Raw genomic sequence first — 72,089 nt, forward strand, 5'->3', positions numbered from 1 at the left:
ATTTTACTCAGATTGACATCACAACGCAGAAGCCATATACACTCTAATACAATGACCGAAATTTCTATAACTAAAGTAGGATTATGGAGTCAAGATATCACAAATTTACTAAAAAAATCATAAGTCACATTCCCTCTCCATAATAAACACACAAACTGACCACTTACCTTTCAGCACCACAATTAAAACCCACAAAAGTTATTGTAACTCCAAGGAACAGCACAGCAAATGCATTAGACTTCATGCGGTGACTGGGCTCTCCAGGAAGAATATGTTAAAGCATTTCCCATGTGTGTCAGCTCCAGGACCCCTGTAGCCACTATGTCTGCCATGGGCACTTTGCCCAGCTCTCCCCCACTTGACATAGTAGGCATTGCGTTATTTGTCCACTTAACTTAAAGTGGATTTTCAGTGTAACGTTTTTTTATTTATATTTGATAGAGTGAAGTATTATTAAATGATTTTGTTAAATTAATGATTTTAACCTTACATGACAAAAATGTAACTTTTGTATCATCCTTTCAGTATTAACGTTAGGGGGCTAAAATTTCAATAAACTGCAAATAATTTGTTTATAGTTCCCTTTTCATTATCACAATCATCTTACTTTCCAGGATTAGGCTGTTGCCTGTTCCAAAGTTGCAAACAAGTTACTCCCATCATTCTCAAGGTCTTCCAAAACCTCTTTTCAGATTTGGGTTGTGGTGCAGGATCTTCTGGGGAATTCTGTGATCTGGCATTCTCATAAAATGTTGTCGCTAATCTTCATGATATTTTTTAACCTTTTCATTCATGTTGAATATATTTAATTCAGTTCTAATATCTTCATTTCTAATCACGTGTCTTCTTGCGCAACCCTTCATCTTTCTTAGAAACGTCATGTCGGCTTTCTGAATTTTATATTTCTTGTTTTCTTTTTGTAAAGAGCTTCTGCTTCCATAAGATAAAACAGAAACCAACATTACTTTGTAGAGTTTCATAATGTTCTCTTTTTTACTTTATGGCCCAATGTTGTGCTAATGGTACCACTGACAGCTTGGAACTTGTAAGTTTTAATTTCAATATCAGACTCAAAATCAAAACTTACAGCACAGCCTAAATAAGAGATCTGAGACACTTGTTCTGTAACTGTATTATTCAAAACAATTTTTGATCTGACTACATATTTTCCTTTTCGTTTTATTACTAGAAATTTTAAATTCCTACTGCTTGCAAATTAAGTTCTCCTGGTGCACTGAACTTTGGAGGCCATCTTCATTCTTTTGAATAACAATGCTGTCATCAGCAAACAAAAGTACATTCAGGTATTCCTCATACATTATCCAAATCCCTTTGTTTACCTTACATTTCCATTTGTGAAGGATGAAGTCAACATAAATACTAAAAAGGGTGGGTGATAGACCACATCCTTGTTGAACATCTTTATTAATAATTATCTCTTCTAGTCGGTTCCTACCTGTATTTATTCCAATGCATGCAGTTTTGTAAAAACTTTTCACTGCCTCTATTAGACGATAAGGATATCCACATTCAGATATAATTTTCTATAGGCTTCACAGCTCACATCGTTAAAAGCCTTCTCAAGATCGATAAAGACCATGCGAGTTTCTATATGAAATTCTCTGCGTTTTTCTGTAAAGTTCTTGGTTACAAACACACTGCCAGTGCATGAACGACTTGATCTAAATCCATTCTGTTCTTCAGAAATACTAACTTCTGTAATATTCTTCATGCATGCATCTTTGAGTACAGTTTGTAGCCAGTGTTCATAAGACTGATACCATGATAGTTTTTAGTCATTATGTTTCTCTTTGTGAAAAGAGAGATTACTTCTGCTGTATACCTAGGGTCTGGGACATTGCAGTGCGTCCAACATTCAGTAATTAATTGTAAAACACTTTTATCTATTGGTAAATTCCCATATTTAATTAATTCTGCATTCATTCCATCTAGTCCAGTAGCTTTTCTGTTCTTCAGGCATTTCAAAGCCTCTTCTAGTTCCTCCATAGTAATTGTATCTACTTTTTCCAATGTCATCTTCAGCATTCTGTGTACTCTCAGTATAATGATTTATCCATTGTTCATTAGGTGCAATGTTCAGTGAGGCTCTGTCTTTTTCGTCATTGTTCAGCTCCTTCATGGCCTTGACTTGCTGTCTGCTATGTGCATTGTGCTCTAATACGCTTATGAACGAGTTCACTACTCTTTTTCTGCTTTGTGTACTGTCTGTTTTGCAGTGTACCTTTTTATTTTGTATGTTTCCCAGCTCTGTGACGTTTTGTCTGTAAAAACTTCAAATAAATTATTTATTTTTCGTTAGTGGCTTCTTCAATTTCTGTGTTCCAAATTCTCAGTCTTTTCTTCCCATCTATTTACTTCCTTTTACCAGGTCCTTCTGAGTTTCCTTCAATGATACAGGTTTTCATATTATTCCGTTATACACTGAAGAGTCAAAGAAACTGGTACACCCGCCTAATATCATGTACGGCCCCCACGAGCACACAGAAGTGCCACAACGCGATGTGGCATGGACTCAACTAATGTCTGAAGTAGTGCTAGAGGGAACTAACACCATGAATCCTGTAGAGCTGCCCATAAATCTGTAAGAGTGCGAGGGGATGGAGATATCTTCTGAACAGCATGTTGCAAGGCATCCGAGATATGCTCAATAATGTTCTTGTCTGGGTAGTTTGGTGACCAGCGGAAGGGTTTAATGTTCCTGGCGCCACTCTGTAGCAATTCTGGACGTGTGGGGTGTCACATTGTCCTACTGGAATTGCCCAAGTCCGTCTGAATCCACAATGGAGGTGAACGGATGCAGGTGATAAAACAGGACGTTTATGTATGTGACAGCTATCAGAGTCGTGTCTAGACATATCAGGGGCCGATATCACTGCAGCTGCACATGCCCTAAATCATTACAGAGCCTCCACCAGCTTGAACAGTCCCCTGCTGACATGCAGGGTCCATGGATTCATGAGGTTGTTCCATACTGATATATGTCCATCCACTCGATACAATTTGAAACGAGACTCATCCGACCAGGCAACATGTTTCCAGTCATCAACAGCCCAATGTCAGTGTTGATGGGTCCAGGTGAGGCATAAAGCTATTGTGTGATGCAGTCATTAAGGGTACATAAGTGGGCCTTAAGCTCCAAAAGCCCATATTGATGATGTTTTGTTGAATGGTTTGCATTCTGACAGTTGTTGCTGGCCCAGCATTGAAATCTATATCAATTTGCAGAAGGATTGCACTTCTGTCACATTGAATGATTCTCTTCAACCATCGTTGGTCCCGTTCTTGCAGGATGTTTTTCCGGCTGCAGTGATGTCGGAGATTTGATGATTTGCCAGATCCCTGATATTCACTGTAAACTGATGAAGTGGTCATACAGGAAAATCCCCCACTTCATTGCTATCTCGCAGATGCTGTGTCCCATTTCTCGTGCAACGGCTATAGTACCATGTTCAGATTCACTTAAATCTTGATAACCAGCCATTGTAACAGCAGTAACCGATCTAACAACTGCACCAAACACTTGTTGTCTTAAATAGTTGTTGCCGACTTCAGCGCCCTATTCTGCCTGTTTGCATATCTCTGTATTTGAATACACATACCTATACCAGCTTCTCTGGCACTTCAGTGTAGTGCATCCCTTTCAGACCGTGTATGCACAATTGTGTTGGTACGTTTTTTGGCAGATTACAACGACGTGGTTAAAGCGCGCCCGTTGAGACCTGGCCAAGTTTCAGAGAGTGTGCTACAGTCCGTTTTGGTTAGTATTTCGTCCGCAGAGCTGCGCTGTGCGGCAATTCGTTTTTAAGTTCTCTGACAATAGGGCCTGGAGACGATGAGGTATTGTTAATTTTCGTTATGTTCTACTCGCTTTCAGAGCGCACAAAAACGTAGAAGTATAGCTGAATGATGATTGAATCAAATGCAGTGTATAAAGATTGTTTGTTCAACACTATTTGCACATTATATGCTTCGTTAATCAGAGTAACACAGTTGTGTTGGTTAAGCTTTTACTCCACTGTTTTTATCGATTTCAGCTGTTGAGGTTAATAAGCGTCCCTCTTTCTAGATATGCTGACAGATGGAGGGTGAATTGAATACCTTCTCGCCCAATCAGATATGGAGGACATTAACAGTGATGATGACGTTGTTGACGAATCCTGGATGCGATCACCTAAGAAGAAAATTGCTGGAAGTAACAGTTCATCTGATGAATCTGATGAGTCCAAGTAGCAGCACCTACTCCAGAACTGGCAGGTAGAAAATTTAAATGGAAGACAAGACCAAATACAAAATGAGCAGCTACCACAGTGTGCACAACAACTGAATCTAGTGATAACTAGAAAACATTTGTGGAGGAAATGTCCTTTCTGTTCACGAGGCCCTCCAACATCTGGTATTTTCCATGAATCACTGATGACTCCTATGAAGTACTTTCAAACACACTTTCTTGACGAATTTTTTGAGCATGCATCCACATACACAAACATGTATCATTTATCTAAGTCAGGGAAAGTTTTGGGAGTTACTGCACAGGAAGTAAAAAAGTTTTCGGAGCATTCATTCTAATGGGCAATACCAATCCCTACATATGATAATGTACTGTCAATGTGGATTTCACCTTCCGTTAATAGCAGACAATATCACAAGGGATCATTTCTTTTCTGTACGAGAGTCGTTGCATGTTGTCGATACAAGTCGTTTTCCAAAAGGGAACACGAAGAATGCTCTCTGGAAAGTTCAACCTGCAATAGACTTCGTGAGCAATGCCTGTGTCAAATTGCCTCGTCCCAGTGGAGGCCATTACTCTATCAATGAGCAGATAACACCGTTTACTGGCAATTGTTCCTTGAAGCAATATGTACCAAACAAACCACACCAAAGAGGTTTAAAAAATTTCGCTTTAGCAACGAGCAAAGGATTAGTCCTAGATTTTGAGATTTACCAGAGAAAACAGACACCTCTGTCTGGAAGCAACCTCTGACTAGTATTGTGCTTCTACTGATTTAAACACTAGAGGGAGATTCTCTTCTGTTCTTTGACAGATATTTTACAAGCATTCTGCTGCTGGAAGCCCTGCAAGACAAAGGAATGTATGGACCAGAACAATCATGCATAATAGAATTAGAGATGTGCACCTAAGTGAGGAGAAAAAATTGAAAAGAGGTGACATAGAAGAATTCTCCAAGAATGACCAGAATGCTGTCATCATTCAATGGAAAGACACAAAAGCAGTGACACTGGCATCAAACCGTTTTGGATTTAATTCAGTTACAAATAATATGAGCATTGGAGGAGTTGACATTTGCAATCAGGTGAGGGAAGCCTTCAAAACATTTATAAAAAGGAAATGGAGTTTGAAACTCATAATTCATCTCATAGACCTTGCCTGCGTTAATTCCTGGACAGAATACAAGGAAGGTTGTCAAGTTGCTGGGGTACCTGCGAAGGACAAACTAGATCTTTTTGGTTTCAGAATGGCTCTTGCTGAATCACTTTTGTTCTCTGCTAAACGGAGGCCTTCCACAGAAAACCTTGATAATGGTGTATCACAGGTGCCTGAGAAAAAGTACTGACCTGCTGATCAGACTTGTTTGGACAGAAGGCTCGACAAATATGCACACTGACCCACAGTTAATGACTTGTCTACTGCAAGATGTTGTAGAAAAGCAGGTTGTACAAAATGGACAAGAACACAGTGTACCAAAGCTAATGTGTATTTGTGCCTTGCAAAAAATTCAAACTGTTTTGTCACATATCATACACAGAACTGATAACTCTGTAGCATGTAAACATTAATTTACATTTTGTTTCGTAGCAAGTAGCAGTTTCCTCTCGATAGAAAATGGTGTCTTAAATTTGAAAATGTGTATTGGTTCTACAAATTCATTTCCATTTTACATTGTATCATTATGGTGATTTTTTTGATGAAATACACTGTTTCTGTATTTGAAATCTGAGTTACTTATTTCTGACAATTTATTATAGATTAAGCATAACACACACATTTTTGTGAGTACAAACTTTTGGGGGGAAAATTGAAATGTAGACATTCTATTCGATTTTCCTGTATTCGCTATTTTTTAAGCAAATCATTCAAAATTCATTTAGTTTCTACAAATAGTTTTCTCTCAGGTCTGAAAGGGCTATACTGATAAAGTTTCCTAATACCATATTCCTTATCTTACTCCGCAAAAGAAAGTAGTCACTACCTACCTTCCTCTGTAAACACATATACCTTGCATAAAATTATTCCTTTTATCATTAATTATTATGTACTCAATCATAGACTCTTTCCGCCCCTGGTAGCTGAATGGTCAGTGCAACAGAATGTCAGTCTTAAGGGCCCTGGTTCAATTCCTGGCTGGGTCAGAGATTATCTCCATTCAGGGACTGGGTGTTGTGTTATCCTGATCATCATCATTTCATCCCCATCGACGCACAAGTCGATGAAGTAGCACCAAATCGAATGACTTGCACCCGGTGAACGGTCTACCCGACAGGAGGCCCTAGTCACTTGACATTGACATTGATAGACTCTATGTAAACTTGTGGATGTCTTTCAATCTATAAAACACGCTAGTAATTTTAAAATGACTGAAGAAGGCATAGTATTATGAGACTTCTCTCCAAATAGTCCTACTACTCCCAGTATAGGTACATTTCCAACCCTAGCATTAAAATCACCAGTGATGACAACATGGCCTGTCTTGTTGACTTTGCTCACTTCTTTCTGAAGATCATAATGAAAAATATCAGTACCATGCTTCCCTCCCTCCTCTCGACCTCAAACACCTATATAACTCTTAGATGACCTCTTGGAATTTGAAATCTGACAGTCGTTATTCTTTCATTTATGAAGCTGTGTTTGTGAATATTTTATCTCTGTTTATCATTGACTATAAGTGCTACTCCAGTACTAGCTTGTTTTCGTTGTGGGATGCCACTATAAGCCATACAGTAGCCTGTCAAATCTTTTGCCACTTTTAGTTGTTTCTTAGTTTCTGTTATTCTTTGAATGCCTACTTTGCTCTCTATGAGTACTTGATTTACCTTGCTTTGTAGTTCAATACTCGAACATTTCACGTTACCAAATCGTTTGTCCTTTAAGATTTTCTGGTTTCATTGGTTTATTCAGTCTTATATCTGAGGCGGTTTGTGAATTTGCCAGTACCTTTGCAATCCCCTGGCTGCATTACGAGTACTGCACAGGTCAAGTCACATAATGGGTCTGCCACCTCAAGTTATCACGACCTGCCTGATTTTCTGTTGGGATGGTCTCCCTTAGTGAAGCTGGTTTCACTGCGCCTCTAGAGCACTCCCTGTCCAATGTTGTGGGACACTCTTCATCTGGCTTCTCAGTCCAGACCACTCCAGCTCAGGTGACCATGCCAGTAGCTATGCTACCACAGTACAGCTCTCGACTTCACCAAAGCATGGAGACCCTCTAATCATTTTTAAATTATTAAAAATAAAGAGGTCTGATGCTACAAATCTTTTCGGTCTGGTTTTGAGAGAACAATTGAAATTTGTCAACATCTCTATCATTGTTTCCTGGATAGTTAAGATCCAAAAGAACAAACCGAACTACTTGATGTGTGATCCTGACCAGTACTGACGAAATGTTGTCATTATTCCACTTTTTGTATGTTTTACAACAGAGTTCAAGTTTACAGAACATAAGAAATACAGTCTGGATTTTTTCACTGTTTCCAGTTTCAACTAGTGAATTGTTCCTAAATAGTGAAGAATGAGAAGATTTCAAGGCCCTAACTGAATTCTACACTGAAGAAGTGAAATGTGGAGTCGAAGACGTTCTTGTTGAATTGTATTTATGTGAAAGAAGATTCCATACTTTTGTCTGTCATGAAAGTACTGCATTACGGAACAAAGACAGGTATCGAAATATCCTAATATCAACATCCTTCTGAAGATATTGGCTACACTTCCTGTAACTACAGACATACCAGAGAGTTCATCTGTACTTTACAGAAGATCAAAACATCTGTCTTCGAAACTGAATAGTACAGGCAAGTTTTTGGAATGAAATTTTCGCTCTACAACAGTCCAGAGTTGAGTTCGAGTATCGGTCCAGTGCTCAGTTTAGATTTTCCATGAAGTTTCAGGACAGGCAAGATTTCTTTTTTGGGGTGAAGGAATAAAAAAGATGGTTACAGGAGAATATGAGCTAGGCAGTAGGAATGAGAGAGGAGAAAGACTACCTGGGTTATGCAATAAATTTCAGAGTGTGGTAGCTAATTCTCAAGAATCACAAGAAGAGGAGTGTAATTGGAAATGACCCAGAGACACAAGAAGATTCCAGGTGGATACATCATGCTCACACAGACTCTGGCTGGAGGTGGTCCACTACAAATTCCTCTCTTGCGATCCACCCTCTTCCCTTCACCCTAAATATTAACCCTACTCTTGAAACTTTCTTTCATTTCAGTCATTGCTTCTGCAGTGTATGGACTGAACAACAGGGGTGAAAGCCTACATCCTTGTCTTATATCCTTTCTAATCTGAGCACTTCGTTCTTGGTCTTCCAGTCTCGGTTCTTGTACATATTTTCATCCCTCATCTTTCCCTTTGGCTCACTGCTTTTTTTGTCAGAATTTAGAGCATCTTGCATCACTTTACATCGTCAATTGATTTTTCTTGGTCGACAAATCCTGTGAGTGTGTCTTGATTTTTCTTTAGTCTTGCTTCCATTACAAGTGCAAACTCAGATCTGCTTGTCTGGTACCTTTACCTTTCCTAAAGCCAAACTGATTGTTGCCTAATAGATCCTCAATTTCCTCTTCCATTTATCCATGTATTATTCTGATCAGCAGCTTGTGGGCCCAAAATGTTGATTGTGTGATAGTTTTTGCACCTATCTGCCCTTGCTATTTTCGGAATTGTGTGCATGAAACTTTTCCAAAAGTCTGATGGTATGTTGTCAGTCTCATAGATTCTACTCATCAACATGAATAGTCGTTTGACTGTTATTTCTCCCAATGATTTTAGAAAATCCCATAGAATCTACCCTTCTGTTCTATTTGCTCTCAGGTTTCCCAGAGGCCTTTTAAATTCTGGCTCTAATACCGGATCACCTATGACTTCCTTATCGACTCAAGTTTTTATCAATCGTCAGACACCTTACACCTCCTCATAGAGGCCTTCAATGTACTCTTACCAGCTATCCGTTCTTTCCTCTGCGTTTAACAGTGGACTTCCCATTGCACTCTTAATGTTACCACACTTGCTTTAAATTCACTTTTCTGTATGATGAATCAGGCTTCCCAATGATAATTTCTTTTTCGATTTCTTCACATTTCTCCTGCAGCCATTTCGTCTTGGTTGCCCTGCACTTCCGATTTATTTCGTTCCAAACTGATTTATATTGCTTTATTCCTGTCTTTCCCCAAATACTTTTGTAGTTTCGCCTTTCGTCAATTGGTTGAAGTATTTCTTGTTACCCAAGGTTTCTTCACATTTACCTTCTTTATACCTATGTCTGACTGTGCTGCATCTGTGATTGCCCTTTTTAGAGATGCCCACCCCTCTTCAGTTGAACTGCCTGCAAGCTATTCATTACCACAGTACCCACAACCTGAGAAACTTCAAACATGTCTCATCATTCTTCAGTACTTCAGTATCCCACTCCCTTCCACACTGATTTTTCCATACAATTCTCTTAAAATTCAGTATGCTCTTCATCATTACTAAAATAGTGATCTAAGGCTACATATGATCCTGGGTAGGTCTTACAGTACAATTTCTGACTTAGGAATATCTTTGTGACTATGATGTCATCCAGCTGGAATCTTCCTGTCTTTCTGAGTGTTTCCTAGTGTACTTCTTCCTCTTGTGATTCGTGAACGTAGTATTCGCTATTACTATCTGAAATTTATTCCAGAACTCTGTCTTTCTCCTCTGTCATTCCTACTACCATGCCTATATTTTCTCATAACACTCTCTTGTTTTCCTTCCCCTACAATGCTTTCCAACCCCCCTGGTTATTAGCTTTTGGTCTCCCTTTATATACTGAATTACCCATTCAATATCCTCATACGCCTTCTCTATCTCTTCATCTTCTACTTGCAATGTGAATATATACACTTGAGCTAACATTGTCAGTGTTGGCTTGCAGTCGAATCTGATGAATACAACCCAGTCATGAACTGTACAAAGTAGCTCACTTTCTGTCCTGCTTTTCTATTCATAATGAATCCTACTCCCGCCATACAATTTTCTGCTGCTGTTTATATTACCCTACATTTGTCTGACCACATGTCCTTGTGTTCTTTCCATTTCATTTCACTGAGGCTCACTATATCTAAATTGATCCTTCGCATTTCCCGTTTTGATGTTTATTATATCACATTATGTCATATAAAAATTATTGGAGTATCATTTATTAATATTTTCCAGTTCTAAAAATAGATAATGAATGCTGCTGTATGAGTGAAGTAAAGATGATAATTGTGTTTTATTTTTTCAGAAGATTAAATGGGTCAGCTCTCTTGTCCATTCATTGTTCAGTATCTATTACCCCTCTGGAAGTGATAAACAATCTCATCAAGATAAGGTAGATACTGGAAATGTCTTTATAGAGAAGATGCTTATTACTTCCTGGTATCTTTGTTTTATTTTTAATTGTTTTAAACCATAATTTATTTGTTTAATCATCTGCAGAATGCTACACTTGCTATGGATTTCATCAATATTTTGCACATTGCTTCTTATAGTTACTCCTAAAACACTTTTCAGAAACTCTAATCGACAGGCTGACTAATGATTTGCCTCTTTATTCAGATGTTTTGTAAAGTGCTTTCTTTCCAGATCAACTATGCTGAGAAAGAAAGCATTTGAAGTGGACTGTCATGCAACATGCTGTTTATAGGCAGTAAATACTCATGATTAACGCCAATATCAATATGCATCAGAATTTTTCTACTGTAGTGCTTCCATCTTCATTCATTTGTGTCTGTGGAGGTTCAGTTCCATCACATCAGCTAGCCATTTTGAACACCTGCTGCCCAGCACACAGTGCCAAAGTACACACACTCGCTAGAACTACTGAGTGGGCTCTCGGGGTCCTGTTCTGGAAACACCTCTTTCTGAGTAAGGTCTCCCATGTCTTGCTATCAGGAAGAAAACCATCATCTGCCATAACACTGCCAGCCCATGTGCTGAGTGGGCCATGTGCAGCGACCTGCATATGAGTGGCACTTACCAACATAATTTGCCGCTGGCATATTACCTTGGGTCAGGTTAAGCTCAGTTTGGCTTATATGAAATGCAGCTCAAGTGTATTGTATTTTGGCTCACCAGGAACTAGTTGGGTGTCAGGGGCACTTGGATATGGTAGTCTCATAAACTTTCCTATTGCCAAGTTTAAAGATGATTGGGTAATTTATTTGTGCAAATGTTTTCTGTTAATTATCGACATTATGAAGTTCGTTATTATATTACATTGCCATTTGAATGGCAGTAGTTGTGTTTTTCTCTAATCCCATCTGTGACAATTGGTAGCCATCTTCACTGTTGTTGTTCTGGGTATTTTGGGTGGCCCAATTGTGACTATGCTGTCTTTCTTAAAACTTGTGATGATAACTGTTTGAGGTTGATTTTTTAATGGATCTAACTGGACTTGAAATAATAATGCATTTAGGTAATTGTTTTAAAAAGGCAAATGTCAGTGGTGCCACAGATCTGGCATAGGTAACTGCATAGTGAGAGAATTCAGTTTGATAGGTTTCTGCGTAAATGATTCTATTCTGTTTTCTTTCAATGGCCACATTTTGAGGTCATTGTAAGCTGTGTATTGTATTGTACGGTTAAATGAAGGTGTGGTGGAAGGGATGTGAAGGGGAAGTGGGAGGTGAGGTGGAAGGGGAGAGGAGCGCCTCATTTTTGATTTTGATTTATCAGTTAAGATTTAATGTGATTAATAAAAATGTTTCCTGAATGTCGTTGCACACCTCTCAACCTGGCACCTCCATTTCTAACTACCACCAGAGTATCAGAATTATCAGTAGATGCAACCTGTGTTCCAATTCTAAATATTGAAATAGTTGATGACTGTTAAACTGCTATTTTGCGATGCTGATCTAAATGAACACCTTGTACTTGAACAGAACAGAAACACCCAGAAGAAAAAAAAACAACTAACACAAAATGGCTCACTGACATCCTCCCACCTCAGCTTTGGTGAAGGGCTCTCCACAGAGTGAGTAACATTCAGTCTCACAATGGAAATCCTAGATGAACTGAACTGTTGAAGATATTCTGCAGAGATTTTCTGTGATCTCACTAAACATAACATATTAATACAAAAACTCTAAGACTATGGCATCAAAGACCAACCAATAGCTTGGCTAGAATCGTGCTTACACAACAGGAAGCAAATAGCTTGCACTACCAGGTGCAGGTGAAACAGTGAAATCAGAGTGGGGAACTATTAAGTATAGTGTTCTAGCTCTCAAAAACAATTATGCTGTTATCCATATGGTAACGTAATCTTATGATCATAAATTATGAATCAAAACAACAAACATAAATCAATGATATAATAATGAAGAGTTGGACCATTGACCTTCTTAGTATACATCATTGACCCACCAGCATCAATAAATTACAATTCAAATATAGAAATTTTTGCTGATGATACAAGTTTCCTTATCAAGGGCATGAAATCCTCAATGCACATTCCAACTTAAAGAATAATGCAACAAGTATATAAACTATTCACAGCAAAATAGCCTATCATCAAACATCTCAAAAACAAATTTAATGCAGTTTCATACAGCAAAAAACCAACAACAAGCCCTTGAAATAGGTATCAATGATCAGCAAATAAATGAAACCTCACATACATTATTTCTAGGAATAAAAATTTATAATAAACGACACTGCCAAAGACTGTGGTCTCCTGTGTGTGTGTTGCATTTGCATGAGTGTGTGCATGTGTGTATATTACCTGTTTTTTTATGAAGGTCTTGTAGACTGAAAGCACACCATATGACATTTTTTTGTTGTACATATCTGTGAATCAGCATCTTCATTATATGGTGAGTAGCAACTATCCTTTCCATAATATTGTTACTTCCATTCTGTATTTTCCATTGTTTGAAATGTATTATAAATTAAGATGGGATGAACATATTGATCACTTGCTGAAGAGCTATTTCGCCCTGTGTTGATAGGGAAATAATAATGTAGTCATATTTCACATATTTCCCTTCTCTGATTTGTATGGTTTGATACTCTGTGAAAATGCTGCAAAAGTGGAAAAAATTTAAATACATAAACAAGCTGTGATGTTCATCTGTTGTGTTTCAAACCAGACGTCCTGTATATGCATATTCAAGATGCTTAGTATATTGACACTCACAAGTCAGTACATCTACTCGTTGATGATATTTGTAATAAGCAACAAAAACCTTTTCGAAGTTAACTTTGATATTCACTATCATGACACAAGGCAGAAGTAAAACCTCCAGAAAGACTCAGTAATTCTCAAAATAGAAGCAAAAGGAGCTATCTAGCCTGGAATAAAAATTTACAATAAGCTTGCTCCCATTAAACATATAAAAAAAACTGCCAACGCTCTTGTTTTCAAGAGGAAACTCCAACAATTCCTCATAAATTCTTCTGTTCATAATTTAAATGATTTTCTAGAGCTATAGGAGTTGTAGACGATATTTTGTATTACAAATGAGGTAATTTGTGTTCCAACATATGTAACATTGTATAACTCATATGTATGTTGTCTGTAGTATTGTTATTTTTCTTCATATCTTGGCTGTAATAGTGTAGATGTATCTTGTATTTATATTGTGTACAGTATTTTTAGTTTTTCTTCTCTTTTTTTCCATGTAATATTGTACTCGTCGACTTCTCCTACATTACAGTAAAATCTCTGAACAAACTGCTTGCCTCTGTGTGACAACTTCTATGTCTTTCTATTCTCAACACACATTTCTTCCAAGTAACTCAAAAAATTCTCAAAAAGACAGAATTTGTATGGCCAAAATTAATACATTGTTTGCTGTATTCCAGTTTTTTTTTTTTATTTCTCTTTCTGAATAGCTGCTCTTCAGTTTTTGAAATATAACTCGAAATTTAACTTTTTCCAGTTGGTGCATTGCAAACAAGTTGTGATTGTATTCTGAAACAACATATTTTAAACAGTATTGGCATCTCCACTGACATAGTTTACAATGACTTGTATCTGTACACGAAAGTTGTTAAACCAAGAGCATCTGTAAGTGCAGTACGATATCGTGTTTTTCACACTGGTGCGTAATGGAGCGGTTTAAATGCTATTCTTACAACTTCAGAAATTATATAACACCGCCAACATCCTAGTGACGGTCTGCATGTGTTTTAAAGTGTGAAGAGCCTGTAAATATCAACCAGCTTAGGCGCATAGCTCAGTGACTCGAAAACGAAATAATGGAAACGACGAGAAGAAATTTTAGTAGACAATATCGATATATTGATTAATGCTATGTGTGTGCTTGCAACAGGTAAATCTAATCTACTATATTAGAAGGAAATTCGTTACTTGAATGGGAAAAAATATAAAGTTTGTAAATGGTCTTCTGAAGGAAGTATTTCATCCGTTAGGGAAGAGCAAAATTTCGAAAGAAGTTTCGTACTTCAATAAAAACCGTCTGACGGGAATGGATAATCACCTTATATTTCACAATTACATAAACATGATTTTGAAAGGAATAAATGCACTTTACATTCACCATTCTGAAAATATTTATTTCTCTAAAATATATTAATGTTGCGATTAATTACAAGAAATTCGTAGGAAATATCTACAAGGCAATAAAATATTTACAGTTGAGCAGTCATTACTGAAAATACCTAAATATTGCTTTAGTTATTTACTCTGTCGTACATTTTGGAAATACGCGCCATCTTAGCTGTGATACTTGAATATCTTTGACGACAACATTTGAAATAGATGTGTGTTTTGAGAAGTGCGCCAAAAAGGTAGGTACGTGAAATTTTCGGTTTTTATGACTCATTGTATAAGATATTTGTTGCGTCATCTGTTTCGTGAAAGTATTTGTAACGTGTAGAGACGGACGAAGTAGCCCCCATTCTTTGTAATCGTACGTGAATGATTAGTGATGTATTTCCATTGTCGTAATTGTGAGTTCAGTGTTGCTGAATTAGTTGGGTTATATATTTGCAGGTCATCATGTCGAGTACGTCACAGAAACATAGAAATTTCGTTGCTGAGCCTATGGGCAACAAGCCGGTGACCGACTTGGCAGGAATCGGCGAAGTCCTAGGCGGCAGATTTGAGAAACTCGGATTTGATAAAGTAAGTTACAATATTGCTGTGGTTTAGAATAGAAACTTATCTCACTGCGACTCAGTAAATAAAATATCACATGCAAAATAGTTGTTGTTCAGGCACAGACTGACGTTCAAAATTGATTTGACAAATCTATATTAGTTTAAAAGTGCTGATCTTCGTGAATTTTCCTCTGTCAAAATAATCACTCAGATAAAACTTTTAACCCTGTACTTCGAAGATATTGTAGATTGTTTTATAACAACAAAACATTATTTACCTTGTGTCAGCCACAGTGGGCGAGTCTTCTGGGCTGCCCTTCAACCAAACGTTTGGTTTTGTTGTATTAGATGCTAATGACATGGTGTGTGGAGTAGTAGTACTTCCTGTAGGTATATAACGTAACTTAGCAAGACAGTTTTTTCTTGATTATGCATGATGTAACTTGTCGATGATACTTGCCTGTCATGTAAACATAAGAGTTTATCCTGGGTATTGTATGTATCATAATAATTACAGTAAAAGTACAACTCTGTAGAATGATGCTTCAAAACATATTATATTAGTAGATTCCCATTCTGTTTAGTTTTTCCTGTGCTAGCAGGTATATTTACACCAATTTCGTTTATTCAACCTCACTATGTTTATATACACTTGATTTCTATCATCACAATTGAGATCAAAAGGTATTTGTTTGAGCCGTATATTGTAAGACACATTTGTGATCTTACTGCATTAAATCAGATTTGACGCTTCAGTACCAGAGTTGGCACTCTTGATTAATATGCAGTAGAGCACTGCCCATCCTTAAATACTGGTTATCAGGACACACTAATCTTAGTTCAGATGGTCATTAGATCTCTATTAGGTTGACAGGTAACAGTAGGACAGTTGACAAAGACAAATGTCAATGTGAAATAAAGGTTGTGGGTACAGATCGATATGTAGCATAGCCCAAGGTTGCCAGTTGCAAACATTTGAAGACAAGAGCTTTTTGCGTAGGCCTACACTTTTTCTGAGGAGGCACAATCTTTCTCTTTTGTATCCACATGGATTTTGTTGAACTGCAGATGATTGTTTAACATACCATAATTTTACCCAAACAGATGACTGCCATCATTCCAAAACTCCAGTCATTGTCCTGTTCAAAATATCTGGTCTAGTTCCATATATGAAGTTGTTTTGGCTGTGTACAGCTATCATACACACAGTAATAATCTACGAAACATTGTGAACAACTCACGGATTTCCCGATATACGATACCATCCAGTGTTTCCAAGATTTTTGGACTGATCTCACAAAAGTGGCTTTATACATTCTCAGATATATTTCATTATAGTACTGCACAGTGACTGTCAAGAGACAGAATTACACTACCATACGATGAGTTCCTTAAATACTTTAAATTGTGAGCTGATTCAGAAACACAAATATTTTTCAGTACAATGGCATTCTATTGCTTCTATGAGCTGTAGGACTATAAAGTTGGAAGATGGTGTATTGGTAGAATTGATTAAAACTGGAGGAAAAGTTAAACAAAAAGGCTCTGGAGAAATATTTACTGATTGTTTGCAGAGGAAGACAGTTTTTGAGAACTAACACGAAGTTATAATTATTTTATTTAAAGGAAGAAAGTAGACGGAGAAGACATAAGAAGTTGTAGACGTTTTATCTTCCTCTCTGTGATCTATAACATATTCGCATAACATTATTATCAACTGTATAGAAAAACTTGTATTTTAATCACACACAGGATCAACCTCACTTTGGAAGTGGATATAATACAACTTACTGTGATCATTTCATGAACAAAATTACACAGTGGGGTATTGAGTATGAACTAATAGTTTGTTTGAGATTTGACTCAGTTTCAACCAAACTTGTCTTACAGCCCTTGAGAAATAAGCTATCGTTGGAAAGTAAGATTGTCTACTGAAGAATAATGTAGGATTGAACGAAACAAATCGCCAGGTAGTGGAAAAATTGAGCCATTGACATGCACACCCAAAAGAGAAAGAAAATCTGTAAGATATCAGAATAAATCCTTTGACGAGCTAGAGTACGCCCGCGCGAGTGGGCTTTAGTACAAGTACAACTACTTTGAACAGTTGTGAGGTTTTAAAAAATACATATGAGTCAGTAATTTCTGCCTACTGGAAACAGAAATTCTTTTACGGAATAGGAGTTGTGAAGGAGAAACTTTTCAGTTTTCTAATTCTGCTTCACTGTCTGTAAGAAATTTTCTTTATGGCATTGTGCACCCCTTTTTGTGCTGAAGACAACCATAACATGTAGTAATGTCATTTTTCCTTCTGGTATTGTAGCTGTTGTAATTCCTGTCTTCGATGCAGACAAACTTACACAAATGGAAGGACTTCACAGAACAGTTTTGGAGTTATGTCTGCAAATCAGTTGCAGTAAGCCTAACATAATAGTGGGTTTGTAGAACCATTTAATCAAGATTTTTATGGCAGTGAGGTACATACTTTTAACTCAGTAACTGGTAGTTGCAGAGTGTCCAGTGGAGAGACAAATGTTGAGACCTAGTCAGAGAACCAGGAAAACTGACAAATGGCTCAGGGAACAGATTGGAATGGGATATGTAATTATTACTTTATTGAAAATCAAATTGAAGTGACCAGAACATGTAGTTTGGTGACAGTGTGGTTGGTGTACCAAGTAAATAGGGGTCAGTCTGTTACCACAACCTCACTTTAGTTGGCTTCGCCAACTGAGAACCAGATTACCAGTTTCCATACCTAACCTAGATCTTGGGATACACTGCAGACCAGTCTGTCACTGTAAGCGAGATTTCAGGAGGGGCAAGGTGGGGGGATCCATTACCACACACTAATAATATACTCTAAGATGGAAGTGAAAATAATAGGATGACCACCAAATGTGAGGTGGGGTTTTGGCAGTAGAAATTACGTAGGAGCAAAATCTAGAAACCTGTATTCAGTAATGGATGTTCATGGTTTATGATCAGTTAATTAAAATGCTATTACAGTTCTAATTAAAGTACTTTATATCTTAATCAGTACTCATAAATTTTCTTCGTAACTGTGTTTTATGTACCTGCGCGCCAATATGTATAACCTGTTGTACACAAAGTCTAAAGATTTACATAAGTTGTGGTAGTTACATTACTAATACTGTGATTATTCCCCTTGTAAGTTCACTTTTTGTTATTGGGGGGGGGGGGGGGGGATATTTTAATTTCAGGATTACAGTTACCCTCATAAAGGACAGATGTATTTAAAAAGTTGTTTTAATCTGTCCCTTGGCACTACCCCTTCCCTTCATTCCCACTCTCTCCTCATGCCCAAATATACTATATCCGGTTGCTCACCTTTCTCCTGAATCACCTTGTGATGCTGAGGCACCTCCTGCCGTGTATGTTGCTCAGTTACCAGTTCAGATACAGATAATCCTCACTCGCGTCAGCTTCAGAGCTTCTTATTTGATGATCAGTATTTGGAATGTGGATCAGCTTGATGGTTAAACGACAGTTAAACGCCTCACACTGTATTGTAATAGATGACCACAACTATTTCCTTAAAATTTCAGTGAGTATAATTAACAAACATTTTAATAGTAGAGGTAGAAACACTTTCGCAATCAGTTTTATGCAGCAGAACATCTATGAAAGTGTCCATTGTGAAGAACCACTCTCAATTCAGTGTTCACTTCAAAACACCTATAAAGTTTCTTCATTTAATTTACTTTGATTTCTGGATTAGTGCATACTACATATTTTGTTAAGTACCCCATGTTAGTAATGAAATGATTATGTAGACCCCCTCTTTGTTGCTAGTGCATGTCTCTTTATATGAAACCACTTCGGCAACTTGAGTGTGGATGATGATGAAGTGATGAACAGAACGTGCAGTCCCCGAGTGGATAAAATCTACAACCCGGCCGAGGATCGAACTCGGATGTGCATGTAAGGAGAACAGCGGGATGATTAGCAATAGCAAGAGGCCAAAGGACAGCATACTGCATGACACACCAGCCAATGACATAGATAGTTCTGTCGTACCTGTCTCTTATGCAGACTTTACACGTGCTCGAGGAACCTTGTTGGTATTCAGTTTGTTTATTGTACATATGGTGAGCTGTTTGGCCAGTTTAACTCTTGTTCAGGATGACAGAAAGCAGACACAAGTATTGCGTTAACAAACAATAGTGATAGTTTTTCAGTAATGGTATAAATCTTTCTCCTTCCCCCCCCTTTAGCTGTATCAAAATGTGAACTGTCTCTTGGAAATTGTGAAACTGAATTGCTTGCCAGTACTTATTTTCATAAATGTACATCTACATCATTACTCTGTAATTTACAATAAAGTGCCTGATAGAAGTCATTAAATCACTTTCAAGCTAATTCTCTACCTTTCTACTCTTGAACAGAGCACAAGCAAATCCTCACTATGTAGGTATGTGGTAACAAAATATTTTCGCACTCTAAGGTGAAAGTCGGTGATTGAAATTACACGAGAAGATCCTACCACAACGAAAAAAGCCTTTGTTTGAATGATTGCCACCCCAGTTCACATATCATATTCGTGGCACCCTATCCCCTGTTTCACGAAAGTACAAAATGAGCTGCCCTTCTTTTAACTATTTCAGTGTCCTCTGTTGATTCCATCTGTTGCGGATCCCTCACTGCATAGTAATACTCCAGAAGATGATGTACCATCATAGTGTAGGCAATCCCTTCAGTAGACACTGTTGCATTTTCTCAGTGTTACACCAATAAATTTTATTCTTTGGTTTGCTTTCCCCTCAACATTATCTGTTTTTCCATTCCAACTTAAGGTATTCGTATTTGTGATCTCTAAGTATGTAGTTGAATTTACAGCTTTTAGAATTCTTTCACTTATGGTATAACCAAGATTCAGTGGTGTATTTTGGTACTCATGTGGAAGTTTTAACACTGTCCATTGTTTCAGTCAGTTGCCACATTTCGCACAATACAGGTATCTGGGCTAAATCATATTGCAATTTGTTTCAATCATCCAGTGACTTTATGGCAGCATAATCTGCAAACAGTCTAATTTTGCCACTCAGTTGTCTCCAAAATCATTTTTGTAGATAAGGAACAGCCGAGAGTCTAAAACACTTAGTTGGGAACCCCAGATATTACTTTTGTTTTATTCGACTTCTGTTAGTTATTACGAATTATGACAATTCTGACAGGAAGTTATGAATCCAGTCACACAACTGAGACTATAGTCCATAGGTATGCAATTTGATTAGAAGTAACTTGTGAGGTACAGTGTCACAAGCCTTCTGGAAATCAAAAAATATGGAATCAATTTGAATCCCCTGTCAGTAGCACTCATTACATAATGAGAATAAAGAGCTAGAACTAATCGTGTTTCACAAGAATATTTTCTGAATGTGTGTTGACTGTTAGTCAGTAAATCGTTTTCTTTGAGATAACTCACAATATTCAAGCGCAATATGTGTTACAGAATCCTACTACAAATCGACATTAGTGATATGGGTCTGTTATTTAGTGGATTACTCCTGTTTCCTTTCTTGCGTATTGGTGTGACTTGTGCAGCTTTCCAGTCTTTAGGTATAGACCTGTCAATGAGCAATCGATTATATACGATTGCTAAATATGGAGCCATTGTATAGCATACTCTGAGAGTAACCTGACTGGTGTACAGTCATTACTGGAGGCCTTGCTTTTATTAAGTGATTTAGGCTGCTTTGCTACACCAAGGATATCTACTTCTAAGTTACTCATGTTGGCATTTGCTCTTGGTTCGAATTCTGGAATATTTCCTTCAATTTTGGAAAACCGTATTTAGTAGGTGTTAGTAGTATACTAGCTTAGCTTTTGGAACCAACAGCTCCTTCCTCAGCAGGAGAGAGATATAGATTGGGAAGATTAACAGGGAAGGGCAGGTCACTTAGAACCCAGATGGGTCCCTCTCAACCTGTGGTCAGTAACCTGGCCTTCAATATTAACTTTATCTGCTCTGTCCCACTCCCTTCTCGATACTGAATGTACTTATATTTTGATCAGCAGTAGTACTGACATGTCTTTTTGGAAATAAATATGGACAGGCAATTCTGCTTCAGAGTTGTATGTTTCTTGAGACAGGCCACATCAGAAACAGTATTTCCATGTAGAGAATACCCCAGTGTCGCCACTAGAGAGAAAGGCTGGAGCATGTAGTGAGAGACAGAGTGCACATTGGAGATAATTCAAAGCATTCTCGATTTATGTGCAGAATGACAGCCAATAATATGGGTTGTTGTGGCAGAATGCTTCAAGAACCTTTCTTACATCTGTAAGACACAAATATTATCCTACATTTGAGAAAATAGCTGTGCACTTTCTCAGTTGTGTTATGACATTGCCCATCATCCAGCAAGCTACCATATGTTCCCATGCTTTATGTTCTGTAGACAGTTAAGTATTTGGTTTCACCCTGGTGGCTCTCAACTCTTTTTGTGAGTACATACTTGGCTACCACGGATCCCCAGTCTTTACGGCATTACTTCCTTTCCACACCACAAGCTTGTACTTCCACTATCCCCACTTGAGTTTCCACTTTCATTAAATGGTCCTCATTGTTGGGTTTGATCTGCCACCAATTTCCTAAATTCTTCAGAAGTGCTGATCGTGCAGGAAAGGTCGCCCAATGTGGTGCCCATCACGTTGTGTGTGGAGGTTGTCAGATTACTGCGGGGATTGCACTGTTGGTGCCTGAGCTGGGGAAACTCCCCATTTATGCCAAGCAGTATTTGCCTGCGTTGTGTCTGGGACATGGGGGCTCAAAGCAACAGATCACTGCAGGAAGCCATTGTTGAGGCTGACGCCAGCTGGTGCGCATTGTAGAGCCACCATTTTAATTGGGTGGCATTGTGATGGATGAGCTGCAAGTGAAGCAGATGAAGTTATCTCCCACTGATGGCCATACAGCCTCAACAGTCTCTAAGAAATGACAGTCCTCTTTTACTGCAGAGGAATATGACCCTAGAATGTTCCCTTTCCTGGCTATGGCATGGGAGGAACATTGGTCTAAGAGGCAAGCAGAGCCATACTCGCGGCAATGCTTGGTTTGTACAATGACTGAGGGTGATACCTTCTTGGCCGCAAAACCCTTTTTCTGTGTAGAGGACTTTGGCAAGTTTGGGGAAGTGGCAGCAGTCTCTAAAATAAAAAATGGGTCAATTTTGACCAAATGACATCCCCTGCACAGTCATTGGCACTGCTCCATTGTAACAAGGTGGATAACATACTGTCGACTGTCACTAACCATAACAGTCCAAAATTTACTTCAGGGCATCATTTTCCACAGAGACCTGCTCTTACAATTTGATGATGTTCTGCGCACCAGCTTGGAGCAGTGGGGTATACACTTCTTGCATCGTGTACATAGAAGGCCGAGAACAGTGGAGTTGCTACCAATGCCTTCATGTCAGCCTTTGAAGGCAATTCATTGCCTGAAAACGTCAAGGTAGTGGTATACCAATGTGATGTGAAACAGTATTTCTCATCATCCTCCCCCATGCGGTGCTTCAAGTGTTGGAAATTTGGGCACATGTCTGCATTGCAACACTAGCTTCATCTGTAGAGATTGTGGATGAACACTATGTGCAAATGCTCCTTGTATTTAGCAAGCGCCTGTTCCTCGGGCGTGCCCCGACAGAAGGCTGTACCTTGGTGGTTATCAGAAATTGCAGAGGTCATTAGAGATCGTAGTTGGGCTCTCCAGCCCATCAAAGGAGCACTCATTGCTTTAAGCAGTTCTGTGTCCTGTTCCATCACCAAATAGAAAAGGAAGTGAAAATGCTGGGAATGGTATGTGTCAATCATCAGACCATATACCTCTCCTTTGCAGGTTTGGGCTAAGATCAGACATCTATACGGGTAGCAGACACTTGCAGCTGTACCTGGTATTACAATAAATGGCACTGTCTGCACTGAACCAGATGCTGTTGCTGATTTTGCTTTGCATTATACTCGAGCCTCAGCATCTGAGAATTATCAAACTGCCTTTCATGTTCTAAAAGAGTGGGTGGAGCGAAAGCAATTATGTCTTACTGCATGTCATCTGGAGCCATATAATGCTCCATTCAGCAAGTAAGGATTTGTCCTCACTGCACTGATACAGTTGCAGGACCAGTCCAAATCCACTACCAAATGCTCAAGCTCCTATCTGTGGATTGTCAGTGTTATATCCTTGCCATCTTTAACAGTATCTGGAGTGCGGGCAAGTTCTCATTGCAGTGGTGACAAAGCATCATTGCCCCAGTGCTGAAACCGGGTAAGCACCCTCTAGGGACACAGTTAGCAGTTATCACACAATAAGTTTCACCTCTCTATATGTTATTTGAGTGCATGGTGAGCTGGCTGCTGTGTTTGTCCTTGAGTCTCAGGGACTTCTGGCTCCATCCCAGCTTGGTTTCTGCCAAGGCCATTCCACTACTGATAATTTGGTTTACCTGGAGTTGGCTATCCCAACAGCGTTTGCTCGACGTCAACACCTTATAGCAGGGCCGGCCAAACGCTGCACAGTGTGCAGAAGTGCTGCACATGTACGCACGTGTGTGACAGCGAGCGACAGCGACATCTGTTATTAGACATGTGTCCTAAATGAATGGCGGCGGCTCTGCTTCCCTGTTTATGTGGTACAAGCAAGAGCACAACATACCCAGTCTCGTTTACCCCTGGTGACCACAACCTTAACAGAGAAGTACTGAGAAATGGCAGGTACTGTGAAAAAGCAAATGACAGGAGATTATGTTGTCAGTAGTTAAAAAATGACTGGGAACTGCAATTCTTTTTTTGTAGTCGTTGGCGAAAACTCATTGTTTGCTGTGCCGTGAATAATAGGCGGCCAGCGTAAGTTTCCAATTGAAAGACACTACAATACATATCACAGAGACGAGTGTAGTGTACTAACAGTGAAGAACGGCAAGCAAAATTAAATGTCCTTAAAAATGGATGAGACACATCAACTCAATTTTACTGTACATCAAAGTAACTGATACTTCTTGAACTCTTAGTTTCTTGTGTTACATTCACTGTGAGCAAGTTTTAAAATTGCAGTAAGAGTTGCACAATCTGGGAAACACTTTTCCAAAGGGGAGTTTGTGAAAGGGTGTCTGATTGATGCTGCAGAACTTGTGTGTCCTACGAACGTAAGCCGGTTTCAAGAAATCAGTCTATCCAAACAAACAGTGACAAGACATATCAGTGCTATGGCCAGCGATGTGCACAGGCAGCTAATAAATAAGGCTAAAGACTTTGTTGCTTTCTCTGTTGCTCCCGATGAAACAACAGATCTTACAGATACAGCCCAGGTTGTGATATACATAGGAGGTGTCGATAACGCACTTTCTGTAACAGAGGACGTTTTGGACTTCTACAGGTGCGGACTTATTCCAAGCTGTTGAGCAAGCGATTGATGGTGTCGGTATGGACTGCAATCTGTTAGTCTCAGTGACCACAGCTGGAGCACCATCAATGCAAGGCCATCAGAGAGGCAAAAAGCTAGGGTGCACAGATGAATCATTGTATGGAATTTTCTGCATCGAGAGGCGCTTCGTGCAAAATCAGTAGCGTTACCAAATGTCATGCAAATTGTTGAGCGTACTGTGAACTATCTGAAGACACATGGGCTTACGCATCGCCAGTTTCGGCAGTTCTTGGAGGAATTACGAGCAGAGTATGGCGACATACCTTACTGTACTAAAGTATGCTGGCTCAGTCGAGGTAAAATGCTGAAAATATTTTTTGATTTACTTTTGGTCATAGTAACATTCTTACATGAGAAGGGAAAAAGTGAACCTATGTTGGAAGGCCCTTGTTGGATATAGACCTTGCATTTCTCGTGGACGTTACATCTCACATGAACAGCCTGAACGTCAGTTTGCAAGGTGAAAATAATTTAATTTCTGACATATTGGAAAAAGTAAATGCCTTTGAAAGAAACCTTGCACTTTGGGAGAGCCATCTATTGACAGAAAACACTGCACATTTCCCGACTCTTGGACTGGTCCATGAAAGTGCTAGCTTTCAAGAATACGTGTCAATAATTGTAAAAATTAGGAACAATTTCGAGCACGATTTGTAGATGTTACAAGTTTGTCTCCTGTAATTCACCTCTTTGCTCGACCGTTCTCGTCGTCAGTTGAAGATGATCCGAATGAACTACAGATGGACCTGATCGATCTACAGTGCAATACAAGACCGAAGGACAAGTTCTTTGCAGTGCGAAGTAAAAAGAATTCTACGAAAATTATTCTCAACAAGAATTTCCACGCCTGCGCCGAGAAGCCACGAGAGTTATGTCCGCGTTTGGGTCGACATATGTTTGTGAAAGATTTTTCTCGGTGATGAAAATGAATAAACAAAGTTTTCGATCAAGCATAAGTGATGAAAATCTTTGCAACTGCTTGTGTTTGTCAATGAGTCGTGCTTTTGTGTCTTATATTAACTGTATCATTTCTCGTGACCAGTGATAAACATGTTTGGATTTATTCCTTTCATAATTAAAAATTATTGTTTACTAACTGTGCATTATTGCCTCATTCTGCTGCATGTTACATTATTATCAGGAAAATTGGTCATTAAACCGATTGTTCCAACGTATAATTACATTTAGGTTTTTTTTAAATGTGTGAAGGGCTACACTCAGATGAAGTCGATAAAACATAACATTCATCTAGTTGTCGGTTATTATGCAGATTTCAGACGGAACCGATGAAAAATATAGCAAAAACGGTATTGAAACAACAGGTGATCATTGAGACTTCTGCGGTTATCATTCAGTTCAGAGGTCAGTGAGACAGAAATTATCTTAAATATTAGATCAAAAACATTACGCATATGTACGTGCTGTCAGTCAATCTGCCTTAATAAAAACCTATGGTTGTTAACTGTATTACTTGTCTTACTGGGTTAAACTGTTGACATAAAAGTAGACGTCTCAATGAGTAGACTGTGACAGTACTTTAAATGTTTAATACACAAAATACCTACCTTGGCTTGCAAGCTGTGAAAAGAGCACTAGAATGCGCTGGTACAGAGTATCTCAGCAAGTGGATAAAGTGACATCTGTGTGTAGAAACATACACTACATGAACGCTGACAGCTGCGGAGTGCACGCTGTGACCCGGAAGTTGCACATGTGCAGGAGCACCACACGCGTGCAGAATTTCTGGCCGGCCCTGCGTTATAGCCATCTTCTTCGACCTGCAAAAGGTTTATGACACTTAAGTTCTTGCCACCTTAGATGAGTGGGGGTATCCGGTGTCCGCTTTCGATTTTTATCCAGAATTTCCTGTTGCACCGTAAGTCACGGGTTCAAGTTAGTGCCTTCCACAGTACCCCCTCCATAGCCACGAGAGTGGGGGCCATAGGGCTCTGTACTGATTGTCCCTCATTTTCAGCCTCCAAGACTCACGTCGTGCACTTTTGTCGGCATCTTCCCCCTCATCCTCAACCAGAACTTGACCTGGGTGACAAACTTCACAGGTTGATGTTTTGAGACTTACCGCTTTTCTGGACTGGTCTTAGACATGGATTTCCAATCTTTGCCAGCTTGAGCAAAAGTGCTGGCTGCACCTTAATACACTTCGCTGCCTGAGGAACAGTAGATTGCACTACCCTTCTGCGGCTTTGTAAAGCTCTGATACAACCCTGTCTTTATTATGGGAGTCTGGCTTACGGTTGGGCATCACCTCCAGCGTTGCAGATACTGGATGAGATACACCACAGCAGGGTTCAACTTGCGACAGGAGCCTTTTTAACTAGACCTATGAACAGCCTACTCCTGGAGGCTGGGGTCCCTCCATTGCAGATAAAGTGCCAATAGCAGATTGTCAGTTATACTACACATTTCGCAGCTCTCCTAAGCACCAAAACTACCATTTCCTGCAAGGGCAGCCCAGGTCAGGGATTATGATCTCAATTCACATCTGGTCCCCCCCTCTGAACTCCAGCTGATTTTTCTACTGCCTCTCTTACAGACACACTAATCTCTAGTACCATGGTGCATCCCTCGGCCATTGCTTTGTCTTGACATACCACTATGTCTGAAAAAGTTTTTTCAGCCTGAGGCCTTATGCCACCAATTTTTCTCCATCCTTGATGCATCCCAGGGTTCAGAAGTAGTCTATACTGATGGCTTGATGATTACTGGTCACCTAGGCTTTGCTTAGTGCCCATGTGGATTATATTGAACTACACTCCTTGCTGCATGGCAGTAGTGTTTCCACTGCAGAGTTGGTAGCTATCTCTTGCGCTCTTGAGCATATCTTTTCCTGCACCGGTGAATCCTATATCACCTGCAGAGACTCGTTGAGCAGTTTGAAAGCTTTAGACCAGTGTTTCCCTTGCCATCCGTTGCTCAAGCTGTGCAGTATTCCCTGTATTCCATTGAACAATGTGAACGCTCAGTAACCTTCGTCTGGACCCCAGGCCCCATTGGAATCCTGAAGAATGAACGCGCTGATAGATTAGCCAAACTGGCTACCAGTAAGCTGACCCCTAAGATAGGTACTGATGGAACAGATGAAGTTGCAGAGATCTGGAATACAGAATGGCTCACTCTGACTTGACCAAACTAACTGCAGGTAATGAGACTATAAATCTGTCGAGGTGCTCCATGGAGGCCTCTCACAAGGACTGTACCATTCTCTGCAGTTGCCATACTTGGCTGACGCATGGTCATCTCCTCCGTTGTGAGGCCCACCCCATTGTCATTCGACGGAGGTCAACGTTTTGCTAGACTTTCCCAACGTAGCTGCTCTGTGGTGTACTCTCAATCTCCCTGACTCTCTATCCCTGGTATTTGGAGACAATGTCTCGATGCCGGACTTAAGTTCTACATTTTATTTGTGAAGGGGTTTTCTACCGCACTCTTTTGGTGGTGGGGGGTTACTTAATCTTATTGGCCCGTTGAGGGGTTGGAGAAAACTCTGTTGTCTCCTCTGCCCAGATTGGGCTTCAGCTGTCTGGGCTTGGTGGTCCACTGCTGCCCTCACCCTGCCTACTCTTTTACTCTTCCTCGCATCCTCTTGCAGGTTCTGTTCGTCGACTTGTTCATCTTATGGCTGTCTGTGCTTCTCTTGCCCTGTCTGTGTTGATAGTCTATTATAGGCAGTTTCTGTGTGGGGTATCTCTGGTAAGTGGTGGGGGTGTCCCCTCTTTGCATTCTGCTTTCGCTGGCTTCCAGCTGCAACCTGGATAGGGTGTCTGACATGCCTTTCTTCCTGTATTTCCACTTCCTTCCTTTCTTATTGCTTCCCCCCCCCCCCTCCCTCCCCAATTCCCGCACCTCCCCCTAGGGTGGGGTTTTCTTCCCATGTGTTTTGCATGGAGGCCATCTCTGATGTACAGTCATGTAGACTTGTGTGTTCGAGGAAAAGGGAAGTGATGACCCAGTAGTTTGGACAAGTATTTTGTTAGCTAGTATTGGCTTTAACTCTGTATTATTTTAAATCTCTCCATAAACTTTAAGAAATGATGTTGTTTCTCAGACTTCGGATACTTCTGTCGTGCACCATTGCTCATGGAAATATCTGTTAATGGCAGCTGTTGTAAGACGCAATGTAAATACTCAGCAGAAGTTAGGAAAAGGATTAATGGTCACTGGTCTCCCCCATCAGCTTCCTGGTCATTGCATGTTGTGTGGGGATCACAGAGGAGTGGTTTTAAGTAGCCAGTAAGGGATCATGAGCAGATAGTGTGCTTCTTAGCAGTGAGTCTAAGCATATGTTCATGTTCTGGACAAGATACATTCCTGAATACCACCCCATATTCCAAGAAATGAAAAAAAAGAATCTGTGATGGATTTTGAAAACTTAACCTGTTATTTTCTCTCTCATTGCTTAATTATAATCATCCAGTCATTGGCTGAGTGAAAATAGGGTATTGTCAGTTTATGTGCTGTAGAAGAACTGTCCATGTATGTGGTGACACTACCCTTAATTTAAATGTGTTTTTTTTTTTTTTTTTTAGTAATAAATGACTTCCTTTTTTTCAGGCATATGTTGTGTTGGGACAGTTTTTAGTTCTCAAGAAGAATAAGGAATTCTTTATTGACTGGATGAAAGATTCAATTGGTGCAAATCAAAAACAGGCAACTGATTGTTACCAGTGTCTGTCGGATTGGTGTGATGAATTTTTGTGAAGTAGGCAAAAAGGCATTAATAACTTCATTGCCATTATCAGACTGAATATACCAATTTTAATGTAAGATAAATCACATGTGGCCGTGTTGTACATGTTTAATTTTTGTATTTGCTGCCAGTGCCTGTTGAATATATTGTGTAATTATTGAAATCTGTAAGTGAAAATTTTACATCTTAAATTTATAATCCGCTGAGACACTGTTCACAAGTGCTAAATGTACTGTATTTAATAACTATCATTTTAATTGTGGTTGATACGACAGGGAACATTTCTTAAAATAGAATTTTTTAAGTCTTGAAACAACATATAAATCTCCTGCTACAATATATCAGGAAAATTCTGGAGTAATGTGAATATCTTGTTATCAGATGTTATATTTAATAAAGTGTTGTTACTATCAAGTTGTTTTTATTTCAGCTGTTCCACTTTTTGTGCTCTGTGAATTTCACCCAATTCAGATTATAACATATTACTGTAGATATTTTTCCTTTGAGACACAACTATTAATGATAGTGTAGTACAACAGATAGGATTTTTGTTTCTATTTGTATCACATCAAATCTAGATATCTAATCTTTGTTGTCATTGAACCAACTGGTGGCAACAGTATTTTCAGACTCAGAGGTTGTGTGAATACATCTACCTAGAAGTAACAAATATTCTCAGGACATTGATTAAAACTCCCTTTTGCTGCTTAAATTGCGTTTTTTAGTGAGAGAGCTGGAATAGTTCTTCATACATTAGACTTTTCATTCATGGGAAGTGGGCTTAAATTCCCCTCCCAGGCATCGTGATTTTGGTGTTCTGCAGTTTTCCAAAATTATTTTGGATGACTGCCCAGATTGTTCACTGGTATTTATCTTAACTTGTGCTCCAGTCTACAATGACCTTGTCATTGACACTACATTAACTCAAATATGTCTTCATTTTTATATTGTTTTGAGTGAAAATAACTGGAATTCACACACACATTGCAGTTTCCTACTGAGAAATTAGTATGAAACATTACATCTTTTTAAGTAAGTTGATGAAAAATCATGATTAGTAACATTCTAAAGAATCTATAAATAATGAATTCCAATCTTGACACCAGTTGTACACAATTTTGATTGATAACATTTATCAGTATATCACCCTGCACAGTGCATTTGGTCCACTATTGCACAAGCTATCTCATACTCTGAAAAAGAGGTTTTAGGAGGTGCAGGAAGCCATATATGCATCATTCCCTTCACCTGTTGATCGGTGCTGGTTTGCCACATCAACAGTCACTCATGAGTTATTCAAAATTAAGGCACGGGCAAGATCAGTACTGGCATCACTTTTAGCCCTGGATGCCCCGCTCTTTTCTCATCATTCACATTCATTTGACCACTTTTGAAATGTTCAGTACACTGGTAAAGACTTCACTGTGATAAAAGATTATACCCATATTGTGCTGAAAGTGTACTGTGAATTGCCAGTGTGAATACACCTTCGGACCACAAAAAAATGGAGTCTTTTAAAGCTGTTTCATAATGCAGTGTCTGGTGGGGCCATGTTTACATTGCAACAGGGCACGCTTAAGTTTGTGATGGACTGGCACAAGTTGGTGGGTGGCTGAAGCTGAGTATAATTTTTTTGTAGAACATGTTATCTACTGTAAAATAAGTACAAAGTAATTGTCACAAAAACTTATCAAACATTAAAAAGATGCAGAGGATTTTTACTGTGTTTCAAAGATAAATGAACAGAAAGACAAAGGAAGAGAGGATGCCCTGCTGAATTTCAGTCGGGATTACTTCATTGGATCATTCCATGCCAAGTATGTGTAGAGGTTTCCACAGTACTATCACACATTATGCGTAAACATTTGCATACGTTCCCAATGAACAATGCTGAAAAGTTTTACTTTTACCAATATAATTCCTCCAGAGATCGATATTAGTTTGATCCCTTAGCACAACTACGGATAGTGCACCCTTCAGTTAGGTGACTTTAAGACACAGTATCTCCAGCAATATTTGCTTTAAAGAAACAAAACTAGACCCTCTCAAACAAGTTATTGGTCCTACATTAGAAAATTTCACTATCCTACAGCTTTGATAGTTTGCAAATTGAGAGGGCAAAAGTTGGGTGATTTTGTAGAAATGTCAAAAATAACTATTTTAGTCCAATTTTACAATGTATCCTGTTTTTGTGTGTTATTACTTCATCTGAGGAAGACAGGTTTGAGTAAACTTTTTGGTGCAACTGGTTGGTTGTACTGTTCGCATTGTATCTGTAACTCTACAGTAGCTAACTCCTGTGATGATCAAGATTTTAAATTTTACAGAAGTGTGCTCCAAATGCTTTTAAACCATTTTCATTAAAAGATAATCTTACAAACAACATAAAAAATTAATTTCGTTTTCCAGTGCGAGCATGTAAGATCCTAAAAGAGGTGAAATCTTTTCTTATGTTCTACAATTGTTTAGTAATCTCTGGGGAAGTAAACACTGAAAGTCCTGATGACTGCGAAGTGAGGTCAAGTTATTACAACACAGAAAACTTCAAGAAATTTGTGTCTTTTTGTCATGGCTCATCATAATGTAGTTCAGCCTGTTTTTCTGCTGTAATAACTGCAGAATCAAACCAGTTATTTAAATTTTAGCAGTGCACTACCAACACACTAAACATCTTTGTAGTGAAATTGTTGCATAGCAGCTAGCTTCAAGTTCTACACCGTTGCCACATTGTGTAAGATTTGAGGAAGTTCATAGCAGTCTGCTTGACCTTATCTTCTTCTTTTTTGATTCATGTTATAGAGAATACTGAGTGTGTCTTTCTATTGTGAATTGCTATTGATTTGCTAGTTAAATTCCAGTTTAAAGTATAGCATACTTTGTGTTTGCAGTTTATGTGAACGGATGGAAAACTTGTATAAATGTGTTTCTATAGACCATGGTGGCTTAACCACTGCTGCTTTCTTGTAAAATGAGAAAACCAGTGTCCCCATCACCATAGGGACAATTGCCTGATAGCCGTGCAACAGCAGTCACTGGTGGGTTTCTCCTTTACACATGATCACATGATCCCAAGCCTGATAATACCCTTCTTTGTGTCAGAAGACAAACTTATATGATGTTTCTTTTCAGGTCCTAAGCTTCTGTTTCCTTCAAGCTACTTGAATTTGTTAAGGTTTTCTTTAAGCTGCTGTAGGATGTCACGAGGAAAACAATACTGCCAGCCAACAATGTCATGGAGGGTGCTAGAATAACAGCAATAATGTGGTGTTCCAGAACCCAGGATTTGCCACCGATTGATGGCAATAAAATGAATTTGCTGAGCTATGTGGTTACTTGTAACCACAAGTCTTGACATATATTTCCAGTACACCCTTCTTTTTCATAAACGCCTGCAGCATATTGTCCTGCTGGAGGACTGATTTGTTCTGCTTCTGCAATGTGAGAGTGTTAATGATGTTACATTTGCTTCATGACCAAAAAAGAAATTGATAGAAATACTGTGCTAGAAGAAGAATGTTTTTAATGTGGGCTTACTTAAGCAGGAAGTAGAGAAAACCATTTTTTGCTAATTGATACAGCAATCCAGGTCAGCAGATCCTCAAGTGATACATCATCCTTTGTGGGCAAAATGAGGGACAGCATAGTGAAGGATATATATTAACATTGGACTTCCAGTCAGGAAAGTTTGCCGCATGCGTGCATCACCAAAAAGATTGGTGAAATGAAAATATCTGAAAGACTTATACTGAGCAGAAGGATGGTTTAATAAGCTTTATACACCCACTTGGCCTAGCAAATTCATTTTATTTACCACCAAGGGAGTGACAAGTCCTAAGATCCATAACAGTGCATTACTGCAGTTATTCCAGCATTCTCATTTGGCCAGCAAGAGTTTTTGTCTGATATTCTACAGAAAATTAATGAATCTGTGAAAAAATTCAAGTAGCTTGAAGGAAACATAAGCTTTGAATACTAAAAAAGACCTCTTCTAGCTTTGTCCTCGGACAAAAAAAAGTAGGATCCTGTGTTTTTTACTCTAAAAGAAACAAGCAGTGGTTAAGACACCATGATTTAAAACAACAGTTTTTCCATGGCTTCACATGAACCACAAATTATGCAACCACAAAATATATTAAACTAGCATGTCAGTAGCACTGCACAATAAAAAGGCATACTTCACTATAACATGGATCCTTTGCAAAAAGTATCAGACACACTGCTGTTAATTCCTATAAACGTACACAATGTGACAATGGTGTAGAAATTGAAGGCAATTTACACGATGTGTGTTGCAGCAGTTTCAGCTGTTATGCAACAATTCTATTACCATGGTGTTGAGTGCAGTGGTAGTGCACAAATAAATTTTTGAAGTTTGTAACCAGTTTGACTCTGTAGTTACTATAGCAGAAAAGCAGATTGGAGTATGTCATGATGACAAAAGAACCCCTTTTTGAAATTTGAGTTGATCTAACTTGATCTTGCTTGCTAGTCATCAGGAAGTTCCCCAGACAGTACTAAACAATGGTACAACATAATATAAATGTCAAATTTTAGTACCAACAATATATGAGAATATTTTAAATGCACTTCCACCTTGTTGTTCTTCAGGTCCTTACATGCTCGCATTGAAAAAGCAAGTCTGTAGTTTTTCAGGTGGTTTAAAACATGTCCTTTTTGGTGAAAATGGCTAACAAGAGTTTGCAGAAGCCTCTTTGGTAAAAGTGGACTAAAAATAGCCATTTTTGGCATTTCTACAAAAATTGTGTATTTTGCCGTCTGTTTGTAAATTATTGGAAAGCAATAGGAGAATGAAATTCTATGTTCTAAATTCATGTATTTGTTTGTTATTACATGCAAAGTTTCAGTTTTATGTTGCAATTACTTCTGGAGATATAAAAAACTTCAGGTTATTTTCGGGCATCTCTTTTTCAACAGACTTTCCATCAAATTATCCACTGAAAATTTCTCAAGGATCTTTTTTTATTATTTTATTTAAGAGAGCAAAAAAGTTGTACATGATCTTTAGGTTTTGTTTCAAAAGAATATTGCTGGAGAACTATATCTCTGGAAGTATTATATAGCAGAAAGTAAAACTTTACCAATGTTCTTTGGGAACATGTGCGAATGTTTACACAAAATTTTAGCAAAATCAGTGATGGAACATTTCCCAACCTTAGACCCTAGACATGGAGTGGCCCCATTATTAACTTCTCGTGTAAAAGTATTTGCATGTCAAGAATATGTTGTTACAAAGATGCACAAGAATTGTATGGTGGATGAAATATTTATACAGATGTGTTGGTGGAGCTGTATTTAACCGAGACTCGGGACCCGAGTTCGAGTCTCGGTCGGGCACACAGTTTTAATCTGCCAGGAAGTTTCATATTTGATCTCAGATGTTCCCTGATGTGTTGTGCATGTTCTGTACACAAAATTTCAATTTTTCCACCCACATGCTGCCTGAAAAACATTGCCACATTTGAATGTTGCAATTTTTGTTTGTTTGTTACAAATCATATAGCTATTTACTTTTTAGCACAAGAAACTCACTGTCTTGTTGCAGAAAAAAACTTAGAACTGACCTGTATTTATACTTTTTGCTAGAGTTATTTTGAGACTTGGTACCTGTAATTGAAATGGACAGCAGAGTGTAGCATTCGATTTTTTGCAGCTGAAACAAGGAGCAAAACAGTGGAACATACAGTTGACATGAATATTTAATGACAGTTAAATTTCCTTTGCCTTTAGATATCAGTAGGTGTCCATTTTTTATTAGTATATTATGTATTGCTGTATCTATTTCCAGTGTTGTTAAATACGTTTCTAGACTGTAATGTAATAATTCTGTACTTGGTGCATTATTTCACGTCTCTGACTTATTTACTGGTTCACAGGGGTTGCAGGGTTACTATAATTTTCTCCACACTAGGATTTGGCATGATGAAAGGTAACTGAAACCTGAGCACTGGTTCCTTCAGTTTATGAATTAACCAAGCTGTGGGAAATACACATTCCAGTAACTGTGTTTATGGGATTACATTGTACTACTTCTGTACACTCCAGGCATGTAGTGGTAGTCTGCTAACCTACTGTGGTTACTGTTTGTTGTGAAATACAGCTTTTAGGGCTGTGGGTAGTATACACACCGCCAAATTATGTTCTTTCAAAGGCTCTTAGAAATTATGCTTCCCTCCAAAGTAGTTTCCCCACAAGACATGGAAAGTATGTTTAACATAAAATTAATATTTGTTTGTGGGCCTTGGGATGCATACTTACCACCAATTTAGTGGTTTTATAATGTTCATGGAAATATGTCTCACCTGTCAATGTGCCTGATGCTACGAAATGTATAGTACTGGAACACAGTTTAAGACCACCACGTAATATCCCTTATCTCAGTGCTGCTCGTAAACTTACTTCTAATTCTTTCCCTATCAAATCTGTTTTATTATGCAGTTTTACAAAACATCTTGCAAAAAATCTCAAGTTTTTTGGAAGTCTTTCTATACTTTTTTAAAAAAAAATGACGTACCTAGTTATTAAGGGGAAAGATGGTCTAGCTCAAAACAGATCATCATAGGACTTCTGTGTTTTGGTATAACAATGGAAAATTATGAGTTGTTTACTTCTGTGCATTACTAAAAAAATTAAGTTTGCTTTACCCTGTTGTTTTGAATTTTTTGGTTCTTAAAATGGCCTATTTTTTATGAATTGTTTTTCTAACATTTTTCGAATATTCTACCTGGACTTTATTGGTAACAGAGACTCGAATGTTTCACATCCTCTGAAACTGTTGTGGTACAACCTGCCTTCTGTTTTTCATGAGGTGAGTGCTTTATGTGAAATGGAAGAAATAACTTTTTATTCATAGGTGTTAAATTTTTCCAGCACTGTATAAAAACTGCTACAACAATGAGTTTGTTTGTTGAGAGATCATTACAGTTGACACAAATGAAGTCTTGGACTTGCTTCATTTTTACACTATATATTATTGTGACCAAGAGCTCATGTCTCCATAGTGGTAAGTGAAATAAAAACATAGAACACTGCTTTTATTTTTGTGTATAATGGCAACACACAAGAAGGCATGAAAGGGAATTGAGAGATGTACATATCATAGTTCTTGGTCCTAAATCACAAAAATAAAATCTTTAAAAATAGTAATTTGGTCACAATTCTAATACAACACCAAAAAATTAACTTTGCGGAGTCACTACAAAAATGCACCCGCAAAAGGGTTAAGTGATTATATAATCATTGAGGAGCCGGTAGAGATTGCAGTGTCCACGACTTTGTGCTTCAAATAAGAGATGGTGTTCAGAATGAGATTTTCACTCTGCAGTGGAGTGTGTGCTGATATGAAAATTTCTGGCATATTAAAACTGTGTGCCGGACCAAGACTCGAACTCGTGACCTTTGACTCTCACGGGCAAGTGCTCTACCAACTGAGCTACCCAAGCACGACTCACGACCCGTCCTCACAGCTTCAATTCTGCCAGTACCTCATCTCCTATCTTCCAAACTTCACGGAAGCTCTTCTGCGAATCTGTGAGGGTGAGTCGTGAGTCGTGCTTGGGTAGCTCAGTTGGTAGAGCACTTGCCCACGAGAGGCAAAGGTCCCGAGTTCGAGTCTCGGTCCGGCACACAGCTTTAATCTGCCAGGAAGTTTCAAAAGACGGTGTTACTATTCAGTTGGTCTCTTACAGGTTGGTCAGTCATCTGTGAGACAGCCTTTTACTGCATGAAGACAGCATATCTGTGCATGGTACTGGCCCAAAACATGATTTACTCACCTTCCTAGTGAACCAGTTTGGCTGCATGCACTGATACCTGGTTGCCTCCACACACTGCTATGTCAGCAGGCATCAGAATAATCATGTACTCTTTGGTGAACACCATCAATCTGGACTTCACTGTGGGCATTGACTTGCCCACCTTCTTCGGTCACCATGGCACTGGGGATTTGTAGTGCTGCCCATAATTCATAGTGAGAGATTAGATTTATTGTGTGGGGATGGCTGTGTATTATTGAGTCAACACAGTCCTCCTAGTTACTTCAAAAAAGTGTCACAGAAGTATGTTGCATTTTCTTCCGAGTATTTACAACCAATAATTTGTCGGTAGTGGTTGTTAGCTGTTGTTTGTTGACTGCAGGTGGCTACTATCTGGTCAGTTTTTTTTTTTTTTTTTTTTTTTTTTTTTTTTTTTTTTTTTTTTTTTTTTTTTTTTGAAACTTGTGCCATTTGCCTGATTTAACTAAATCGAGAAGAGCATAATATATAAAGGACCCTTCAAAGTGAGAACAGAAGTCTTCGTGACATCGCTATAATTACCTTGGTTGGATACGCAATTACCCAAACCTCTGCAGTAGTGAACTACACATGCAAACTATTAAAAAATTTGCACCACACACAACTTGCGTACTTTGAAATATTTCAGTTGTTCTACTATTACCATGTACAATAGTACTATGTACAATAACTTGTATATAGGAGGTACCAGTAAAACTACTTTCTCAGTAGCGCTTTGTATTGCTGCTCACGAATGCTGTTCGCGAACACTGTTCAGTCAGCATGGCATGAAGGGCACTTACGTCTTAAGACCTTGTACACCAGGTCATTTTATGGCAAAAATGGTTATCTGCATGGGTCATTGCCCACTGAATATGTGTACACCATATCAGTAACACTTGATATTGTGACACACACTTCTAATCAACATTAAATGTAGTCTATTGTAATTCTCACTTAAGTATCAATATTTATTCAGCACATGTAATCTTTCTGTAACAACAGATTAAAATTGTGTATTAGCCCATGAAACCAAGCAGTAATAGTTACTGCTTAATTCTGATATGAGTACAAGCACTACTATTTCATCGTGCATGTGTGCTGAAATTATAAAACTCAGTTCCACTGAAATATTGTATTGGATTTACACAGTCATCAGCTGAGTCGCTCCAGTATCAGATTGCCTTAAATTTGTTGGCTATCAAATTTCACATGTCCAGCCTATGGTAACGGTGGCTTTCCCATTGTATGCACCCTTGTTGGAATGTTGGTGATGTTACACATGTTGATATGTCCGTATATTCCATTTGCACATCCAGCAGGGTTACTAGGTGCTCAAATTCCTGTAGTATTGCTATTGTTCGGATGTTTAGTTTTTAAAGTGAAACAAATAAAAACAGTTATCAGTGTTTCCAAAATCAGTTTTTCGTTACAACAAAGTATTCAGTGTTGTGAAACTTCTGGCCATGTTATAACTGTGCAAATCTTGAACCCTGACTCCAGCTTTTAGAGGACAATGCTTTTGCTGATCATCCTCCACAGCTTAAATTCTGCTTTCTCTTAGTTTCCAAACACTACAGATCTCAGAATAGCTTTCTGAACTAGTAGCCCCGAGAGAACGTATTAAGACCCATATTATTGTAATTGTGAGAGAGGTAGGGATTACAAAGAGAGGCTGTTTCACATTATTACTCCCTGTAGTGCCACACCATACTATTAACAACCATGTTTCAGGAAGTCATTTTGCAGTTTTTTGAAAGCAAAAGTTTGTGTATGTTTTTGTGAGCTACAGAATTGCTGAATTTCTTTTTCAAATCGTGCCAGCTGTATGCTCCCAGTATACATGCACATGCATATCTCAAAATAAGATTGCAGATTAGTGTACATATTTTTTCATATGTTTTGTAACTATGTTGAGCTTTGTGTACATTCATGTACTTGTTTACATGTGTAATAAAACTTGTACCATCCAAATTCACCATGGCAAATATCTTAAGCCATATGAGATTCAAAATAATTTGTGACAATAGAGAAGCCTGACAAAAGCTTGCAACATACTGTGTAACATTTCCAAAATATCAGTAGTATAAGGTCATAAGTTTTTGTTGTGACTGGAAACTTAGCTGCTGGACAGAAGGGATTGTGAATTATGCGTTCGCATTAGAAAATACAGACTACAAACAGAAAAGCCTGTATTTTCCTCAGAACAGATAGTTACTTGTTTTAAATTATTACCTGATATTATAAGAAGAGCCCTTTGCTTGCAAAGCAAGCAGTGCAGATTGTTCTATGAAATCATCTTGGTGTGCTTTTATACATGGTTAGTCACTCTGCACAGTTTGTATCTATGTAAGAGCAGATGATAAACTAATTCAAGAGAAAGCTACTTTAGTGAGGCAGTGTCTTAAGTGTTAATTTCATAAATTTATGATTATTCAACAACTTCACTGCAGTTTGACTGGCTGGTTGGGTCACATCGTAATGTTCCCGATCCGTGTGTTAGATTTTACGTATTTGTTCCATGTAACACACCATTTAATTCACTTATTTCCAATACAAATGTGATCAAATGCTATGTACATTGCAGGAATGCTTTTCTCTTAACTCTTTTCTCCGGAACTTGTGGTTTACAAATACATCCAGTTGAGTTTGGAATTGTTCTTCATTGCGTGGGTCTTATGTATAGTTAAAGATTGTCTTAAACCGCACAAAGACTGATCACAAACTGTATTTTCCAGACCATGTCTCCTTATTCTGAATGTCAATCAATAGATCGAGGACTTGAATACTTGTATATATGTGTCCCAGTAATTGCTGAAAGACAGTAGATATCAGATGTTAGTCCATCATTATCAGGGGTAATTTTGCTTTTGGTTGTAATGATAAACATTAACAGTTATTTGACACATTATCTGCCTCTATCCTATATCTCCTCTTTCTTTTGACTTCCGAAAGCATGGCAGAAGGTTATTCAATAAGTCTGTGTCCCTTCTCTTATTTACTCATTTCTTACGTGATATCTTCATACTTCACTTTTTAATTATAGCTCCTGCAGGTTTGTTGCTTGATATTTAATCAGCTTTTAATTATTTCTAGTTACTTTGATTGTATTTCTATGCATATGTTGGAATTTTACTTGGTTTGTATTAAAATCTTGCATCTGGATCAGCATTTGTTACCTCATCTAAGTCTGTTGCTTCTCATAAGATTACAGCCCTCTTATTATTTTTCTTCAGTGCCTTCTTTTTCCCTCTAATGTGTCACATGCTCTCTCCCTACTCCCCCCCCCCCCCCCCCCCCCCCCCGTTTCCCCCCCATTTCCCCCCTCCCTCCAACCCAACTTTTCCTACTCCTCCATCTTTTTACTTTCCATTCTACTCTCCATATTTCTGTAACATGAACTCTGTTATAATGTGCTGCTAATTCTCTACATTATATCTTTCATCTTATTAATGTTACCTCCCTCCCAATTCAGTTTATGCATTTCTCTCTTCACAATTCCAGCTGCTTATCCCTCTGTTAATTTCTGAGCAACTCATCAACCAGCTTTGCAGTTATCCAGTAGGAATTGTTGTCTTCAGTTTGAAGAAACTCTCCATATTAGTCCATCTTGTGTAAGTATCTCTACAAGTTTCCTCCTGTAGCATTAATACCACATTTCAGAAGCTTCTATTCCTTTCTTGACTGTGCTGTTTATCCCCATATCCCCCTCCCATGTTAGGCTACACTCACAACAAATATTTTCAGAAAATATATCCTGACCCTTAAATTCATTTTAACATATTTCACTTATTTAGAAAAGGGATTTTTTACTGCAGATCTGCAGTTTACATCCTCCTCCTCTATGCCATCAGTTATTTTGTACAAGAAAGTCCTAGAGTTAGTAGTGTTGCCTCACATGTTCGTACATTTCTCTGAAATGCAAACTTGTCTTCCCCGAGACACTTTCCACCAGTCTTTACATTCTTCTGTAAATCACTTGCCTCTTTATTTTGCAACCACCACTTACTAAACTTATGGTGCAGTATCAGCTGTCAGCATCTTCCTTGTTTGCAGCTTGAATTTTTGCATTCTTCTCACTGTCTGAGGGTATTTTGCCTGTCTCATATCTTGCACATCAAGTGGAATTATTTCGTCATAGTTGATACTGCCAAAGATCTTAATTACTTTGAAGGAATGTTGTCTACTTCAGGAACCTTGTTTCGACTAGGTCTTTCACTGCTCTCTAACATTCATTTAATATACCCTCTGCCTCACCTTAACCTATAAGGGGCAGTCAATCAAAATGAAACAGATGGAAAGAAAGTAAGCAAATTGTCCTTTCATAAGTAATCACTGTAACTGTTAATACATTTATCCCACTGTGAGACAAGAGGGGCAAAACCTTCGTGGACAAACATTTTGTATTGCCTTCTGACTGCTACTATACCCAGATGAGTCCTCGTGTTGCCAAGTTTGTTTCAACTATGCTGTAGAAGTTTCGTTGGGAAGCACTTACACATCCTCTGTTCTGTCACAATCTCTCCTTGTGCGATTTCCATATTGTTGAAACCCTGAAGAAAATATTCGTGGCTGTCAATTTGCTGTGGATGAAGAAGTGTGCGCCTGGGTACAATCAGGGTTCCACAGGCAACTGGAAACATTTTTCCATGAAGGCATGAACCATCTTGTCTCACAGCAGGATAAATATCCACTGTCGTGGGGGGGGGGGAAGTACACCTCTAAAGATGTCAGCGATTCTGAACCATGCCACCTGGGAGGCTGCTGCATGATGGTATTGTCCCCAGTCGAGCATAGTGTGTGTGGGGTATAATGGGACAAGAAGTGACTTGTCAACCAACAACTCTTACAGAACCACGTGAACAGGTTCCCAGGACAGCATTTGCTATTTGTACGATTGACTGGATGCCGGAGTCAGTGTCTGCATTGCCACCGGTGGAGGCTACATCGTATACTAATATGGGTATTTCAGCATGGGTCAATACCGGCTACCTCAGAGTCTTGTGCTCTTGATCTGTAAATGTAATCATTTCGTGTATTCCATATGCACTCTTACCAAAATAAATAGCGGGTGAATTGGAAACTTCTAAAAGGATGTATCTTTTTTCCAGCAGTGTATTAACGGATATGGTGATTACTTTTGAAATAATAAAGTTTTTCCTATCTGTCTCATTTTCATTTGACCGCCCTTTATGCTTCCTCTTGCCCAGCTATCTTAATCTCAAGAACATTTCTTTTGTATAGTCCTTATATATTTCTTTCAGCTTTCCCTTTGCTTAGTACTGGATTGCCATCTGAGCTTTTTATAATCTTGAAGACCAACAGAGCAATCGCGTCCAGGGACGATTCCTAAAGCAACACTCATTAATTTTGCATCAATTCAGGGCACCTGCTTTTTCGAATGTGATCACATACGCATGGTTCGTATCAAAGTTAACAGATGAAAGATACACCTTTTTGAATGTAAATGAACAATGTTTTCCGGTATCGCTCTTAAACACTGTGCACCTGCAAGACAGTAGCTTTTATGAAATGTGCTTGGTGCTGTAAAACAGTGTGTTTCGGTTGCTTTTACGACAAATATCATCCGGATCTATGTTGTGGCATAGCAAGCGATGCAGGTGATAGTGAGTAAGATTTTGTAATAAAGACATGAAAATTAAATTATACGGCAAAATTGAAAATCTCGTCATAATTTTACACAACGTACACTGTTTGTTTATATTCTGTAAAATAAAATGGAAAAATGTTGGACTTTTCTGATATGAAAAGAAAAAAGCAAAACCGCGGAAAGGACCCGAACATTGTACATCCAGCGTGGTAGCTGTAGACCTTAACCGCTGTGCCACCCTTGGTTGGAACGTGGCTAACGTTATACGTATTACAGAGCGCAGTGAACTTCAAAATCAAATTTCTCGAAAACCAAGGCACGTCGCTAATAAAGCAGATAGCCTCATACTCAGGGCTTGTTCCTCTACTACATATCCAAGACCCATCAAAATCCGTTATTTACACTTCATGGTCCCCTTGTTAGCTCCGTCCGATTATCGTCTATTTGCATAACTGGGACATACTCTCACTGAACAACGTTTCAGTTCGTACAAAAGTACGAAAATGGCTTGCTGACTGGTTCACTTCAAAAGAAGAACAGATTTTTTGGCGTGCCATTCATAGCGTGCCTGAGAGGTGGGAGAAATGTATTAATAGCAATGGAGATTATTTTGAACAAAAAACTGTTAACCAATTTCAAACAACAGATGTGTAATTATCGCAACCAAATTCCGGTTTCATACTTCTACACCTGGTAAATGCAGTCCGTACTGTGATCATTCAGCAGCGGTGTTAATATTTTCTTTGTCTGTTAATGTCATTTGCTATAAAAACATTGTCAAAATATCGTATTCTGTTGACTCAGCCGTATTTGGCCTTTTCATTCATTTTCATTTCATTTTATTATCTTCCTGTATATCATTTACATGATGTAGGAGTTGTCACATGTAAATGATATACAGGAAGATAATAATGTGGCAACTCGTATACCAGCCTCTAGACAACAAAACCAGCCAAAACTTCTAATATTGCAACATTGAGTCTGAGGGTGCGTAATTGAGGGCCACCAACATTACTTCATTTCATTTATTATTTGAAAGCCTGCAGTCATTCACAGACATACAGCATGGAGCGATTGCAATATTCAGAGTGCATTTTTTTAAAATTCCAATTGGTCTGCATCCCTTTTTTAGCTGCTCCCAACACCAATCTGGTATTACAATTTTTATTCTGGTAAGCTGGCAGAAGTGGAAGCCCACTTCATTCCCCAGTTATTGTGGGACCAAAATGTGGAACACAGAAGTAAACGTGTGGTACTGCGTCTTGGTCTTCAGGATGATGGTTATCCAACAGGGATATCTACTGCCGACATCACCTTGCAGCAGGGGGAGCTAGTTTAGATGGTTCTCTTTGAAAAGATTAAGTGGGTCAAGCCGATGCTCCAAAAACAGGAAGGTCTATCTGGGTAAATGGGTTGTAATCTTCGTCTATGAGGCGATGATAACAGTAGACTGGCTGAAGAAGATGGTACCCTAGACACCTCCATGGGAGGATGTGAAGCTACTGAACAGATAACAGTGGAACTCTTTAAGGCTGTGAACGTATCAATTTGGGTACCAAAACCTCTTAAGGATGTTCAGTGTGTCTGTTCGAGAAAATACAGGTGTGGGATCAGAAGATCTTGACAGATAACAGAAGGGTAATCAACTGAAAGGTTATATCTGATGGCCAAACCCTTGAGGAGAAGTTGGTGAAGAACCCCCAAAGGCAATGTGACAGGAGGACCTGGAACTGTATCTAGGGTTATCACACATTACTGGCAGGGTAATTAAGGACATCTGAAGCGACCATGGCGGCAAGCTGACATCTGGGAGTGTTGCAGCTAGCGGAACTACCACCTTGAATCACTTTCTGGGAAGACGGGAGAAGAACATTACCCTGGTCAAAGAAACCCATTTACCATATCAATCCTTGGGGAATAGCGTTTATTTCAAGAATGAAATTTCGTTCATGCCAATGGCAAACTTCTTTTCCAGGGAATTAGCGACCCTCAGAACAAAACAATATGAGGATGGAAACAAAAATTTGTATTGGCTTCAGCTCACCTTCCTTCCCAGGAAGTGAGGAAACTGATAGACAGCTGCTTGCAGCTTAATGAACAATTGTTGGTTGCTTGTGATTCCATTGTGCACAATGTGGTGTGGGGAAGCAGCAACATGAACAGCAGAGGCGAGTACCAACTAGAATGTCTATTAAAGAGTAATTTAGAGATTCTGAACAGCGGTAGGGAATCTACTTTCAAGTATACGCGAAGGAAAGAAACAGTGGAAATAACTTTGGTTCCATCTTAATGGATATTTACGCCAAAAAACAGATGTGGCCATCCTTTTCTTACCTCATGTATATTAAATTGGGGTTGAACTGATGTTAAACAAATTGTGGCACATACTGGAAGGTATTCTGTGAGGAGATGGGAGGCTCACTTATCAGAGCCAGACTTCCCACAACCCTTAAAATAATACTGTACCAACAAATACAAGAGGCCCTCACAGGAAGTAGAATGATGCGTGTACAAGGACAGTGCATGAGATGTTGGGTGTGCTCCTCAAGATTCACTTCCCTCAGTGCACTCCGGCAGGTAACACAGGCCAAGATTCAGTCCTGTGTGGTTTACAGGTAACAAACTGCAATGACTGTACCAAATGAAGATATAATGAGCTGCTGCTTTAACCCATCTGCTACATATGATGATACAACTTCCAGAAGATGAAAACCGAATTTCATAAATTGTTTTTCGCTGTTGTGCTTAAGCTTGTATTACATGACACACCTAATGCGTACAAGTCAGGTGTAGATGACCTGCCACCTAGGGGCAGAAGGGGAGAAGCTGCGATTTTACCAGATGGTTCGTCCATCAGGGATAAATACACTGATGAAAAAAATCGCAACACCAAGAAGGAATTGTGCAACATAAACGAAAGTTAGTAACCTGTTTCTACATCTGGAAGGTGATGTCTATTCAAATTTCGAGCCAGTCGCATATGAGTGGCGCTAGAAGCCCCACTTTGGGGATGCAAATCAGCTTTGCTTTAAATACACGCTGTAACGGTTGTGAGCATTAGTTACCGTTGAGACTGGACGTGGTGAGTTGATGTTTGTCAAGAATACCTCTATGGCGACAAAGACGCCAGTATCAACAACTCACCCGAGTTTGAAGGAGGTTGTGTATTAGAGCTATGAGAAGCTGAATGTTCTTTCTCGATACTGCAGGAAGACTTGGCAGGAATGTAGCCATTGTAAATGATCGCTGGCAGCGGTGGTCACGAGAATGTACGGTCGCAAGAAGACAATGCTTGCATGTTTGGATTCAACCGTCTGGCGGTTACACCAGTTGTCAATGTACTAGAACTTCATGTTTGCAAATGCGTATCTTACTCTTACGTTAACCTGCGATCTTCCAATGTTACTCACTTAAATACGTTACCTAGACAAAATTACTCCCGAAATTTCATTACTCGACAGTAGTATTTTTTGGTGTTACGTTTTTTTTCCCATAGTATAGGAAGCGTTATATTCTGCCAGGGATCTGTGCATACGCCGTAGAAGAGGTGTATGCACGCATGTACCAATCGCAGCATTTCGAGTGGGCTTTCTGTTTGTTATTGTTTTCACTTACGTTCAGCAGTTGCGAAATACGTGAGCTTTTGAGAACTTTGGCTGTTGCACCAGATATTCTATACATTTTTCAGTGAGTATTCTTTTTTATAAATATAGCAATCAACCAAAAGGATATTACCTTTTTGTATTACTATTGAGAAAAACTGTACATATAATGATAGCTTCTTATTGTAAAAATGGGATGAAAAAAAGAAATTATAAGCATACCTGTTGAAGCACGCAGCAAGGGAAGCTGTCTATATGATCCTCTAGATACGTTGTACCATAACAAGAAACGTCTACAAATGCTTAATTCTCAGTTTATTAGTTTTACTTAAATGTTTACTTACCGTCTTAAATAGTGAAACTACTGCACATATTTAATTAACTGCATCTTTCGTATTACTTCGGCATACCACGAAGAACTGTGTTGAGAGAATAGCCACAACCGTCAGAGCAGTTGTGCCAGCTGCTATCAATGAGGACTGCAGAACCCGTTTTGCATCTTTGCAGTCACACTACTCTAAATAGATTCCGTCATTACTGTGTCACTTGCGCCAATCCCGTCATGTGTGATCGACAATGGCTTGTCAAAAAAAAAAAGGCACATCTATTCCAACGAAGTTCCTGAATTTCTGTCGATATTTGGGCCTCAACTCCTTCAGTAACATGGAGTATACGTTCCTTACATTCAGACCATCTTTCCAGTCAGCGTTGCATCCAGTTCCTATTCCTAGCAGTACATCGTCGTTGGAGCGGCTGGAGCGTTTGTCGAGTCCATGGTATATGAAGGTGAGTGTACCAACGTAGGGTTCATGGAAAGCAGGTTTAAGCCTGTCGACAGTGGTGGTGTTTGGTGCACTCATCACACTAACTTCGATTATCTTTCCCACTGATGACACAGTAAGATCCATTGTAGTGTAGCTGCAGTGGCTTGCGTACTGTATCATGCCATATGAAGGCATCATTACTCTCCTCTAACTCGTCAAAATCAAAAGGGCACAAGTGTTGATCCCTTGGAGCAACAGGGCGTAGTTGCAGGATTTGTGTACGCAGCTTTTGTATGAAATCTGTTGGGTCAATGCAGTCGTGTGACACGTTGGCAAAGAACTAGCCAGGCAGTCGTATTGGTTGGCCACAAACAAGTTCTGCAGTCGGGCATTCAGGTCTTCTTTCGGCAACGCATGGAGATCCAGGAGAACGATGGGCAACCGTGACAGTTTCGGCGGTAATGTCGACGAGCGGGAATACCTCGGTCCAGCGTGTAAGGCGATCGATGGCTGTAAGGCAGTATGTGTATCCTACTTATGGTGGGAGCGGTCCTGTGTTGTGCAGGTGGAAATGTTCAAATCTGTGATTCATATGAGGAAACGTGCTAAAAGAAGACCTAATGGGCCAGTTAACTTTATTTCGTTGACAGGTGACACACATTATGTAAGGAAGCGATTGCCTGTTGGCGAAAGCCAATAGTCACAAATGATGGCGGTTTGTTAATGGCAGTGTCACAATACAGCAGTGCAGTTGACATTAGTAGTAGGGAGATGGCGTCAATGTCCAATTTTGATATGAAATTGATATGTAAATTAATTAAACTGATCAATTAATTATAACCCCATGGGAGACATGTGTCAACAACCCCCAAGATGGTGTCTCCCGGGCAACGGACTGCGTCAGCAGCACGGCAGAAAGTTTACACAAACGGCGACCGAACTGGATGGAGAGTCCCTCATGGTCAAAAGCAGCAAGTGCATCCTCAGCAAAGAAACCGTCTGAGCGCTAAGACAATTAATTTCGGACCATCAGTCCGTATTATGCAGTTAAACATAGAAGGCATCAGTCGCAGTATATGTGAGCACCTAGGTAGAATGGCTAAGGAACACCAAGTTGATGTAATTGCACTGCAAGACACACATTTAGCCGAGGAAACAGATATCTTAACCAGGGCCAAAATTCAAGGCTATACAGTGGTGGACACAGTTCTCCCAGAAACGTATGGGTCAATTACATACATACGTAATGGCATCAATAACTATGAAGTGGTAAATAAGTCCAACACCTGCAATATTGAAACGAGAACAGTAGAACTTCCCAAGCTAGACTTGATGTCACGATATAAACCACCAAACACAATGTGGCCAAATCCTCCACTGCAAGTTGAAGATAAACCAACAATCTTCCTTGGGGACTTCAATAGCTGCCACACCAATTGGGGATACAGTACTAATGACCAGAATGGTGAAGCTTTACAGTAGTGGATCGAAGAACAAAATTTATACCTCAGCTATGACGCTAAAGACCAAAAAATCTTCCACTCAGCACGCTGGCATACAGATACTAATCCTGACCTATGTATTGTGACCACCAACGATGAGGGAATTCCAACATCGTCCAACTTTAGTAAATGTGGACATAGAACTCCCACTTATGAAATCAGTCAAGAAGCCAAGCTGGAACTTTCGAAAAGCAAATTGGACAACATTTAAAAGAGAAATTGATACCAACATACAGTTTATTCCAGCAAAGAGAGATAATTATGCAAGATTTGCTGACCTTATACCAGCGACGGCAAAGAGAAACATACCAAGGGGATATAGAAAGCAGTACATACCATGTTGGAACTCTGAAACTGAAGAACTGTACAGAGAATACCAGGAAACAGGTAACCCACAACTAGGAAGCCAATTGCTCGAGTCGCTCAATGAGCAAAGGAAGAAAAGAAAGGAAGAAACCACTGCAAATATGAACTTCACCATTCTAGCCGGAAAAGTTGGTCATTGTTAAGACGTCTGGGGGTAGCTACTCATACACCATCCCTGAAACCACCAATATCACCAAACCAGATTGCCTCACATATAAAAGAGAGGGCTGAAAATGTAATGTTGAGTCAAGAGAATAGAACATCCATTAAGGAGTCACTCAAAGAAGTAAAGAGCACCCTACAAGAAAACAGACAGTTTTCAAAACCTTTTACTATCAGGGAGGTAAACAAAGGTATAAAAGCCCTCAAACTATGGAAAGCAGCTGGAGCTGATAATATATTTCCTGAATTTATAAAAAATCTGGGACCAATAGCAAGAACCTGGCTTAAAGACTACTTCAATGACATACTAAAAACTGGAGATGTCCCGAAGGAATTTAGAATGTCTCTTACTCTGGCCATCCTTAAACAAGGGAAATCTGGTGAAAACCCTGCAAACTACTGCCCAATAGCATTATTGAGCATTTTCTACAAGTTGCTGGAGAGACTGATCTACAACAGGATATACCCAACGATAGACAAACACCTGCCTCATGAACAAGCTGGGTTCAGAACTAATCGAAGTTGCTGTGAACAAGTACTAGCCCTCACATCATACATAGAATCGGGATTCCAAAAAGGATTGAAAGCAACAGCAGTCTTTGTCGACCTCAGTACAGCTTTTGATACGGTATGGATAGATGGTCTTATCCTGAAATTTGCCAACATGATTCCATGCTTGAAATTGACAAACCTGTTGGAAAAAATGCTGAAAGTCTGATATTTGAAAGTGAACCTGGGGTCACAAAGCAGCAAGTCAAAAAGAATAAAAAACGGACTCCCCCAAGGATCTGCATTGGCTCCACTGCTTTTTAATGTTTACATCAGTGACATGATAGACACTGAGTCAAGTAAGTTTTGCTATGCTGATGACATGGCTGTAGCTACTCAAAGCAAATGGCTAGAAGATTGACCTAGAAGTACTAAACCAGTACTACAAAAAATGGAGATTGTGCCCAAACTCAAATAAACCAGAGACCTGCACCTTCCATTTAAATAACAAACTAGCAGACAGAGAACTAAATATTACTTTCTTCGAAAAACGTATTAAACATAACAAATTGCCAAAATATTTAGGCATAACTCTTGACAGGTCACTTACCTTCAAGAAACCCCTGGAACTAACTAGCTAGAAATTGAAAACCCGAAATAACATCATCCAGAGATTAGCAGGTAACACATGGGAGCAGGTGCATATACACTACGTGTTGCAGCAATCACACATCTATTCCGTGGCAGAGTACTGTGCCCCTGTGTGGAGTAGGAGTGCCCATGTAAAGAAGATTGACGCCCAGATCAATGAAGCCATGAGGACAATAACAGGGACACTAAAGTCAACACCTCTATAATGACTTCATGTCCTCTCAAACATCACTCCGCCTGAAATCCATAGACAGCAGGCAACAATTCAGGAATGGCAAAAAATAAATCATGCAGATGCCCAAGGAAATACCTATGACTGCCACAAATCATGGAAAACCAAGTGGAGCAATAGTGACATTAACCGACACAATATAGAGGACCCCAGCCAACAACTCCCAGGAATGCAGCTTCCTCGTAAAATCTGGTGCCAGCTTAACTGTGTGAGAACTGGACACGCCAGAACTAAATCCATGCTGTACAAATGGGGCGCCAATGATAACCCAATGTGTGACTGTAAAACTAATGAACAAACTTTACAACATTTCGTGCAAGATTGCCCACTGTGAAGATTCTGTGGTGACTGGAGAGACTTCGTGGAGGCCAGCCCAGCTGCCATTAAATGGCTGTCACATTTGGACACAACTTTTTGACAAATTGTAGCTGTGATTATATTTCAACTTTGCTCAGATTTAATAATGACTGGTCTTTGTTCTATTTATATTATTAAGTATGTGTGTATATGTATATTTGTAATTATATGTTATGTTATGTCAATTTACGATGTCACTACCGCACTTGCACTGGTAAAGCCATACAATAAATAAATAAAAAATAAATTAACCCCATCCTCACCCCATCCCAGGATGACATTGTGTGTTTTCTTTAGCCAGCATGTGGATCCTCACCCCTCTTCAACCCATCCCCACCCCTCCCCCTCCACCTATCAACCTATCCTATTGGCGGAAATTTCGAATTTTGTCGGGAATTTCGAAATTTAGCGGGAATTTCTTTGTCCCAGGCTATGCAAACGCCCCATCCCACCCCAACCCGAAATTACAGGGAAATTAAAAACGGCAGTGCCCTATCTTGGACCCAAACACTGATTCTTCTGGATGGAAAGCCCAAGTGCACCCCCCAACACATGGAAACTGCACAGATGCAGAAGAGGAACGTTAGGTTAGTGCACTTCATTTATTCTGATTGGGAAAGTGAAGTATGTAATTAATCATAAACATTTGTCCTAATTACACAACTTTACACATAACACTACACAATGCAATTCAAAAATTGACTATGCCATACAACTGGTATTATCCAGCTGCGAAAAAATGTCGCAGTACCACTCTAAACTAATGGCAAACGTACTCAAACTCTACCCTTCACCGGAAAGCTGGCGGGAAAAAGACTGGAGTGGAAGGTACTGTCTTTATTTTTCTTGGCTGGTGTTGGACAGAGAGGAGTTCGATAAATGTATTAGCTATAAGCACAGAGCTGAGGATAGTATCAACCATTGTTTGACGTCAGAGTGCTCTACAAAAAAATGTGTGTGAAATCTTATGGGACTTAACTGATAAGGTCATCAGTCCCTAAGCTTACACACTACTTAACCGAAATTATCCTAAGGGCAAACACACTCACACCCATGCCCGAGGGAGGACTCGAACTTCCGCCGGGACCAGCCGCACAGTCCATGACTGCAGCACCCAGACTGCTCAGCTTATCCCGCGCGGCCAGTACTCTACAGGCGCCTTCCACTGCATTGCTCAAGAATCACCTTGCAGCCCAGATAATCGAAGCCAATACATACTACCACAACTGATGGAAAATGCTTCACTGTCCTAATTACACAGCGAAATTATCGCGAAAAAAACCATCACTCTTAATAAATGGGTCATAATGCATGGAGGACTAGGAAAAACCGTCGTCCCAAAAGATTGCAACAGGAGAGAGGGGTGGCAGTTAAACATGCGTGCCGGCCTTTGTGACCGAGCGGTTCTAGGCGCTTCAGTCCGGAACCATGCGGCTGCTATGGTCGCAGGTTCGAATCCTGCCTCAGGCATGGATGTGTGTGATGTCCTTGGGTTAGTTAGGTTTAAGTAGTTCTAAGTCGAGGGTACTGATGATCTCAGATGTTAAGTCCCATAGTGCTTAGAGTCATTTAAACAATTTTTTTATATGTGTGTTCTCCCTGATGTGTGGTCAGGAACCAGCGAAATTAGAGCTACACTCACCTCCTCTCATCCTTCACTGTCCCTCCCTCCCTGCACCTATGGTGGGGATACAGACTTTTTCAAACAGCCAGATGCCACCGCCTCTGCCAGCCACAGCCACCGCCTCTGCCAGCCACAGCCGCTGCCATGTCTGGGAGCTGTGGTCAGAGTAGCCTTCCTCCGATCTGGTGGCAGAGTCTTCTGAACAATGCGTCCTCAGTGTGGTATGTGGCCGGGTGGCTGAGACAGCAGCTCTTCGCTAACACAAAAGGCTGTAACGCCCACTAAACAATGCAAGATAAATGATGAGCATAACTTGCTTATTTGTCCAAAATGTAACCCCACTCAGGGAGTCGAAGCACAGGTGCGTCGGGCGACCACACACACACATGAACACACACACACTGGACCGTCCCCCACGCCAGCCCCACAAGTGCCTGCTATTCTGAGTGTGAAGACATTTCACTGTGACAGATGTATGAGGGTTGCCCAGACAGTAGTGCACGACTTTTTTTCTTAACCGAAAACATTGCTATTAATGTGATATATTACATATGTATTATTCGAAGTCTCCTGAGTGATCACGCCAAGTTTTCGTCACTTCTGACAGACAGCATAGCTGTGGGACAGTTCCAAAATGGCTAGGTGATGTACGTTACAAGCAACATGCCATCATTGAATTTCACACTGCAGAGAAAGAAACTGTGGGGAATATACACAAACGCTTGTGCAAAGTCTATGGAACATCTGCTGTCGACAGAAATACAGTTAGTCGCTGGGCATGGAGGGTGAGGTCATCAGAATGTAGTTCGGTGGAGCTCACTATTTGCAGTGGTCGGGGAGAACATCCACGGCTGTCACACCTGACACACGTGACCTGGCCCCTCGAACTTCCACCTGTTTGGGCCATCAAAGGATTCCATTCATGGAAGACATTTTAAGGACGATGAGGAGGTGATTGCCACAGTGAAGCACTGGCTCTGCCACCAGGACAAGACTGGTACCGACAGTCCATACATGCCCATGTTTCACGCTGGAGAAATGGCATAGAAGGGGATGGAGATTATGTGGAAAAGTAGGAAGTGTAGATAAAACACCGATCTTTCATGCGTGTAGTTCTCAATATGTTCAGTAAAGAACTGTTGAAGAAAAAAACGTATTTAATATTAACACACCTCCTACAAGCGAGCATCTATTAAATAAATAGAAAACACAGTCACGATGATAATAAATGCCCTATTTCCACGAAAATAGGCGCAGTCCATTTTCATTTAGCTTTATGATAAAAATCCGTTTTTTTTTGTTTTTGTTTTTGTTTTTGTTTTTTTTTTTTTTTTTTTTTTACATTCGACTGCAGGATACAATTCGTTTCTCCCTCTTCCCCCACCTCCCACTGTTTTGCAACAGGTAAATCATGTGAGACAGCTCTCCACCAACTCGTTGGGAAGATGGAAAAAGCACTTGACTTCCAAGAAATAGCCCTCTGCATCTTCCTGGATATCGAGGCGGCCTTTAGTGACACGACCTTCGATTCCATGGTAAGGGCAGCAGAGGTGCATGACCTGGGGCCACTATATGTAGGTGGACCAGAGCCATGCTTAGTGGAAGGAAGATAGAGGCTACCATGATGAATGAAAAGATGGTAATTAAGACCACTAGAGGCTGCCCACAAGGAGGAGTTTTGTCTCCTCTATTGTGGAACTTAGTGGTCAACGAACTCATTGAGGAACTAAATTCCAGACAATGCTTCTGCCAAGGATATGCAGATGACCTTGTCATAGTAATACCTGGAAAATTCACTGACACAGTCAGGAATATGGCACAAGGATGGTTGCACATTGTGCAAAAATGGTGCATTAAACAGGATCTGAGAGTTAATCCTAAGAAGACTCTTGTGGTGCCATTTACGAAGAGACATATTCAGCATGCAAGTTGGAATCTAAAGCTCTTCGATGAAACTCTATCTGTGAAGGGGACAGTGAAATATCTAGGGGTAACCTTGGATGAGAAGCTAACTTGGACCCCTCATATTAAGAGTATCTGCTCCAAGGCAAAAAGCACATTAGTGAGTACTAGGAAGGCTTGTGGCAAAAACTGGGGCCTAAGCCCTGTGGTATACACTGGATATACACCACAGTGGTTAGACCAAGGATTTCCTATGGGGCCGTAGTATGGTGGAAAAAGGTAGAACAGCGGGTTGCTGCGAAAGAGCTTGCTAAGGTGCAGAGACTGGCCTGCTTAGCCATAACGGGCGGAATTAGCAGCACACCAACCGCTGGAATGGAAGCCGTGCTGGATATGCCTCCACTTCACCTTTGGGTTAAGATGGAGGCAGCAGCTGGGGCATACAGACTTAAAACTGGCCAAAACTGGGTCTCATTCGGATATCCAGAATCACACGCTAAATAGTGAGTGAGGTAAATATGGGTACAGCTGGGGCAATGCCCGCCGACTATATAATAACTCCCAACTGCTTCTACAAGCCTTACAACATAATAACATGAAGTAGGGAGCAGTGGGAGAAAACAGTTCAACACCATACGTGGGACATCGTTTGGTTCACCGATGGGTCGAAAACAGATCAAGGTGTTGGGGCACAGTTTTACGGGGTTCAGCCAAGACTGGAGAGCAGCATCTCTCTAGGGAATCTGGCCTCTGTATTACAAGCTGAAATTACTGCAATCAGAGCATGTGTGGAGGAGAATATGAGTAGGTGCTACAACGACCATAGCATCTACATCTACTCAGACAGCCCTGAAATCATTGCCACAGGGCTCCGGTGGAGCTAGGGGGAAGCAATAGGGTTTACCTAGTGTGGTTCCCTGGCCACTCAGGGATCAGTGGCAATGAACAAGCCGATAGATTGGCTAGGATGGGGGCAATTCCATCTACTGGACCAGAACCTGTCTTGACAATCATCAAGGCTATGATCAAATTAGAACTATGGAAGTGACTTAGGAAACAGCACGTAGGATATTGGACCGAGGTCCATAAACAAAAATATGGTAAGGTAATGGTGCCCAAGCCATGTTTTAAGAGAAGCTCTGTAATCCTGGGACTGAACAGGAAAGAGATGAAACTCATGACCGGACTGATGACTGGCCGTGGGAACTTCAAAGAACACCTACACACAATGGGTATAATGGAAGAGGACCCTAAATGTAGGATCTGTGATGACGGTGAAGGAACTGCATCCCACCTAATCTTTGAATGCATGGCACTGGAGAGTAAAAGATACAGAATCTTAGAGACAACTAGAGTTGAAGAAATTGTGTCTAACAAAAAACTGGTAGAGGGACTCCTTGCAATATTTAAGGGCACTTACTAGATATACAGGGAGCGATACTGCACAATAAACCTAGTTTCGGTGCGGGCAGTGGCTGGTCAGACCTAAGCTGTTCTAGCTCTCCTGTTAAAACCAATCAATCAATCAAAATGTCACAAGAAAGGATTCCTGTGTTGTTCTTTCATGAGCAGTTTACCACATTGTTTTTTCAGCTGTAACATGTCCAAGCAGTACATGACTACAGCTTTACACATCGCCAAACACTTCATTTTTCTACCATTACTTTGAGGTCTGTGTCAGGTGCTATCTGACATTAACATGTTTCAATCCATTGACTCTCACAGAAAGTGGAACATAACATGGTGTAAACTATGCAGTTCCTACAACACACAGCATGGCAGAAATAAAACAGAGAGGCGACGTTTCTCATTGAAAAAATGTGGAAGACATTGCAACGTATGGAAACTGGAAGAGTTTGCAGCATCGTACAGCATTTCCAAACAGCTATCCGAAGGTGATGACCTGTACAGTTAATCTCATCTTCCACAGTGACGGGCTAGCAGATGCCCCAGTGTTCCATTCCAAAGAGCATTTTGCAGTCATGTATATGATTACTGTTGACCATCGCCAGAAGGTGCTGTTCACAACACATGTGAGGTCGTAGAAATAAAAAGAGGTATTGTTATCTTATTGATGAAAAAAACTGTGGCTGGCATCACAGCATCTGGAAATATCACTATTTTGCGTCATTGATGATGCTTCCAAACAACTGTCTGCAGGTGAATGCCTCAACATTTAATCCCATGTTCCACAGTAACAAGTAGCAGATCCCCAGTGTTCCGCCAAGGCTCTCCTCATCTCAAAAAAGTGGTGCCAGTCAATCATTATATGGTAATTAACAGCGCACAAGCGGATGGATGGGTTGGGAAAGACACTGCTGATATGGGATGACATACTGTAATATGTGCTGCAATTGATAGTGTGATCACTTTTAACAATTTTACAAGTTTTTCCGTAATTTCGATGCCAGCCAGTGACAGCAGAATGCTTCCCAGTTTCTGTATCATCGCTAAATCACCCCACCAATACTTTGCAAGTACCATACGCTAGATTGCTAATGCAGATAGATCACTGTGCAGTACATCAACTCAGTCATACACAGCAAAGTATACCAGACAGCATCCTATACCGATGCAGTTAGGTTATCTACATACTTCCAGCACAACGATCATAGTGGAGGGGGGGGGGGGGGGGGCGCCACTGTCTATTGTCGCATTTGTAGAACAAAGTTGGAGACTAACTGATCCCCCATATTGTCCTTGACCAATTCTCCCTGCAACACAGTCGCCAGATTAATCTGCATCTGACCAGACATTTAAGGGTCTCATAGCCACTACATTCCACATCTCGTGAAGGATCATAGTGAGCTGTGTCCGTAACTACAATTCAGCAAAGACTATTCTGCACCAATCTCACTCATGACACCCGTCCACAAGTTCTCTCCAGCTGTGTGCACGTCGAGGAGTGTTGCACCGCTTATCAGTGTATAGTTGACATGAGAGTGTTGCAATGATATAACAAACGATTAAGAAGAACCATGTAGTTCGTACATGATGGAGCTCCAGATGGATGGAGTTTTAAACATTTCATGTAAGTTAACTGCACTGTAAATTCTGATGTGTGCTATCAAAATGTTTAAATGTGTGTAATTTCCTAAGGGACCAAACTGCTGAAGTCATCGGTCCCTAGACTTACACACTACTGAAACTAACTTAAACTACCTTATGCTAAGTACAACACACACACCCAAGACTGAGGGAGGGCTCGAGCACCTGGCAGGAGGAGCCATGCATTCTGTGACATGGCACCTCTAACCATGGGGCCACTCTGTACAGCAGGACACTATCAAATTGAAGGTGGGTCCACCAGCGATAGGACTAGGGTAGGTTTATTGGAGCCACCCACGACTTCGAATTTCGAGTTTGCACCACTTGTTGAGCCTCATCTAGGTACAAGGCGAGTGTTACTATACTTTTCATGTTCTTCCTCTCTAAAATTCACGCATGTAGATCATCAGGAAGAGGGGAATGCTTAGGAGTATTTAGTAGGCTGGTGTATAGGATAAGCAAATATCCTCGTATAAAATCAAATAACGCATGGTTATTCCAGCAATCTGACCATATACATACAGAAAACTATGGGAAAAATATGAAAAAAATAACATAAATTGGTAGAATTGAGGAAAACCTGGTGTAATTATAACAGATTTATGGGAAAATACGTAAAATTGAGGGAAATACGACGAACATGTAAAATCGCGAAAGACGCAAAATTACGTAAATTGACTGAGAATAGGTGAAATCAGAGGAAAACTACCATGAAATGTAGAGAGTTGGATTGGGTGTACTCAGACGCTCAAGACCGCGAAAAGCTTAAAAATTATGCTGTGCTTGCATTCAGTTTTAATCCTCCCCCTCCTCCTGTAACATACAAGGATTTTTGTAATATATACTTCAACAAAGGCGATGTAAGTATAACACAGACGCACTATATTAAAGCAAGCAAAACATATGTACCCCAATCCAGAACTGTGTTCTCACACACACAGTCGAATGTAGCTTTTACCGAATCACATTTGGTTCTCACAAGCAGTGTTATTCCTTAAGTATTAAGGAGAAGAATCAATGCATTTACTGGACTTAAGCCATTCCCTAGAGTGTTCCATAGGAGAGTGGACTGATGCCATATTTATAACAGCTTTAATAGTGTGAGGATTTTGTACTCCAGAGATGTGGTGTTCAGATAAAACTGCAATATTATCCTATGCATTAGCAAAACTACCTGACATCAGACCAAGACTTCCATGTGCAAGAAGAGTGCTACAAGAGTTGTGATGGTACTACTGGAAACAGCTATAAGACTGTTACATCTCTTTTGGCTACTGATAGTGGTGCTTACACCCCATAAGAGCTTCCTGCTTCTTCGTGTGCATTTTCATGCAGTAGGGCGTGGGTGCTAACTCAGTGTATCAGCTGTCAAAAATATTCAAGTCGTTTTTTTTCCTCATTCTATTTCTAAGTGAAGCATAGCTACACATTTCAGTGGTGTTGGTGGAGTCTATCAGCAGGATGGGTTTCACTAGACATGGCTTGCACCTCAACAGGTATGGAAAGGGGAGGTTGGCAAAGCTTATAGGTGACAGCATAGGTGGGGGTGATGGGATCACTCATGGGAAAATTCCTGTACTAGTCGGTGTTAGAGGTGCACCTTTTTTAGATTGAAGTCAGATGATAGATATTCCTGCTTAAGGGAATTGTCTCTAACAAAGAAACCACTTTCGACAAAGCTTTAGGTATGCTAGTAAAGAGGGAATCAGTATATTTCATCAAAATATACAAGGTATTAGAGATAAAGTTAGTGAACTGCTTATAGATGTTGACTCAGAAATTATTGGTATATCAGAACACTTCTTAAATAAGGAAATAATTCAGAGGCTTCCTTTACCAGGATACAGGTTGGCTGGCAGTTTTTCTAGGAGCTCTTTGCGGTGTGGGGGAGTAGCCATGTATGTGAAAAACGGTATCCCATTGGAGTCAATTGATGTTTCAAAGAACTGCGCTGAAAAGGTGTTTGAATGTTGTACAGGTGTGGTTAAGTTTAGTGGAGTTAAACTTCTAACTGTTGTTATTTATAGATCCCCAGACTCCGATTTCATAACATTTTTGCTAAGGCTAGAGGAGGTTCTTGGTTCACTTTATAGGAAATACAAAAAGTTAGTTATATGTGGTGACTTCAATATTAATTGTATAAGTGGTTGTGCAAGGAAAAGGATGCTGGTAGACCTCCTTAATTCATATAATCTTATGCAAACCGTATTCTTTCCAACGAGAGTGCAAGGGAGCAGTAGAACAACCATAGACAACATTTTTGTTCATTCCTCATTACTAGAAGGGCATTCTGTTAGCAAAAAGGTGAATGGCCTTTCAGATCATGATGCACAAGTTTTAACTCTAAAAGATTTTTGTGCTGCAACACATGTTAAATATAGTTATCTACTTTTTAGGAAAGCTGAGCCAGCTGCTGTAGAGACCTTTGCAAACATTATCAAGGAACAAGAGTGGCAAGATGTTTATGGTGCTGATACAGTTGATGATAAATATAATGCTTTCCTGAAGACTTTTCTCATGCTCTTTGAAAGTTGCTTTCCGTCAGAACGTTCAAAACAAGGTTACTAGCACAAACAGGCAGCCTGGGTGGCTGACTAGAGGGATAAGAATATCCTGTAGAACAAAGTGGCAATTATATCAAAACGTTAGAAACAGTCAAAATCTAAATGCAGCAGCCCATTACAAACAGTATTGTAAGGCGCTTAAAAAAGTTATTAGGAAGGCAAAAAGTTTGTGGTATGCAGATCGTAAAGGAAGTGGCTGGTCTGGAGAGACAGATTGAGGATATAGAATCAGTGCATAGTGGGAATGTCCGTGTTACTGTCAAGTCACATATATGTGCAGTATTTAATAATCACTTTCTGAATATAGCAGGTGAACCAAATAGAAACCTAGTCCCAACAGGGAATCATATAGCGCTTGTAGAAAAAAGTGTTCTGAGACTGTTACCTGAAATGCTCCTCCATGATATTGACAAGAGGGAGATTGAGTTAATAATTAAATCACTAAAGACCAAGAACTCTCATGGATATGACAGCTAGCAGAAAACTGAAGTATTGTTCTACGTATGTTAGCCCAGTACTTAGCCATACCTGTAACTTTTCCTTTAGGAGTGGTCGGTTTCCTGACCAATTGAAGTACTTGGTAGTGAAGCCACTTTATAAAAAGGGAGACAGGGATAATGTTGACAATTATAGACCTATTTCTATGCCATCGATGTTTGCTAAAGTTATCGAGAAGGTTGTATATACAAGATTACTGGAGCATTTAAATTCACATAATTTGCTGTCAAATGTACAGTTTGGTTTTAGAAATGGTTTAACAACTGAAAATGCTGTATTCTCTTTTCTCTATGAAGATTTGGACGGATTAAATAAAAGATTGCGAATGCTAGGTGTTTTCTTTGATTTAACGAAGGCTTATGACTGTGTTGACCATAAAATATTACTGCAGAAGTTGGACCATTATGGAGTTAGCGGAGTAGCTTACAATTGGTTCGCCTATTTCTTTAAGAACAGAAAGCAGAAGGTAATTCTCCGCAGTATTGAGAGTGGTAGTTATGTTCAGTCCCAATGGTGCACTGTTAAGTGGGGTGTTCCCCAAGGGTCGGTGCTGGGGCCACTGCTGTTTCTTATTTATATAAATGTAATGCCTTCTAGTTTTACAGGTGATTCAAAAATATTTCTGTTTGCTGATGACACCAGCTTGGTAGTGAAGGATCTTGTGTGTAATATTGAAACATTATCAAATAATGTAGTTCATGAAATAAGTTTGTGGCTTGTGGAAAATAATTTGATGCTAAATCACAGTAAGACTCTGTTTTTACAGTTTCTAACTCACAATTCAACAAGAACCGATATTTTGATCAGATAGAATGGGCATAATATAAGCGAGACGGAACAATTCAAGTTCCTAGGCGTTCGGATAGATAGTAAGCTGTTATGGAAAGCCCATGTCCAGGATATCGTTCAGAAACTAAATGCTGCTGTATTTACCATTAAAACAGTATCTGAAATAAGTGACAGTTCAACACGAAAAGTAGTCTACTTCGCATATTTTCATACGCTTATGTCATATGGTATTATTTTTTGGGGTAATTCTTCTGATTCAAGAAGAGAATTTTTGGCTCAAAAATGGGCTGTTCGAGCTATATGTGGTGTAAGTTCGAGAACCTGTTGTCGACCCCCATTCAATAGTCTGGAAATTCTGACATTCCCCTCACAGTATATATTTTCTTTAATGCCGTTTGTTGTTAGCGAAATTAGCTTATTCCCAAGAGTTAGCAGCTTTCACTCAGTTAATACTAGGCAGAATTCAAATCTGCATGTGGAATGCACTTCCTTGACTCTTGTGCAGAAAGGAGTGCACTATTCTGCTGCATCCATTTTCAATAAGCTACCACAAGCACTCAAAAATCTTAGCAGTAGCCCAAACACTTTTAAGTCTAAACTGAAGAGTTTCCTCATGGCTCACTCCTTCTATTCTGTCGAGAAGCTCCTCAAAGAGCTGAAAAATTAAGCAAATTCCAGTGTTACATTGTTGATTTTCTTTATTTAAACTTACGAATTGTCGCCTGAATACATATTTCATTTTATCTGTTTCTACTATCGTGTTATAATTTCATGTATTCACTCGGTCCGTGGCCATGGAGACTTCGCCTAAATTGGGTCCCACAGAACAATAAATAAATAAATAGAAAATAAAAAAATCCATCAAAACTGTTGCTACTACAAGTAATAATAAGCATGAATGATGTGGGAGATGTGTCGACTTAAAAAGCTTATAAAATCCGTTAATTTCCTTGAGACAGAACAGCAGTCTCCTGACTTCGTTCTACTTGGTTTACAAACAGCTTGAACAACGAACACACACTAATGATGCCTTCCTAGGATACCAGAATAGTGTAGAGGGAAGCAGTTTTATCGTTTTAAAGTTTGTCGCCATAGTGATTGGGGTAGGAAACTTGACAGGTGATTGTATGTATGATGCTGGACAAATAAATCCTGCATTAAGTACTAAGAGCGTAGCATTCCACATGATAAATACTTCAGAAAACGTATTGGTTTTACAATATAGCATTTGTAAGAGCAGAAACATATAGGCACAGGTTGTATATTTATTGTTTACGATCATTTCTCTCATGCTGATACTTTCATGGTAGTGACTTCAGACACTGGAGTAACACTTCAGAATTCATAGTGCAGTTAACTTATGTGAAATGTTTAAAACCCCATCCATCTGGAGCTCCATCATCTATAAACCACATGTTTCTTCTTAACTGTCTGTTATATCACTGCAACACTCTCCTGTCAACTATATGCTGATAAGGGCTGCGGAGGTTCGAGTTCTCCCTCGGGCATGGGTGTGTGTGTGTGTGTGTGTGTGTGTGTTTGTCCTAAGGATAATTTAGGTTAAGTAGTGTGTAAGCTTAGGGACTAATGACCATAGCAGTTAAGTCCCATATGATTTCGCACACATATGAACGGGTTGCAACACTCCTCGACATGCACACAGCTGGAGAGATCTTGTGAACTTGGACTGGTGTTGTGAGTGAGATTGGTGCAGAACAATCTTTTCTGAATAGCAGTTATGGACACAGCTCACTCTGATCCTTCATGAGCAGTGGAACGTAGTGGACATGGGACCCTCATGCATCTGGTTAGTTGCAGATTAAATAGGCGACCATGTTGCAGGGAAAATTGGTCACGGACAATGTGCGGGATCTGTTAATCTCCAACTTTATTCTATGAGCGAGACAGTAGTCTGTGACGCCCACCCACATAGGGAATTCTGCACTACGATCTGTGACCTGGAAATATGTAGTAACCTAACTGCATCGGTATAGGACGCTGTCTGGTATATTTTGGTGTATATGACCGAATAGATGTAATGCACAGTCATGTATCTGCATTAGCAATATAGCATATGGTACGTGCAAAGTAGTGGAGGAGTGATTTAACGATGATGCAGAACTTGGGAAGCATTCTGCTGTCATTGGCTGGCTTTGAAATTACGGAACAACTTGTAAAATTGTTAAAAGTGATCACACTATCAAATTTTCAAATGTGTGTGAATTCCTAAGGGATCAGATTGCTGAGGTCATCGGTCCCTAGACTTACACACTGTTTAAAAAATTTAAACTAACTTACGCTAAGAATAACACACACACCCATGCCCGAGGGAGGAGTCAACCTCCGGCGGGAGGGGCCGCGCAGTCCGTGACACCGCGCTTCAAACAGTGCGGCCACTCTGTGCAGCTAGGATATCAACTGCAGCACATATTACAGTACATCGTCCCATATCAGCAGTGTCTTTCCCAACCCATCCATTCGCTGTTATGCTCTTGATTACCATATAATGATTGACTTACGCCACTTCGTTGACATGGAGAGAACCTCAGCAGCACACTGGATATCTGCTACTTGTTAGTGTGGACCATGGGATTAAATGTGGAGGCATTCACCTTCAGACAGTTGTTTGGAACCATTCCTTAATGCTGCAAACTTGTCCTATTTCCATATTCTGCAATGCCCTAACACATTTGTTTTCGTCAGTAGGATAACAGAACCTCTTTTTATTTCTACTACGGCGCAGGTGTTGTCAACACCAGAACAGTAATCATTACTGCAAAATGAGAAAACAATGAATGCTCTTTCAAATGAAAGCCTGAGATATCTGCTATCCCATCACTGTGGAAGATGATATTAACTGTATATGTCATCACCATGGAATAGCTTATTGGAAATGCTCTACAATGCTGCAAACTCTTCCAGTTTCCATATGTTACAGAAACCTTTCATATTTTTGCAACGAGAAACATTGCCTCTCTTTTTTATTTCTACCATCCTGTGTCTTGTGGGAACAGTACTGTTTACACCATGCGATGTTCAGCTTTCTGTGAGAAGAGGGGATCGTAACATGTTAATGTCTGTTAGAACCTGACACAGACCTTGAAGTAATGCTAGAAAAACTAAGTATATGGCGGTGTGAAAAGCTGTAGTGATGTACTGTTCGGATATGTTACAGCTGAAAAAACAATGTGGTAAACTGCTTATCAAAGAACAACTCAGTAACTCTCTCTTATGACTAATAGTCTTTTGGATATGGTCTTCCTCTGGTACAGGCGACAAAATTTTACACAGGTCTCTCAAGCGACTTCAATCACTGGCCATCTGCTCTAATGGAGCAATATGTGTGTATGTAATATGCTCGATGTCAACACTCGGATGGTATTTGTTTTTCGACATATTGGAAGAGAGAGATGCAGTAGAGTCTTATAGGAGGTTCTGTTACAAGGAGTAGTATAACTAGTTAAAATCTGGATGCAGATAGTTCATAGTTTTTTACGTACTCTGGATGCTCTTGAATGTACTAAATGACTGTGTCGATGGTGATCTGTATTGGTATTTCAGATGTCACAAATGAATGTATTGCCCTAGTGCATGATAATTTGTAATCTGAACATGCATAATGCTCTCAAGTTACACCGATTTTGCTTGTAAAACTAATAGATATTCACTACATCCATTTTCATGGAAGCATGATTGGTTTTATTATTATTGTCTCGATTGCACTTTTAAAATAGGTGTTCCTGATGACAGAAGCCTTACATACAGTTTGCTATGGGCGAGCTATGCAGCAAAAAATTCTAAGATGTTGCAAAATAATGGGAGGCAAGGGGAAAGAGGGATGTGAAATGTATCCTGCAGTCGAACATACAAACTATATCGATTTTTCTTATAAAACTAGAAGAAAATGGAGTGCGCCTGTTTTCGTGGAAAGCCTGTATTTATTATCAACACCATTGTGTTTTCTGTTTTTTAAATACGAGGGCAGTTCAATAAGTAATGCAACACATTTTTTTTCTGAAACAGGGGTTGTTTTATTCAGCATTGAAATACACCAGGTTATTCCCCAATCTTTTAGCTACACAACACTATTTTTCAACGTAATCTCCATTCAATGCTACGGCCTTACGCCACCTTGAAATGAGGGCCTGTATGCCTGCATGGTACCATTCCACTGGTCGATGTCGGAGCCAACGTCGTACTGCATCAATAACTTCTTCATCATCCGCGTAGTGCCTCCCACGGATTGCGTCCTTCATTGGGCCAAACATATGGAAATCCGACGGTGCGAGATCGGGGCTGTAGGGTGCATGAGGAAGAACAGTCCACTGAAGTTTTGTGAGCTCCTCTCAGGTGCGAAGACTTGTGTGAGGTCTTGCGTTGTCATTAAGAAGGAGAAGTTCGTTCAGATTTTTGTGCCTACGAACACGCTGAAGTCCTTTCTTCAATTTCTGAAGAGTAGCACAATACACTTCAGAGTTGATCGTTTGACCATGGGGAAGGACATTGAACAGAATAACCCCTTCAGCGTCCCAGAAGACTGTAACCATGACTTTACCGGCTGAGGGTATGGCTTCAAACTTTTTCTTGGTAGGGGAGTGGGTGTGGCGCCACTCCATTGATTGCCGTTTTGTTTCAGGTTCGAAGTGATGAACCCATGTTTCATCGCCTGTAACAATCTTTGACAAGAAATTGTCACCCTCAGCCACATGACAAGCAAGCAATTCCGCACAGATGGTTCTCCTTTGCTCTTTATGGTGTTCGATTAGACAACGAGGGACCCAGCGGGAACAAACCTTTGAATATCCCAACTGGTGAACAACTGTGACAGCACTACCAACAGAGATGTCAAGTTGAGCACTGAGTTGTTTGATGGTGATCCGTCGATCATCTCGAACGAGTGTGTTCGCACGCTCCGCCATTGCAGGAGTCACAGCTGTGCACGGCCGGCCTGCACGCGGGAGATCAGACAGTCTTGCTTGACCTTGCGGCGATGATGACACACGCTTTGCCCAATGACTCACCATGCTTTTGTCCACTGCCAGATCACCGTAGACATTCTGCAAGCGCCTATGAATATCTGAGATGCCCTGGTTTTCCGCCAATAGAAACTCGATCACTGCCCGTTGTTTGCAACGCACGTCCGTTACAGACGCCATTTTAACAGCTCCGTACAGCGCTCCCACCTGTCGGAAGTCAATGAAACTATACGAGACGAAGCGGGAATGTTTGAAAATATTCCACAAGAAATTTCCGGTTTTTTCAACCAAAATTGGCCGAGAAAAAAAATGTGTTGCATTACTTATTGAACTGCCCTCGTAGATGCTAGATTATAGGAGGTGCGTTGACGTTAAATACTATTGTTACAGGAAGTTTTTCCATACTCAGAACAGCAGGAGCTTGGAGGGATCTTAGTGTGTGTGTGTTTGTGTGCGTGTGTGTGTGTGTGTGTGTGTGTGTGTGTGTGTGGTAGCCCGAAGCAGCTGTGCCTCCACTAGAGTGCAGTTACATTTTACACAAACAAGCAAGTTGTGTTCATTATTTATTTAGCATTGTTTAATGGGTATTATGGCCTTTCGTGTTAGTGAAAAGCTCTTGTCCCAACCACCCAGACACGTGGCCTGCTGGAGATGCGCTGTGCAGGAGACTCTGCCACCAGGTCTGCCGGAGGCTGCTCCGACCACAGCTGGCTGAAAACTCTGCTCCCAGAAATGGCAAGGGCTGTGGCTAGCAGAGGCAGTGGCACCGGGCTGTTTGAAAAAGCCTGTATGCCCGCCGTAGGTGGAGGGAGGGTGGGAGGAAGAGGGAGGGATGACGGGAGGTAAGTGTAGGTTTAATTTCGCTAGTTTCTGACCACACATCAGCGAGAATGCATGTCCAACTGCCGCCCATCTCTCCTGTTGCAATCTTTTGGGAAGACGATTCTTCCCCACCCAGCATGTGCTGCATTATGTCCCGTTGGTTACGAGTGCTGGTATTTTACGATATTTTCGACATGTTATTAAAACATTGAAGCATTTTCCATTGGTTGTAGTAGTGTGTATCGGCTTCGATTACCCGGGTTGCATGGTGATAGTCGAACAATGCTGGGGGAGCCATCTGTGGCGAACTGTGTCATCATACAGCGATAGATGTATTACTTAGCTGCATACTTGCATGTGATACACCTACAGGCTGACAATTATTGAACTATATCAAATAAAATCGTCATTACTTCTGAATGGTTTGCGTTAGGACGTTCAAACTACACAGTTGGCCATGGGGCTTGATGGGAATTAGTATGGTTTGATTTAGCCCACTTACATTTGGATGGGTTTGTTAATAAGCAAAATGGTCGCATGAGAGATGGCATGGCACTCTCACTTTGAATACCGTGTCATGCTATTTAATGTTCATAGGGAAGGTGATCTTTATTACTTGGTTTCCAAATTTGATACAATCTGACTTCACATGATGAAATGTTTGGCAGTAGTTAACGCTCTTGCTTGTGTGCTCTAGAGAAGGTGCCAAGTTAATTGACAGCAGTAAAAGCGTACGGCGACTGAGAGCCGAGGGGAGCGTTTTTTCTGCAGAACCTAGGTGAAAGCGTTTGTCGACAGCCAAGTTCCCCTGTCTCATTGTGCAGCCAAAGGGGGTGGCGCCGGTCAGTCGGTGCCACGTCCAGGTAGGCTGACTAAGGCCGAGGAGTCAGTGCAGCTTTAACCTGCGCATTGTGTGACTGATGGCCAACAATAAAGCAGAGTATGGGCCCTTGTTAGGTAGAAAGCAGATGAGACTGTTGCGAGTTTTGGCGAATTCCGTGGGACAGGGCAGTGGCGCCCAGGCGTCCAGACTCTGCTACAAAACATATTTGTGAAGGCATGAGGCTTTTAGTGGGTTCAAGGCCGTCCTTTAGAAAGTTCGAAATGGACGCAACAGGGTAGATAACGATCTTTTTATGGAGGGCTGTGATTCCATCCAAGTCATGCTTTTAGCACAGACATGGCGTAAAAGCGTGGGAAAGAAGGCGCGAAGCTGAATCTCTATTCCTTGTCTCCCAATTAATTTTTAAAGCCACTGGTTGGTCAAATCTGTGTATGCAGAGCAGGAGTCGGTCTCCCAGCTTCGAATGCCGAGCTCTAGCTCGTGATTGGCTTGCGCTAAAGTGGATGTGGTCTAAGCATGCAAATGTACTATGCTACCGAGCCACAGAGGAAAGCTGTAGAGAAAGAAAAGAACACTCTTGTACTGGCACTTTGCTAGTAAAGAACGGCAGGTCTTTACCTAGATGGTGAGGCTTGTGTCCTTTGCTGGTGTGCCACTTAGGGCCTGTGCCAGTCACCAAGCAACAGTTTGCAATTGTTGATGAAAACAACCATCTTACAATTAGCAACCACTGCCAGAATCTTACAACTGGCCACCACTGCCAGAACCTTGCAATTGGTAGAATCCGGAAGCTTGCATGGATTTGGGTGACTGAGAATCGCATTTCGCGACCGAGGAGTCTCTTTACCCTCAATGGGCGACTGAGCGGTGTCCAATGTCCAGTTATGGAATAATCGGTGCGGTATTCCTTGATGGCATGGTAACTACTGAATGGTACGTGAAAGTTTTGGAAGATGATTTCATCTGTATTATCCAAAGTGACCCAGATTTCGACAAGAAATGGTTCATGCAAGATCGAGCTCAACCCCATAAAAGAAGGAGAGTGTTTGAAGTCCTGGAGGAGCACTCTTAGGACCGATTTCTGACTCTGTGGTAGCCAGAAGCCACTGGCATGGAACTCGATTGACCATCATATTCTCTGGATCTGTCACTCTTTTTGTGCTGGCTGAGGAAAACACATGATGTCATCGGGGGGGGGGGGGGGGGGGTGTAATTAATTGATCAATTTAATTAATATGCATATCAGTTTGATATCAAAAGTGGGCTCTTGCCACTATCTCCCTATGACTGACATTCCTGATGATTGCGCTAACAAATCTCGTAGTTCATTATGTGAGTGTTGCACTGCATCAGTGATTGCTTCGATATGAGCATCAGCTGGCACATTCAGTTCTCCATCAATGTGAACAGTACTGGGTGTACATAAAGTCTGGGAACACTTTCAATTATTTGTTGCACAAGAACCAAACATTGTACAGATATCATACATACGTCATTTTGAAGAGAAACCCTGATAGTTTTTTTCGTGTATACTGTCATAGCGTAGTTAGGTAATTTGCCGATAGTCAGCGCTAGTCACAAACATGGCGAGTTCAGATGCGGACCGAGCTTCTGTGTTGGATTTCGACAAAAACAAGTGTGCTACAGCTGTTCAACGGATGTTAAGAACCAAGTATGGTAAGAAGCCAGCAACAAGGAAGGCCACTTGCCACTGGCATAACAAATTCGTTACGACGGGTTGCTTGTGCCCAGCAAAGAGAAGCGGACATCCCAGTGTGAGTGAAGTGTATGTGGAGAATGTACGAGAGACATTCATAAGAAGTCCTAAGAAATCAGTGCGTTGTGCATCCCATGAACTCGAAATGACTCCAATGACAGTGTGGAAAGTCCTGTGACAGAAGTTGTCTATGAAACCATTCAAATTGGAGCTAGTGCATAAGCTCAGTGATGACGATGCCGTGCTGGGATGGGTACGGCAAGAATTCGATTACCGTATAAATAATTGAATGTGCCCCCAGACATTATGTACGCCCTCTATTGGTAGTGAACTGTCCAATGTAGTCAAGAAGTCACAACTGATGAAGTGACGTTTTCCCAGGACGCTGGCATATGTTAGTGGCTTGTGAACCGTGATGAGAGTGAACTGTTGTTGCTCAGCTCGGTAAATGCCAACTTAGCCTTACTATTCCACTGGAGTTTGACATTTGGATTCGGTGAATCATGCAAGAATTTATTTAGTGGTGCAGTTAGGAGGACATGACTTTGAATAAACTGATGGTAAAATTGGTTACACCAAGAAATTGCTGTAATTCGTTAACTGCCGTAGGCTGTGGAAATTTAAGTATAGCTTCTATACTTAAATTTCTACACACTACGACAGTTAAGGAATTACAACAATTTCTTCTACTTTGTCTTGTGTTGGTCTTATGCCTTGCGCACTGATAGTATAGCCTAGGAGCTGTGCTTCAGCTGCTGCAAAGACCCACTTCGATGGCTTGATGAGCAGGCCGTGAGGACATAGGGCCAGTTGTACAATCTCTGGTTAGCAGCCAGTTAAGATCTATTCTCGGAACAGCGCGAGAAACGCAGTGTACAAACCCAGAATAACGTCTGACCGGAAAGTATACTCAGGATAACTAAACGAGCGATTTCTGGCTGGTTAGCGAGCTTAACCAGGGTAAAAGTTTTCAAGATGACAGAAACAGTGACAGATGTAGACAGTGATGACTATATTTTGGCTAAACTATTCACAATAATGAGGAGAAGAAAGTAAGGCAAAGCAGATTCCGAATTTATATCCAGATTTCGCTTGTCAAAGGAAGCCAAGCTTCGTCTTTTCAATCTTGTACCTGAGAAACTGGAGCATATGACGAACAGGTGAAACTATTCCTCTGTTTTCTTAAATAACGCTGTTTATTTGTAGTAATACGCATTTTGTTTCAATACTTTGTGAATTCTGTTGTGTTATTTTTATAAATCAGGCACATTGAAATGACGATTCATGCGAAAATAGTGTTGTTTACTTGGTGTGTGTTACAATGGCTGGAGTCGTGGAAATGACTTTTGTTTTAGCTAGCATACAGTATGATAATAGACTTTGCCAAATCCAGAGCTCACACCAGATATGTGTGCTGTTTATATTAACATATTTTTTGTTTTCGACAAAACATCATTTTTAGTGTTGCAAACCTTTTGTTAATTCAGTAGTGAGCCAATTTCACTCCACCACATTACATCAGTATCAGAAAATATTGTTCCACTTGGTTTTCTGTTGGAAATGTCCCTTTTTGTAAATACAACAGCAGTGTTGTTCATTGAATCCTGTGAAGTATTTGTGTTTATTCAGGCTAAGTTGAAGACAGTAAGATTAAGAGGAAAGTTAGCATTTTTCTTTTTTGTTTTTTAAAAAGTAGTGATACTTACCCAGCTATAGAACATAGCTGTTGTGTTTTTCAGTTATCAGTATTATCCTCATAAGCCCACACATATTTATCAACAATAACAGCTATATCTATATGTGTGTGTGTGTGTGTGTTGTAAGAGCAAAACAGGGATCTAGTTATTGAATCTGCATAGTTTAGTTTTAGCATGTGGAAGGAGTGCATGGAATACTGTGTTTTTAACTTTTCTTAAATACCAAGTTATTTCCACCATATCCCTTTAAGCCAAATTGTAGCTAGTTGCAGATAACTTAAATTGAAATATCTTATACTGTACTTGTGTGAAGTATCATTTTTCAAAAGTTGATTCCTTATTATATTTTTTTAATGTGACAGAAAGTTTGATACAACATTAATGTCCTGTGTTCACTCAGCCACATCTGTAGCAAAAAATATTGTTAAATCTTTCTCCCATTGGGACAACAACTTTCTGTCCTTTAATAAATGCTTCAGAGTACTAAAATTATCCACCTCCTAGCATTATGCCCATAAAAATATAAATTATTTGCCTTCACTCAAGCTATGTTTAACATAGTAAAATTAGCAAGAAAATAAGATTTCTTAAAGAAAGCTGTA

At 40.0% G+C, this 72,089-nt stretch overlaps 1 protein-coding gene across 3 annotated transcripts; it reads left to right on the plus strand.

Annotated features, from left to right (window-relative positions):
- The first annotated feature begins 14,940 nt into the window (after nt 1–14,940).
- LOC124776949 (barrier-to-autointegration factor) lies at nt 14,941–29,894 on the plus strand. 3 transcript variants are annotated; one of them, XM_047252176.1, is made up of 3 exons: nt 14,941–15,015; nt 15,221–15,352; nt 29,345–29,894. In XM_047252176.1, exons 2-3 carry the CDS (start codon nt 15,227–15,229, stop codon nt 29,489–29,491), a joined length of 273 nt encoding a protein of 90 aa, XP_047108132.1. In that variant the 5' UTR covers nt 14,941–15,015; nt 15,221–15,226; the 3' UTR covers nt 29,492–29,894. The 3 variants fall into 3 exon arrangements, with proteins under 3 accessions (XP_047108132.1, XP_047108131.1, XP_047108130.1); XM_047252175.1 differs by having other exon boundaries at nt 14,954–15,019; XM_047252174.1 differs by having other exon boundaries at nt 14,997–15,137.
- The last annotated feature ends 42,195 nt before the right edge of the window (nt 29,895–72,089 follow it).

This window comes from Schistocerca piceifrons, chromosome 2, assembly GCF_021461385.2.
Source record: "Schistocerca piceifrons isolate TAMUIC-IGC-003096 chromosome 2, iqSchPice1.1, whole genome shotgun sequence".
Taxonomy (NCBI): domain Eukaryota; kingdom Metazoa; phylum Arthropoda; class Insecta; order Orthoptera; family Acrididae; genus Schistocerca; species Schistocerca piceifrons.

Coding starts and splice junctions, on each gene's coding strand:
- LOC124776949 (XM_047252176.1), top strand. CDS start 15,227: ATGTCGAGTACGTCACAGAAACATAGAAATTTCGTTGCTGAGCCTATG. Junction 15,353..29,344: donor AGAAACTCGGATTTGATAAA/GTAAGTTACAAT, acceptor CCTTTTTTTCAG/GCATATGTTGTGTTGGGACA.